At 38.4% G+C, this 55,000-nt stretch overlaps 3 protein-coding genes across 3 annotated transcripts; all 3 read left to right on the forward strand.

Moving 5' to 3' along the window:
- The first annotated feature begins 4,286 nt into the window (after positions 1-4,286).
- LOC133633497 (transcription factor Sp6-like) lies at positions 4,287-7,629 on the forward strand. Its single transcript, XM_062026032.1, has one exon. It carries the CDS (start codon positions 4,287-4,289, stop codon positions 5,193-5,195), a length of 909 nt encoding a protein of 302 aa, XP_061882016.1. The 3' UTR covers positions 5,196-7,629.
- Positions 7,630-24,760: 17,131 nt separating this feature from the next.
- Positions 24,761-41,807, forward strand: LOC133633498 (pre-mRNA-splicing factor CWC25 homolog). The gene is made up of 9 exons (XM_062026033.1): positions 24,761-24,922; positions 29,721-29,893; positions 29,967-30,203; positions 30,638-30,707; positions 34,634-34,764; positions 39,233-39,299; positions 39,380-39,579; positions 40,979-41,146; positions 41,241-41,807. Exons 1-9 carry the CDS (start codon positions 24,905-24,907, stop codon positions 41,350-41,352), a joined length of 1,176 nt encoding a protein of 391 aa, XP_061882017.1. The 5' UTR covers positions 24,761-24,904; the 3' UTR covers positions 41,353-41,807.
- Positions 41,808-44,280: 2,473 nt separating this feature from the next.
- LOC133633499 (proteasome subunit beta type-3) lies at positions 44,281-53,809 on the forward strand. The gene is made up of 6 exons (XM_062026034.1): positions 44,281-44,444; positions 48,067-48,251; positions 48,338-48,445; positions 48,522-48,699; positions 49,952-50,046; positions 53,679-53,809. Exons 1-6 carry the CDS (start codon positions 44,442-44,444, stop codon positions 53,725-53,727), a joined length of 618 nt encoding a protein of 205 aa, XP_061882018.1. The 5' UTR covers positions 44,281-44,441; the 3' UTR covers positions 53,728-53,809.
- The last annotated feature ends 1,191 nt before the right edge of the window (positions 53,810-55,000 follow it).

Raw genomic sequence — 55,000 nt, forward strand, 5'->3', positions numbered from 1 at the left:
AGGTTAAAAACAGTTCCACACAGTAGCTCAGTTACAAAGGATGGAAAGGGTATTTTTTATTTATTTAATTATTTTTATTATTATTATTATTAAATCAACATAAAAACACAAGATACACTTACAATTAGTTGGAAAGGGTAAGGATGGAAAGGATAATGCAGGTATAAAGTAGACTAAAAATTTACCATAGTAGCAAAGTAACATATATGTAATATGTACATTATATACAGTTTATAATATATACTGATATATTATATTATTTTATTATATTATATTTTTATAAAATATATAACAAATCCCAATTACCATGTACAATATTACAGTATATGTAACAGCTGCAGCAAAAATATTTGTTTTTTGGTTGTTTTTTAAAATATATTTTTATATATATATATATATATATATATATATATATATATATATATATATATATATATATATATATATATATATATATATATATATATACGTATATATACATATATATATTTGTTTTTTGGTTGTTTTTTAAATATATTTATATAGATATATATATATATATATATATATATATATATATATATATATATATATATATATATATATATATATATATATATATATATATATATATATATATATATATATACATATATATATTTGTTTTTTGGTTGTTTTTTAAAATATATTTATATAGATACAGTTATATATATATATATATATATATATATATATATATATATATATATATATATATATATATATATATATATATATATATATATATATACACTACCGTTCAAAAGTTTGGGGTCACATTGAAATGTCCTTATTTTTTAAGGAAAAGCACTGTACTTTTCAATGAAGATAACTTTAAACTAGTCTTAACTTTAAAGAAATACACTCTATGCGTTACTAATGTGGTAAATGACTATTCTAGCTGCAAATGTCTGGTTTTTGGTGCAATATCTACATAGGTATATAGAGGCCCATTTCCAGCAACTATCACTCTAGTGTTGTAATGGTACAATGTGTTTGCTCATTGGCTCAGAAGGCTAATTGATGATTAGAAAACCCTTGTGCAATCATGTTCACACATCTGAAAACAGTTTAGCTCGTTACAGAAGCTACAAAACTGACCTTCCTTTGAGCAGATTGAGTTTCTGGAGCATCACATTTGTGGGATCAATTAAACGCTCAAAATGGCCAGAAAAAAAGAACTTTCATCTGAAACTCGACAGTCTATTCTTGTTCTTAGAAATGAAGGCTATTCCACAAAATTGTTTGGGTGACCCCAAACTTTTGAACAGTAGTGTATATATACAGTACAGGCCAAAAGTTTGGACACACCTTTTTATTTCAATGCGTTTTCTTTATTTACATGACTATTTACATTGTAGATTGTCACTGAAGACATCAAAACTATGACACCTGTGAAGTGAAAACCATTTCAGGTGACTACCTCTTGAAGCTCATCGAGAGAATGCCGGGAGTGTGCGAAAAAGTAATCAGAGCAGAGGGTGGCTATTTTGAAAATACTAGAATATAAAACATGTTTTCAGTTATTTCACCTTTTTTTGTTAAGTACATAACTCCACATGTGTTCATTTATAGTGTTGATGCCTTCAGTGACAATCTCCACGAAAATAAAGAAAACCCATTGAATGAGAAGGTATGTCCAAACTTTTGGCCTGTACTGTATATATTTTTACAAATTTTTTTATTTATTATTAATCGGTATAAATAAGAATCACAATTCCCATTAGGATATTTATATTTGACTGATGGAACAGAATCATGTGAAGCAGAATAATGTGACTGTGCCAGCTGAAAGAAGTCTCTAACAAGCCAACACAATTATGCAAGCAGTAATTAATAGGTCATAAATAAATATAATGATGATATAAATAAATGAAGTGATCGGAATTAAACTCAAAAGTAACGGAGTAATAGAAGCCTTTCATCCTCACAAATATATTAGTTTAGTTTAGTTTATTATTTCTTCAGTCAATGGTCAACAATGTAAACAAACAGTTTTACATAAACAAACAGATGTACATTCATAAACAAACAGTTGTACTTTCATAAATTAAAACAAAAAAAAATATTGCAGTCCGAAAGGGTTTAGGCTGAAGTTGAACACTTATTGCGCCTAACCCTATAAACAAAGTCAAGTAAGAGATGAGCTTCCAAAAAATATGACATTTCCTTTTCACAACATATTATAAATACACATTGTACACAACATAAATACTGTTCAATTATATACACCAGGATGTCCAAAGTGCTGCCCGGGGGCCATTTGCGGCCCGCAGCTAATTGTTTACCGGCCCGCCACACATTCTGGAAATGCTATTGCAAAAAATAGAAATGAACATTAAAAAAAGTGGAATGAGGTGAAATCTAACGAGAAAAAGTTGCAATGTTGACACAAAGCTGCCATGCAGGCTGTTTATTTTTCTTTTGTCTTTCTTTCTTTTTCTTTTTTTGCCACTGCTCAAAAAAATATATAATGACAAAAAAATCCATGTTATAATTAATTATTTTCAAAGCTCCAATTAGTTCAAATTTTTCACTTTAAAATGTTTTATGTGGTAAATATTGCATATATTGTGTAGTTGCCATATAAAAACAAAGTTTTCTTTGACAAAAGAGCATAAAACAAACAAAATAATAGTTCAAACATAAAATCGTCAGATATCTCTGAAGTTGATCTCGTAACTTAAGTGATGAAAGTTTTTTTTTTTTAAACTAATAAAAATGTATCACTTTATGAGTGGGGCACCTTTTTGGATCCCAAATATATTTAGTGGTATTTTATTTATCTTTTCACTGTGATGACTCAAAAATATTAAATAATTAAAATCAATGGTGTCCTGCATTATTTATATTTTAGGGCTCTAATTACTAAATACTGCATATTTCAGTTTTACTATAAAAAAACAAAGTTGTTTTTGACAGAAAAGCCATAAAACCTTTTTTTTTTAAGTTGATATAGAGATTTACTGTAAGCGTTAAATAAAAAATAATACAAATTAGACTTATTTTTAACATTTTAATAACTGAGACCCTTTATGGTCCCCGGGACCCCTAAAGGTAAAATAAATACAAAAAATCCATATATTTTGTTATGGTTTGAAAATGAAAAATATCAAAATGGCCCCCACATTTATTAATTTTTCCGTTTGCGGCCCTCAGTGGAAAAACTTTGGACGCCCCTGATATACACAGTAAAGGCATGTGAAATATCCTTGTACACATGTTAAACATTTGCACCAATTATATACTATATACAAACAATTATACTTCCATTATATTTATATCCCACATTTAGTTTTTAATTAACATTGATCATAGTATTAACTACTGTGTTGATTCAAGAGTGATATATTTTTTCAAGACATTGGTCTTAAAGTTTTTTTTAAATGTGTGAATGGAACTTGAACATTTTAAGGAATCATCCAAGCTGTTCCACAGTTGAACTGTGGAACATTTACTATTCAAGTAAATGTGATAAGAATGTTGCATTAAACTACTTTGACAAGTACAGTTTATACAAAAAGTGACTTGATTCTTGTAAACGGGTAAATGTAGCGAGTTACTTCCCGCCCTTGCGAAGGCAATGTCGTCATGCAGTCGAGTGACTCTCATTCTCAGACTGCAACCGGTGCCTCCGGTGTGTTTAAGGCCAAGTGTTTTACGGGGCTTCTTTCGCCTGAAGCTTGCTGTCGTAAATCAACTGTGATTCACGAAAACAGGTTCTGCTGTCTGCCAGGTTTCATCTCATCTCGACAAGCCGCAGAGACGTACAAATAGACTTTGGCCCGCAGCCATACCTCCCTGCTATTTCTTCCTCTACCAACTGCAACCCTGTCAACAGCTACGCTCCCTCCCCAACATTTATCTCCACTGCCTCTGAGGATGTTGTTGTCTCTAAGCTGGTCTTTGACTGTCCTCCATGGGAAGTACCTGGCAGCGGATGCACCAACAGGCCTCTGTCTGGACACGTCTACCCCTTCTCTTCTGTCTGCACACTGGGAGAGTTGTCATATCCGTGGTAGGGAAGGGGGTAGGGGGCGTGGGGGGTTGTTATACAAATGTGTTTAAAGAGGATTTGGTGTGCATGGTTGGGAAATGATCTCATTGCACATGGTCTTGTGAAGTCACTGCATGTAACAAAGAAAGAATGATTTGTCTTGTTTGCTGTCTGCAGGATTTTATAGCTTCCTCCCTGCCGTGTGGTAATCATCGGGACATTGCAGAAGATACTCAACAACAACTTGAGAACGTTACACCTGCAAGCTCAGATGGCCCATCACTATGAGTCCTGGTTACGGACAGCACCATCTAGTGGCAACTCCGAAGACATCAACAACATCCCTTCCTGGTGGGATCTCCAGAGGGAGGTTCACTCAGGGAACTGGATTGATCTCCACACAGGGCAAGGTTTCGGTTTGCCTTCCGTGAGTCCAGGGAGCTCCATGGGTCTGCAGTCCTCTTTAGCATCCTACGGTTCCGACCCGCAGCTCTGCACCTTGCCTCTGACTCAGCATGTACCGCCATCGCACTCGCCTCACTTCTTCCCTCAGGACGGCTTCAAGATGGAGCCTCTGCCTGCTGAAATCCTGCAACAGGAGCCGCTCCCCCTGGAGGAGCCACAGGAGAATGTCGGGTTGGCCCGCCCAAAGTCCCAGCGACGCGCTTCCAGAGGCGGCGGCACGGCGGCCTGTCGCTGCCCTAACTGCGTTCACGCGGAGCAACTGGGTCAGAGCGCCGACGACAGCCGGAGGAAGCACATGCACAACTGCCACATCCCCGGCTGTGGCAAAGCCTACGCCAAGACCTCCCATCTGAAGGCTCACCTACGCTGGCACAGCGGGGACAGGCCGTTTGTCTGCAACTGGCTCTTTTGCGGCAAGCGGTTCACGCGTTCCGATGAACTGCAGCGCCACCTGCAGACGCACACCGGCGCCAAGAAGTTCAGCTGCACGCTGTGCCCTCGAGTGTTCATGCGCAACGATCACCTGGCCAAGCACATGCGCACGCACGATTCCACGGCCGGGCGCGGTGAGGAGAGGGTGAACGGAGAGGAAAAGGTCTTTGATTCCTCCAAACCTCCTCAGTCATCTTCAAACATGTCCATGCCTGACACCTCAGAGTCTTCCCTCAAGTTGAAGTGTAAGACAGAGTCCTCTGTCTCCAGTGGAACTGGATAGTGAACATCATTTCATAACCACCGTCAAGATTTTAAAAGGTTTCTGTCTGTTGCACTTTGTGTCATAAGACTTGTACAATGGAGTGTTTTAGGTTAAAAAAAAAGCTACTTGGAACAGAATGTGCTCTGCAAAATGATTGACATTGAGCGAACCACAAACTGATAAACCAGAAAGGCTCTCAGTAGAGCACAGACCTCTGCTGAGGTGAGTTTTTATGTTTGTCCACCTGTATGTTAGCAGGCCTGCTTTATAGAGGGTGATGTAAGTGTCAGAACCGTAGGGGAGTTTTTATCATGATGCTCTGAAAAATTCAGAATTTCTCTTGTCAATGAGGAATAACGTACAAGGATGGGATTTGCATGATAGTAGGTCTCCGCTATTTTTTATATGTGTTCCAAGAACTCCCGACAAAGGCAAAAAAAACTGCTAATAACTATGAAAAAGCTCTAGAGAGCCTCTTGTTTATACATGAAACCAGGGGTCTCCAACAGGCAGCAGATTTTGAGTACTTGCCAAAACTCTTTGCTATTTTTAAACGTGCTCTGTTCAGTCTATTTGATGACAAAACTAGTGTTGTCAGATGAATAATTTTTTTATGTATAATTAATTTGTTTTTAATCTCACCTAAAAATTGATGGCATGGTCGATCAAAAGATTGACGTGTATGACAAAAAAGGTGGCTTGTAAACTCATTTAAGTGTGACTTGAAAGTACCGTATTTTTCAGACTATAGGGCGCACTTAAAATCCTTTCATTTTCTCAAAACTCGACAGTGCGCCTTATAACCCGGTACGCCTAATGTACGGCATCATTCTGGTTGTGCTTACCGACCTCGAAGCAATTTTATTTGGTACATGGTAAAATGATAAGTGTGACCAGTAGATGGCAGTCATACATAGGAGATACGTGTAGACTGCAAGATGACGCCAGTAACCAACACCAAAACTTTAAATGTTCCATTGAGAATATAGAACATTACACACGGCGCTCAAAAATCTGTCAACATTTTTTTAGTACAACTTCAGTAAGCTGTGAAGCCACACCGCTTGATGGATTGTACAGTGCGTCAACATACGAGTATTATTATGGTGTGTGTATAAGGACCGCAAAATAGCACCTATTAGCAAACATATTACCTGGCGTTCTGTTTTGCAATATTACCTTCTGGTACCTGCTGATGTGTATTTGGGATCTGCATAATTCCTGAAAATGTGCACGCGTCCACCATTGTAGTCCGTGGCGACGCCGTAGTCATAAGTGTCTTCTTTTTCTCTCTCTTCTTATGTGGCATTCATCCTCCGCTGTTGCCATTTCTAATATAAAGTAGCGTAAAGTTCTTACTTATATCTGTCAGTAGACTAGCTATCAAAGCGCTAAAAACTGTAGTGGGTTTACATAATTCACCCACGGAACTTTAGTTATGAGAGGCTTCCGGTCGGACGGTTTTTCACGGGACATATTTCCGGGGTTGATGTTGCATTATTTAGCCACGGATGATATGATCCATTTATCCATTTTGCTGCTCCGTTATTGATTGAAGTAAAGTCTGAATGTCATTAAAACATTTAGCTCCACCTTTTGACACTTCTTCTACTCCCGTCCTTGCTACAACAAAGATGACGGAGAAAAGACGCTGTCGAAGGTGAGCCACGTAAATAAGACCGCCCACAAAACGGTGCATCCTGAAGAGACGCTCAGAAAGCTACTTGAAAATGGTCTGTAAAACATAATCTTTGCAACATTTTGACCAAAGAACCATCATCACATGTTATGTAGCCAAATTTAGAAAAAATAACAATATGACCCTTTTAATGCGCCTTATAATCCAGTGCGCCCTATGGTCCGAAAAATATGGTGCACAAGTCAGTAATACATCACACAAACGGAAGTACAATAGTGAACAATAATAATAACAAATCTATGGCTGTGCCACTTCAACATGTCCAGCTCATATTATGTATTTCAACTAGGGATGTAACAATATGAACATGTCATCTATTGCGGTTATTGTGAGCAAAATGATCGTGATATTGTTGTTGGTATACACCAGGGGTCGGCAACCTTTACCACTCAAAGAGCCATTTTGGCAAATTTCACAAATTAAAGAAAGTAATGGGAGCCACAAAAAAATTTCTAAAATTTAAAATGAAAAACACCGCATACAAAGCTTAAATGCTTTGTGCTATGTTAACCAGGGGTCTCCGACACACGCACCAGCACGCACTTTAATGTGGAAATTTGATGTTATACTTGCCAACCCTCTCATTTATCCCGGGAGACTCCCGAATATCAGAGCGTGATGACACTGCAATTGGCGCCCTCTACAGTCTGCCCTAACAGTGTACCTGCTTGACCACATGTAGAATGCAGCTTCAGTTTGCTCACGTAAGTGACAGCAAGGCTACTACCTCAGCAGCCACACATCTTACACTGACGGTACCAATACCCAGAATCCCATGCAGCCCTAACTCTTCCGCTCAACCAACGCACGGAAGGGGGGGGTGGGGGGGGTTGATGTGTGGGGGGATTTGGTGGTAGCGGGGGTGTATAATGTAGACCGGAAGAGTTAGGGCTGCATGGGATTCTGGGTAATGGTTGTGTTGTGTTTATGTTGTGTTACGGTGGGATGTTCTCCAGAAATGTATTTTTCATTCTTTTTTGGTGTGGGTTCACAGTGTGGCGCATATTTGTAACGTAACAATGTTAAAGTTGTTTGATATGGCTACCGTCAGTGTAAGCTGTGTGGCTGATGAGTAAGTATGCTTTGCTGTCCCTGTGTGTGCAAGGAATAACAACATGCGGCTGGACTGGCACGCTATATGTAAATGCTATAGAGGACAATTACTGCAGTGCAATTAGGGCACGCCCTTTATTTAGTAATTAGAGTGTAAATAGGATTATTTTTCCCTGGGAGTAATCTATGAGAGACACTGAGATCCATAAGTCTCCTGGGAAAATCGGGGGGGTCGGCATGTATGTAGCTGAGCCGCATCAGAGTGGTCAAGGAGCCGCATGCGGCTCCGGAGCCGCGGGTTGCCGACCCCTGGGCTAGTCGATGAGACCAAACCAATCAGAACCTGTTCAGTATCTTGGCCACTGATTGGATCAGCCTCAGGCAGCATTAGTATGCTGAATGTTACAAGTGTAAAGGGGACTATGTGGGTGTTTCTTCATGTCTAGAGGGTTTTCACGATTTAAATTTTAAAAAATGTTGGCGGGTTTTTTTAATGCTCTAGCCACGAAAATATTTGCTCTAAAATGAACGAAAGTTCATCGATCCCAGTCAATTAACAGCAATAAACGAGGGTTTACTGTAAATGCCAGTCATATAAACAAAATACAAATGACAAGATTCTTCTTGTTTTGTCCCCGTCGCTCTGATAGTGACGGAAGTTGGAGACCCCCTACTGCCCTGTTATATGACACTCAAAAGTTATTTTAGTAAAATATGTTTTACCATAGGTGACCTAGATGGATACCGTCCGTAGTTTACACAATGCGGCAGGTGTGTCACCACGCCCTGAACAATAGGATGCAGCTGCATATCAGCTATACTTTGTTTATTTTAGGCATGATTTTACATATCATTATACCTTTGTTTTTTTGGTTGTGTACGTTTGTGTAACCCAGCCAATGAAGAGAGGAGAAAAGTGAAACATTATATTGGCAAATGTTCAGTAACCAGTGTAAAGTGTCTCATTTGGTGTCAAGAGTGTTTTGCAGGACTTTAATGGAGCTGTTGGCAACTTTTACCTGTTAACTCAACTACTGTGTCTGTAACTACAATTGTAAATGTTTTCTTTTTTGAATCAAAACAAATCCTATTAGTGAGTATTGTGAATTACACAATACATGGGGCATTATTATTTATTATTACAGCTCTTCACAGCACTCAAGTGTACAAAATTAATCATCCCTTACCTTGCTTTGGACAATTAATTGTTTTCTGGGTCGAGTCAAATGACAAAGTATGATTTCTAGGAACATTACTGTCATATTGAGTAAAAAAACATTTTTAATGTTTGCAAACCTTACAAAAGCACATGTGTCTAGTAAAACTCACAAAGATACATTAATACAGGCATTATTAGACATATTGCATGTTTAGTTTGGGAGTTATGATTGAAACATTTTTTTGTTGCTTCAATCGCATTATCTCAGGATTCTAAGAACATTACTGTCATATTGGCTAAAAAACAAATGTTGGTGTTTGCAAACCGTACAAAAGCACATGTTTCTAGTAAAACTCACAGATATATTAATACAGGCATTATTAGACATATTGCATGTTTGGTTTCGGAGTTATGCTTGAAGACTTGTTTTAATGCTTCAATCTCATTATCTCAGGATTCTAAGAACATTACTCATGTCATATTGAGTAAAAAACTAATGTTTGTGTTTGCAAACCTTACAAAAGCCCATGTTTCTAGTAAAACTCACAAAGATACAATAATACAGACATTATTAGACATATTGCATGTTTGGTTTAGGAGTTATGCTTGAAGACATTTTTTATTGCTTCAATCGCATTTTTCCAGGATTCTAAGAACATTACTGTCATATTGAGTAAAAAACACATTTTTGTGTTTGCAAACCTTACAAAAGCACATGTCTCTAGTAAGACTCACAAAGATACAATAATACAGACATTATTAGACATATTGCATGTTTGGTTTAGGAGTTATGCTTCAAGACATTTTTTTGTTGCTTCAATCGCATTATCTCAGGATTCTAAGAACATTACTGTCATATTGGCTAAAAAACAAATGTTGGTGTTTGCAAACCGTACAAAAGCACATGTTTCTAGTAAAACTCACAGATATATTAATACAGGCATTATTAGACATATTGCATGTTTGGTTTCGGAGTTATGCTTGAAGACTTGTTTTAATGCTTCAATCTCATTATCTCAGGATTCTAAGAACATTACTCATGTCATATTGAGTAAAAAACTAATGTTTGTGTTTGCAAACCTTACAAAAGCCCATGTTTCTAGTAAAACTCACAAAGATACAATAATACAGACATTATTAGACATATTGCATGTTTGGTTTAGGAGTTATGCTTGAAGACATTTTTTATTGCTTCAATCGCATTTTTCCAGGATTCTAAGAACATTACTGTCATATTGAGTAAAAAACACATTTTTGTGTTTGCAAACCTTACAAAAGCCTATGTTTCTAGTAAGACTCACAAAGATACAATAATACAGACATTATTAGACATATTGCATGTTTGGTTTAGGAGTTATGCTTCAAGACATTTTTTTTTGCTTCAATTGCATTGTCTCGGGATTCTAAGAACATTACTGTCATATTGAGTAAAAAACTAATTTTTTTGTGTTTGCAAACCTTACAAAAGCCCATGTTTCCAGTAAAACTCAGAGATATATTATTACAGGCATTATTAGACATATCGCATGTTTGGTTTAGGAGTTATGATTGAAACAATTTTGTATTGCTTCAATCGCATTATCTCAGGATTCTAAGAACATTTTGAGTAAAACACAAGTTTTTGTGTTTGCAAACCTTACAAAAGCACATGTTTTTAGTAAAACTCGCATAGATGTATTAAGTAATGTGGGCATAATTAGTAAACATTATTTTACACTGTAATTAGGAAGCTTATTACAATCATACTTTATGGTGTTTATTTTATGTTGTAAAAGATGGCTCTTCTTTAAATTATTTACTCTATTAAGTTGTAAGTTGTAGAGAGCAATGATGATGACGGTGTATGATGTTTATTTCACGTTCTCTATTCAATAAAAACATGTCTAGTCTGTGGTGTCATTGCAGTCCTAACAAGACAGTTAAGAGCTTTTTTTCCCTTATAACTTTATTTAAACAACAATGTGATACAAAACGTTCACATACAAAGCAAAAGCTGTCTTTCAGAATGGCAACAATATGAATATTGTCATGACGGGGATTATTTTGCAGCTTACTGCGAGAATTGTTTTCCCGAGACGCAAACGGACTTGACCGGACATGGCGTGCAGGTAAAAACATGATCTTTTCTTGACTATAAAAGGGTACAATCAAAAGGCGCTCACAGCGGAGGCACAAACTTGACGCAGGGATACAAAAACTAACTCCTAAGCAGACTGTGGACATGAAACAACAAAAAACACTTACTGTGACGTGAAAAGAGCAGCATGAACTATGGCATGGACATAGCAATAAATCAGAGTAGCACATAGCAAGAACAGAGAATGAACATAATATCATCAGAGTAACACATAGCAAGAACAGAGTATCATACGGAGTAATGTTGCCAGGCCGACTACCTGGCAACTACAGGCTTAAATAGTCTCTTCTTGATTAGTGGCAGGTGCGTGAGTCCAAATGAGTCAATGAGTCGTCATGGTGACAAAACAAACAAAGAAGCGCAAACAGGAACTAAAGGTGTCCAAAAACCAACAGAACATAACCAAACAAAACATGACAAATATAATCCTAAAAAAAATAATCTCTAAGTGTATTTAAAATGTTTACATAAAAAATATCTTCACAAGTTGCCAGACTTTCAAACAATACTCCAATATATTAAAACTAAAACCCAAGACGAGTGAAGTTGGCACGTTGTGTAAATCGTAAATAAAAACAGAATACAATATTTTGCAAATCCTTTTCAACTTATATTCAATTGAATAGACTGCAAAGACAAGATACTCAACGTTCGAACTAGAAAATGTTGTTATTTTTTGCAAATATTAGCTCATCTGGAATTTGATGCCTGAAACATGTTTCAAAAAAGCTGGCACAAGTGGCAATACAGACTTAGAAAGTTAAGTAATGCTCATCAAACACTTATTTGGAACATCCCACAGGTGAACAGGCTCATTGGGAACAGGTGGGTGCCATGATTGCGGGTATAAAAGCAGCTTCCATGAAATGCTCAGTCATTCACAAACAAAGATAGGGCAAGGGTCACCACTTTGTCAATAAATGTGTGAGCAAATTGTTCAACAGTTTAAGAACAACATTTCTCAATGAGCAATTGCAAGGAATTTAGGGATTTCACCATATACGGTCCGTAATATCATCAAAAGGTTCAGATAATCTGGAGAAATCACTGCACGTAAGCGATGATATTACGGACCTTCGAACACTTCAGAAAACCACTGTTAGTAACTACAGTTGGTCGCTACATCTGTAAGTGCAAGTTAAAACTCTACTATACAAAGCCAAAGCCATTTATCAACAACACCCAGAAACGCCGCCGGCTTCGCTGGGCCCGAGCTCATCTAAGATGGACTGATGCAAAGTGGAAAAGTGTTCTGTGGTCTGACAAGTCCACATTTTAAATTGTTGTGTTGCTGCCATTAAATTCTAAATTAATGATTATTTGCAAAAACAAAATCAAGTTTCTCAGTTCGAACATTAAATATCTTGTCTTTGCAGTGTATTCATTTGAATATAAGTTGAAAAGGATTTGCAAATCATTGTATTCTGTTTTTATTTACATGTATATATATATATATATATATATATATATATATATATATATATATATATATATATATATATATATATATATATATATATATATATATATATATATATATATATATATATATATATATATATATATATATTATATTTTGGGTTTTGTACTATAAAATGAAAGGAAGGAGAAAACGCAGGCACAACATTTGAAAGAGAAATAAACAACTAAAATCAGCATGTTATATATTACTTTTACATTTGTTTTGAATTGAAATTGTTTTTTAACGTTTTTTAGAGTATGGGAAGTTTTAATGGCCTTTTTGTTTTCCTTTGTCTTAATGAGTGAGTTGTATGGTATTATTTTTTTTAAACATAAGAAAAAATGGTTGACATCACTCTGGATTTGGGAATATGGACTTTTCCTGCTAAACCTAAATGTTTAACAGTATTTTCCGTGTCTTTATGAAAATTACATTTTAGAAACAGAATAATTTCTTCTTTGAAATCAAAATGTGTATTATATCAGCTTGAAGTACATACTTTTTTTATTTTGTAGTGTGGAATGTTAGAAACCGTTTAGGTGAAATTAGTCAACAAGTTAATAATGGTAGGTATGAAAAACACTAACTTTACGGCATAAAAGATCACACATTTATCATTTTGTAGTTTGGAGTGTAGGAAAGGTTTGCTCAAGTGAAATGACTCAGAGAATAATGGTAGGTATGACAAACGCAAACATTTTGACAGATATATGCTTTTAGAAATGGAGTGTTAGTTTATGTTTTGGTGACACCTAGTGGTCATAATAGTTAATTAATTTAAGCTCCTGACAACTAGGTTGAATGATGCGGACACATTTGTTATTGAATACTTTCTAATATTAATTCTGCCTTAAATACTTTCTATGTGTTAGTAATATGCAACTAAAACTATTTGATACTTGTTTATATTGACAAATGTTCTGTTTTAGACTGCAATATTGTTCAATTAAGGACACTTATTACATGTTTCTACAAAACCCAAAACCAGTGAAGTTGGCACGTTGTGTAATTTGTAAACAAAAACAGAATACAATGATTTGCAAATCATTTTCAACTTATATTCAATTGAATAGACTGCAAAGACAAGATATTTAATGTTCGAACTGAGAAACTTAATTTTTTTTGCAAATAATCATTAACTTACAATTTAATGGCAGCAACACATTGCAAAAAAGTTGGCACAGGGGCATTTTTAAACTGGTTTACATGGCCTTTCCTTTTAACAACACTCAGTAAATGTTTGGGAACTGAGGAGACCAATTTTTGAAGCTTTTCAGGTGGAATTCTTTCTCATTCTTCTGGGTGTTGTTGATAAATGGCTTTCGCTTTGCATAGTAGAGTTTCAACTTACACTTACAGATGCAGCGACAAACTGTAGTTACTGACAGTGGTTTTCTGAAGTGTTCCTGAGCCCATGTGGTCATATCCTTTACACACTGATGTCGCTTTTTGAAACAACATCAAAAAGGGATCGAAGGTCACCGGCATTGAATGTTGGTTTTGGGACTTTCCGCTTACGTGCAGTAATTTCTCCAGATTCTCTGGACCTTTTTATGATATTACGGACCGTAGATGGTGAAATCCCTAAATTCCTTGCAATAGCTGGTTGAGAAATGTTGTTCTTAAACTGTTCGACAATTTGCTCATGCATTTGTTCACAAAGTGGTGACCCTGGCCCCATTCTTGTTTGGGAATGACTGAGCATTTCATGAAAGCTGCTTTTATACCCAATCATGGCACCCATCTGTTCCCAATTAGCCTGTTGGGACATCTGTGGGATGTTCCAAATAAGTGTTTGATGTGCATTCCTCAACTTTCTCAGTCTGTTTTGTCACTTGTGCCAGCTTTTTTGAAACATGTCCACCTGTCTTCCATTGAAAATGTGTGGTGCAATATGAAGCCTAAAATACCACAACGGAGACCCCAGACTGTTGAACAACTTAAGCTGTACATCAAGCAAGAATGGGAAATAATTCCACCTGAAAAGTTTCAAAAATTGGTCTCCTCAGTTCTCAAACGTTAACTCAGTGTTGTTAAAAGGAAAGGCCATGTAACACAGTGGTAATAATGCCTCTGTGCCAACACTTTTACACTTTGCATCAGTCCATCTTAGATGAGCTCAGGCCCAGCGAAGCTGGCGGCGTTTCTGGGTGTTGTTGATAAATGGCTTTCGCTTTGCATAGTAGAGTTTTAACTTGCACTTACAGATGTAGCGACGAACTGTAGTTACTGACAGTTGTTTTCTGAAGTGTTCCTGAGCCCATGTAGTGATATCTTTTACACACTGATGTGGCTTTTTTTTTTGTGCCAAGATTTGTGTGGACACTCGGAAAAAAACATGCTAAGGATGTCCTGCGACTGAAGCTGGAGCGACTGGAATCTCTACACATACAAGAACACAAATAGGTGGGAACCAGAAAAAAGGGTGACCTTTCCTGTCATCCCAGATTACATGTAACCTTATTGTTATCTCCACTCTTAGAATCTGGTCTCAATTTAGATGAACTTTTGGACTTCAGGGATTGTCTAATTACAGCCCCATTTATAATAACCAATAACTTACCGTATTTTTTCAGACTATAAGAAGTTACTTTTTCCCCAAGCTTTGCACCCTGCGGCTTACACAAGGGTGCAACTGATCTATGGCTTTTTCTTCGCTAATGGATAACTTATGTAATGGATTAAGCAAAGAAATCAAACAATGTACAAAAATTATTCACTTTAAGAAACTGTTCAAACTCAAAGTGTTTGCAAAGTACAATGAAAATGTTTTGTTTATTTAATTTTTTTTTATTAATCAGTCCAACAAAATAATACACAAAAATACCATAATAATACAATTCCAATTCCAAAACCAAACCCGGCCCAGCAACATTCAGAATAGCATTCAACAGAGCAATTGAGAGGACACACAAACATGACACAAAACAATCCAAAAGTAGTCAAACAAAAATGAATAATATCAACAACAGTATCAATATTAATAAGAATTCCAACATAGCAGTGATTAGAAATCACTCATTTACATTATCACCACAGCCATTTATAAGAAATAAAATCAAAACTTTCAAAAAATGAACAATAGTGTCACAGTGGCTTGACCTTGAATCGCAGCTCATAAGCTTGACAACACATTGTGTCCAATATTTTCCACAAAGATAAAATAAGTCATATTTTAGGTTCATATTTTAGGTTCAACCTCGGTCCCCTCCGAGGTTTCTCATTGTGTCAATTGGGTTGAGTTTTTTCTCGCCCCGATGTGGGATTTGTCTTGTGCAGCCCTTTGAGACACTTGTGATTATGGGCTATATAAATAAACGTTGATTGATTGATTGATTGATTTAATTCCCTTTATGCTCCGTTTTGATTAATTGACAGTGCTGCTTTTCTATATTCTATATGTAGTTATTTTTAGTCAGTTTGTTTATTATTCTGTTTGGTTGTCTGCCTGTGATGAAGAGGAAGGCTTGCTTTGACACCCACTTTGACTGATCTGTGGCAAGAAAATGTAGGACCGGGTGGCGGCAGAAACTTAAATTAAATCGTCTTTTTTCCATGTCTCCTTACAAATTAGGAAACGCTTGATCCTGACCACTTTCATGCCTTTGTAGGATTGTGGAGACTTGCTTTTTAGTAATGCACCTGACACTTATTTGGAAAAAAATGGATACTGTATATCAGTGGTCCCCAACCACCGGTACGGGGACCGGTACGGGGACCGGTACCGGTGCGTGACGCATTTGCTACCGGGCCGGAGAGAAACATTAAATCATTTATAAAGGCCTGCATTTTCTCTGACTTAACTCTTGCCTGTCCCACTAGACCAGGGGTGTCAAACTTGTTTTCATTGAGGGCCACACCGCAGTCATGGCTGCCAATAGAGGGCCGCTTGTAACAGTAAACAATTAATGAATTTGCCTATGAATTTAAAAAAAAAATTTTTTTAAATGTACGTAAAGAGTAAAAAAAAATCTGTGGATTTGACCACTGTTTTTTACAGAAAAAAACTGGCAGCTTAGTTGCCAGACTTTTACTGTAAAATATATGGTGTTTTTTAATTTTTATTTTTTTTTTACAACATATTACTGTAAATAGAAATACAGTGCCGCTGTTTAATTTTATTTTGGCAATGTCAGCTGCCAGTATTTTACCATAATAAAATGTGGTTCCTTAAAATCATCAACCGTGGATTAAAAAAATAAATTTAAAAAAACTCACAGCTCCGTTGACAGAATTTTACAGTATAAAAACAAACATTTGTCGTTTTTTTCAACTTACAATAATACGCTATGAAAAAAAAAAACTCCTTAAATTTTACAGTAAAATCTATTGGTCATTTTTATAGTGTACAATTTGATGGATGACTTGCTTCGAAACCATAAGTTAAGCAGATATTTCAGTTTTTTGAGGGGATTTTGACCAACAGAGTTAGATAATATAATATTTGTTGCAATATTGGACACTCTTTTTTTCACCTGTCAAACTAGAAAGAAAAAAAAACTTTAGTAAGAAAATAAGAAAATAAAGAAAGACAATATAAGGTATTTTATTTCCAGGCTTTTGCGGGCCATATAAAATGACGTGGAGGGGCAGATCCGGCCCCTCTGGCCTTGAGTTTGACACCTGTGCACTAGACACACCAATGAGCTTGTTTATAGATGTGCAATAAAACTCCTCATAGGAAGTTGCCATTTGTTCTAACTTTGTGACATGATACAATGCACATTAATGAACATATCAAATATAAATGTGACAGATGGTAGCCAAAGGCTGATTTCCATCAGCATTTCATTGCAAAGAAACAAGCCCGGGGCTCCCACTAATTCAGCGTTATATTGAGTTGTATTTTTCACAAGTGGGAAGCCGGTCCCTGAAAATAATGCCTACAAAACCGGTCCGTGGTGCAAAAAAGATTGGGGACCACTGCTGTATATCACTGTGCCTTAGGTTTTATTACTAGTTGTGGCAACCTTGTCCATCATTGCACTTTGAATGCAAGAAAAAACTGTCCATCTCAGACAGCTTGCAGATGTTCTTGATGATTGTTTTTTATATATAAATCACTTCTTTGTCTGGTTCCCACCTATTTGTGTTCTTGTATGTGTAGAGATTCCACTAGCTCCAGCTAACGGTCACAGGACATCCTTAGCATGTTTTGTTCCGAGAGCTCCCAGGTCTAGGAATGACTAGCAGAAGGATCTGAGGTTACCTGAGCAGATCATGTCCATTTTAAAGGATCGAGAAACCAGTTCTATTGGGCATTGTACTCCTATTTAAATTGTTTTTACTAAAACATTCTATATTTTTTAGACCTATCAAGTGTTTTTATCTTAGTTTTTGTAAATAATTTATACATTTAACTATAAGTATTTCTGTAACTTTGTTTTTCTGCCCTCTTGGCCAGGTCTCTCTTAGAAAATAGATCTTAATCTCAATGAGGTGTACCTCCGTAAATAAGGGACTATGATTGATTGGTTGATTGATTGGGAGTGTCACAGGGAGTTATTTTTTTCATTTATTTTTGTATTTATTTTTATTTTTGGGGGGTGGGGGTAGACAAAAGTGTCTGATTCTTATAGCCTGTGTTATTTTTTTCCCCCTATCAAATTAATAATCAAGATCAAATAAATAAAATACCGGAAATCTATCTAAATAGTGCAGACCAACCTGAAATACATACTAGGTGTCACAGTCTCTGCGTGTGTTTCTGTGTGTGTCTTTGTGAGAGGAGGCGTGTTTTGGGCATAGGCTTGGTTCCAGCGCTCAGCCTGGCACAGCTGATCCCAGCTCCCTAATCAACTCACCTGCCTGCCATCAACTCATCACCTGCAGTCTATATATGTTTGGACTTCACTCGGCACGATGGCCAGATCGTTCACAGTTCTACACGTGGTAATGCTTCTTGACAGTTTTCCTAGAATTCTAGCATTTTTGATGATCTTGCGGATCTGCTGTTTTTGTGTTTTTTGCTCCTCGACTTACCCCTGTTTTCCTCTGCCTTCAGTACTCTACCCACAGTGTGTGCCTGCCTCAGCCTGCTCTCCTGGACCACAAAAGCCAAGAACTACAAGCTCCCACCATTCCCTCTTGGTTTTTCAATAATAACCCTTGGACTTTGATTCTGCCTGTCATTTCTGCATTTGGGTCCGCCAGTTATACCAATGGTGACACGAGGAAAAAGGCTCTGTGGAAAAACTAAATGACTACACTTACCTGGTGAAGCTGAGAAAACAAGAGGAAATACTTCACTGAAATAGATGATAGAATAGCACTTTGAATAATATCAGTATATACACTTGTGTGGCTCAGTTGGTAGAGCGACCGCTTCAATTCCAGCTTCTTCTGACGCTACCGATGTTACCTTGGGCAAGACACTTTAACCTCCTTGCTCCGAGTGCCACCCACACTGGTTTAAATGCAGCTAAAGATGTGGATAATGGGTTTCCCAATGGAAAGTGCTTTGAGTCTTAGAGAAAAAGTGCTTTATAAATATAATTCACTTACTTAGCTTACCTGACATACTTGTTACAGTTGAAAAATTTCATATACACTACCGTTCAAAAGTTTGGGGTCACCCAAACAATTTTGTGGAATAGCCTTCATTTCTAAGAACAAGAATAGACTGTCGAGTTTCAGATGAAAGTTCTCTTTTTCTGGCCATTTTGAGCGTTTAATTGACCCCACACATGTGATGCTCCAGAAACTCAATCTGCTCAAAGGAAGGTCAGTTTTGTAGCTTCTGTAACGAGCTAAACTGTTTTCAGATGTGTGAACATGATTGCACAAGGGTTTTCTAATCATCAATTAGCCTTCTGAGCCAATGAGCAAACACATTGTACCATTAGAACACTGGAGTGATAGTTGCTGGAAATGGGCCTCTATACACCTATGTAGATATTGCACCAAAAACCAGACATTTGCAGCTAGAATAGTCATTTACCACATTAGCAATGTATAGAGTGTATTTCTTTAATGTTAAGACTAGTTTAAAGTTATTTTCATTGAAAAGTACAGTGCTTTTCCTTCAAAAATAAGGACATTTCAATGTGACCCCAAGCTTTTGAACGGTAGTGTATGTATTTCAAAAACCAACAAACCCACGACTAAGTTTTCTTTTCTATAAATTTCAGGTGGATTGAACAAAAAAACACATGTGGTTCACTTTTACAGTGTTTTCCACTGGCTCATGATCGATCAGCTGTGGCATTTCTTCAGGAAAAACAGGCAATGTTCCAGCACAGGATGACACCTTGTCTTTTTCAGTTGTTGACATGGTAAATAATAAATGGGTTGTACAAACCCTGTTTCCATATGAGTTGGGAAATTGTGTTAGATGTAAATATAAATGGAATACAATGGTTTGCAAATCATTTTCAACTCATATTCAGTTGAATATGCTACAAGGACAACATATTTGATGTTCAAACTGATACACTTTTTTTTTTTTGCAAATCATTAACTTTAGAATTTGATGCCAGCAACACGTGACAAAGAAGTTGGGAAAGGTGGCAATAAATACTGATAAAGTTGAGGAATGCTCATCAAACACTTATTTGGAACATCCCGCAGGTGAACAGGCAAATTGGGAACAGGTGGGTGCCATGATTGGGTATAAAAATAGATTCCATGAAATGCTCAGTCATTCACAAACAAGGATGGGGCGAGGGTCACCACTTTGTCAACAAATGTGTGAGCAAATTGTTGAACAGTTTAAGAAAAACCTTACTCAACCAGCTATTGCAAGGAATTTAGAGATTTCACACTCTACAGTCCGTAATATCATCAAAGGGTTCAGAGAATCTGGAGAAATCACTCCACGTAAGCAGCTAAGCCCGTGACCTTCGATCCCTCAGGCTGTACTGCATCACCAAGCGACATCAATGTGTAAAGGATATCACCACATGGGCTCAGGAACACTTCAGAAACCCACTGTCAGTAACTACAGTTGGTCGCTACATCTGCAAGTGCAAGTTAAAACTCTCCTATGCAAGGCGAAAACCGTTTATCAACAACACCCAGAAACGCCGTCGGCTTCGCTGGGCCTCAGCTCATCTAAGATGGACTGATACAAAGTGGAAAAGTGTTCTGTGGTCTGACGAGTCCACATTTCAAATTGTTTTTGGAAACTGTGGACGTCGTGTCCTCCGGACCAAAGAGGAAAAGAACCATCCGGATTGTTATAGGCGCAAAGTGGAAAAGCCAGCATCTGTGATGGCATGGGGGTGTATTAGTGCCCAAGACATGGGTAACTTACACATCTGTGAAGGCGCCATTAATGCTGAAAGGTACATACAGGTTTTGGAGCAACATATGTTGCCATCCAAGCAACGTTGCCATGGACGCCCCTGCTTATTTCTGCAAGACAATGCCAAGCCACGTGTTACATCAACGTGGCTTCATAGTAAAAGAGTGCAGGTACTAGACTGGCCTGCCTGTAGTCCAGACCTGTCTCCCATTGAAAATATGTGGCGCATTATGAAGCCTAAAATACCACAACGGAGACCCCGGACTGTTGAACAACTTAAGCTGTACATCAAGCAAGAATGGGAAAGAATTCCACCTGAGAAGCTTAAAAAATGTGTCTCCTCAGTTCCCAAATATTTACTGAGTGTTGTTAAAAGGAAAGGCCATGTAACACAGTGGTGAACATGCCCTTTCCCAACTACTTTGGCACGTGTTGCAGCCATGAAATTCTAAGTTAATTATCATTTGCAAAAAAAAAATTAAGTTTATGAGTTTGAACATCAAATATCTTGTCTTTGTAGTGCATTCAATTGAATATGAGTTGAAAAGGATTTGCAAATCATTGTATTCCGTTTATATTTACATCTAACAATTTCCCAACTCATATGGAAACGGGGTTTGTACTTGTATAGCTATTTTCTACCTTTTTTAAGGAACTCAAAGCACTTTGACACTATTTCCACATTCACCCATTCACGCACACACATTCACACATTGCAAAAAAAAAAAAAGTGTTTCTCAGTGTCGTCTGTGGTACCAGCTGAGGACTCTGACATTGCATCCTCTATTTTGAGAATGTCTCTAGCGTGGTGTTGGACCACAGCTACCTGCCAACGAGCTTTTGGCAACTCACCGAGAATGTTGGTATACATTGCAGGTTTTGTTGTCATAAGGTCACGAGGTAGCTTTCATGTGATGTACAAAACCCAAAACCAGTGAAGTTGGCATGTTGTGTAAATCGTAAATAAAAACAGAATACAATGATTTGCAAATCCTTTTCAACATATATTCAATTGAATGGACTGCAAAGACAAGATACTTAAAGTTTGAACTGGAAAACTTTATTTTTTGCAAATAGTCCCTCATTTGGAATTTGATGCCTGCAACATGTTTCAAAAAACCTTGCACAAGTGGCAAAAAAGACTGAGAAAGTTGAGGAATGCTCATCAAAGGTCACCACTTTGTGAACAAATGTGTGAGCAATTTGTCAAACAGTTTAAGAACATTTCTCAACAAGCTATTGCAAGGAATTTAGGGGTTTCACCATTTACGGTCCATAATAATGATAAATGGGTTAAATGATAAATGGGTTGTACTTGTATAGCGCTTTTCTACCTTCAAGGTACTCAAAGCGCTTTGACACTGTTTCCACATTTACCCATTCACACACACATTCACACACTGATGGCGGGAGCTGCCATGCAAGGCGCTAACCAGCAGCCATCAGAGGCAAAGGGTGAAGTGTCTTGCCCAAGGACACAACGGACGTGACTAGGAAGGTAGAAGGTGGGAATTGAACCCCAGTAACCAGCAACACTCCGATTGCTGGCACAGCCACTCTACCAACTTCGCCACGCCGTCCCTATAATATCAGAAGGTTCAGAGACTCTGGAGAAATCACATCACTATCAATCATACCATCACATAAGCGATGATATTACAGACCTTTGATCCCTCGGACGGTAGTGCATCAAAAAGCAACAACAGTGTGTAAAGGATATCACCACATGGGCTCAGGAACACTTTAGAAAACCACTGTCAGTAACTACATTTCGTCGCTACATCTCCAAGTACAAGTTAAAACTCTACTATGCAAAGCCAAAGCCATTCATCAACAACACCCAGAAACGCCACCGGCTTGGCTGGGCCCAAGCTCATCTAAGATGGACTTACAGTATGCAAAGTGGAAAAGTGTTCTGTGGTCTGACAAGTCCACATTTCCAAATTGTTTTTGGAAACTGGTGACGTCGTGTCCTCCGGACCAAAGAGGAAAAGAACCATCCGGATTGTTATAGTCGCAAAGTTCAAAAGCCAGCATCTGTGGTGGTATGGGGTGTATTAGTGCCCAAGACATGGGTAACTTACACATCTGTGAAGGCACCATTAATGCTGAAAGGTGCATACAGGTTTTGGATCAACATATGTTGCCATCCAAGCAACGTCTTTATCATGGACGCCCCTGCTTATTACAGCAAGACAATGCCAAGCCACGTGTTACAACAGCGTGGCTTCATAGTAAAAGAGTGCGGGTACTAGCCTGGCCTGCCTGTAGTCCAGACTTGTGTCCCATTGAAAATATGTGGCGCATTATGAAGCCTAAAATACGACAATGGAGAACCCGGACTGTTGAACAACTTAAGCTGTACATCAAGCAAGAATGGGAAAGAATTCCACCTGAAAAGCTTCAAAAATTGGTTTCCTCTGTTCCCAAACGTTTACTGAGTGTTGTTAAAAGGAAAGGCCATGTAAAAAAAATGCCCCTGTGCCTACTTTTTTGCAATGTGTCGCTGCCATTAAATTCTAAGTTAATTTGCAAAAAAATAAAAAATACCAGTCCATATTATTATGTTGAGCACTTTTTAGGGGTATGAATAGAATCTATCATTATGTGGTTTATTTCACACATGTGCTTCTCAACTATCTTGTTTTATTTATTGATTCATTTTTATTCCTATATAATATGTATTATTATTATTAAAATATTTACTATTACATATATTAGTTATCATTATATATCATTTTGTTTTGATATGCAAACAAATGAGCAAGTTTTCAATGATATTACACACTCTTAAAATGTCTCTTTGTTTTGATATGAAAACCTGCCTTTTAGTTTTATCCAAATATGTCGTATGATAAGTGTACTGTATGTCTGACATTTACAATAAACCAAAATAATGCAATGAGTTATGGTTATTTTTTATCATTGATAGATCTCTATCTCAATTTACCTATGCAGTATATAAAAACTGTTTAAGATGGCGGCCGCATTGACACATCGTTCCAATGGACGGCTGAATTGTTTTCTTTAATTGAGCAATTTAACACTTCCATCCATCCATCCATCCATCCATCTTCTTACGCTTATTCGAGGTCGGGTCGCGGGGGCAGCAGCCTAAGCAGGGAAACCCAGACTTCCCTCTCCCCAGCCAATTTAACACTTTCAATATGATTAAATTATTTTTTCCAATATTCTACACTAGGTTGAGCAATTTACATAGAAATATAAAATACATCAAATTAAATACAATCCTCATACAAACAAAACCTGTTAAAGTAAAAGTAAGAGACAATACAAATAAGATTAAAATAAAAATACATATAAATAAATAAAATGAATAAAACAAATGGGCTAATAATTCAAGGGCTTTTCTGCTTTTTGCCATCTTCCAAGATTTAGTTAATAACTTGAAATCATTAAAACCAATGATTTCCAACTGACAGCAGAGTCAGAGGCGGCCTCTATGTTTTCATATCTTTGCCTTGAACACACCACGATCTGTACCGGAAAAGAATAATAATATAATATTTTATTTTTATTTTTATTCAAATAAAAATCAAATACAAACAAATATATATAACGACATAACTTCCATCCATCCACCCTTTTCTACCGCTCATATTTCGAAATAATAACATAATCTTGTATTCGTAACTGTGCTGAAGTTGAAATTGTATTTTAGTAACAACGAAATACAAAACATTACATACATTATATTTCAAAAGTAAAATCTTACAGAACAATTGTAATGTAGTCATGATTCATGAATAACACATTCAAATAACTCATTTTATTTTGCAATTCAACCGGAAGTTAAATATACGAACCAGGAAGTGCAATACTGCCTACGCATAAACATAAAGGCCGCTGTGCCTCGGCTGCCGTTTCGTGGCGTTCGTTTTGGCAACGGGCGAAATTGTTTACTTTCTTAATTCATTTCTTTTTTGTCTAAACACAACATTTTCTCTCAAAATGGGGGGTGGCGACCTGGTAAGTATAATCTGTTTACATCTGTAAGACGAGACAGCTTGTGTTGTGTAATGCTAGTTCACTCTTTGCTAACACTATCACTGTCCCCTTATGTCCATATATACAGTATATATATATACATATATATATATATATATATATATATATATATATATATATATATATATATATATAGAGAGAGAGAGAGAGAGAGAGAGAGAGAGAGAGAGAGAGAGTTTGTAAACATGCTAGTTCAATGTACCGTAATGTATTTGCTAAAAATGAGTAAACAGCCTGCATGATGGGCAAACATTTTTCTCATGCATTACGTTGTATTGCTTTCGTTATTTGTTTAGATCAGGGGTGTCAAACTCATTTTAGCTCAGGGGGCCACATGGAAGAACATCTATTCTCAAAATCATGGCATGATAACTTAAAAATAAAGATAACTTCAGATTAGGGCTGGGCGATATGGCCTTTTATTAATATCTCAATATTTTTAGGCCATGTCAGGATACACGATATATATCTCAATATTTTGCCTTAGCCTTGAATGAACACTTGATGCATATAATCACACCAGTATGATGATTCTATGTGTCTACATTAAAACATTCTTCTTCATACTGCATTAATATATGCTCATTTTAAATGTTCATGCAGAGAGGGAAATTTACCAAAACTGTATTTATTAAAGTTATCAGGCAGTGGCACAAACATTCATGTCATTTCCAAAACAGAACGTGCAAGATTGTCAGAGACATTTTAAAAACAAGCTATAAGTGCACTTTTGTGAATGAATTCACTAAGATAACATATCAAAACTACACTAAATTAAAGTGCACGTTTTGTACAGAACGCAACTACAATCGTTTAAAACAAATAAAGTGCACTTTTGTGCATGATGTCACACAAGATATTTCAATAACTGTCAAATAGAAATTAGCTTCATAATAGGAAATCAAATAGTGTATGTCCTTCACTATGTGGTAGGTTCCTGCGGACGTTATCTTCTGTTGTTGACCATTTTTTTCATACGGTGTTGATGTGGAAATGGTTGCTTGGGCATTTTGTGGGTGTGGCACCGAACGGAGATGTTGACATGCGGAGTTTCAAGCACTCTTCATTCTCTAGCGGGTGACTTTTCAAATGATGCTAAAAATTAGCAGTAATGCTACTTTTTGTAGCAACGCTTTTGTCGCATACTTGACATATTACGGTTGTCCTTTCAACATATTGCCGCTTGAAGCCAAACCACCGCCAGACGATGCACCCCGTGCTGTTTTTCTTGGGAATTAATTCTTCCTTCATTTGTTACCAGATTCGCACCTTCTTTCTCTCGTATTACCACTCGCACCGCAATGCTAGGATCACAGCTAACGTTACCCATGCTGCTACCTCTCTGCTCCGCTAGAGCGTATGACGTTGCACGCGCGACAGTAGGTGACAAGGTGCGCTTGTTTTATTTCTCTGTGAGAAGGAGAGACAAGAAAGAGTGATAAAAGCCTGTAGTGTAATGCCCGCAGCTAAAAGCAACTGTGTGAGAACGTATACTCGAATGTCACGATATAGTCATTTTCTATATCGCGCAGAGACAAACCTGCGATATATCGAGTATATTCGATATATCGCCCAGCCCTACTTCAGATTGTTGTTTTGTTTAATATTAGACCAATCACATTCTAAAAATTTACAAATCATAATGGTTTTTTTACACTTACATGTTTCAGTATCTTCATTAGTTATTTATGCTTAATGAATAAATTATGTGATAATGTTCATTAGTCAAATAGGTGGAATTGAGTCTGGCAGAGTTTTATGGTGCTGAGGGTTCCTGGTTAAATCCCCAGCTTCTACCAACCTAGTCACGTCCGTTGTGTCCTTGAGCAGGGCACTTCACCCTTGCTCCTGATGGGTCGTGGTTAGCGCCTTGCATGGCAGCTCCCGCCATCAGTGTGTGAAGGTGTGTGTGAATGGGTGACTGTGGAAATAGTGTCAAAGCACTTTGAGTACCTTGAAGGTAGAAAAGCGCTATACAAGTATAACCCATTTACCATTTACCATACAGTGTGTAGCATCGTCGACAACAAAACTTGTGAATTTGGACTTTAATTTATCACACGTGAAGTAAGAAGGGGATACATATTATTTCAGAATAATTATGTGCGCCCAAAAATGTGTCCCCTGTCATAAGTACAACACAAAATGCAGAGATTATCGATTTGTATACTATCACTAATAAGCAGTAGAAGTAGGTAGTGTCCAAACACAGAAGTGTTGCCTCTATCTTAACATAGCTCTGCCCCCTCTGAAGTCATGCGTGTGATAGGGGACACAAAGAATTGCTCTGGTGACATCCAGTGGACACATTTAGAAACAGAAGTTTATTTCATTCAAACATTTCAGCTCATTTTTATACTTCGCAAACTCATCTCGTGGGCCGGAGGAAACCTGTTTGCGGGCCGTAACTTTGACACCCCTGGTTTAGATGATACAGGGTTTCCCCAAGCTTGAAATCTACATGTGGCGCTAGGGGAGCGGTCAAATAGACGTAATCTAATTTGCATAATTGTTGACATTGCATGTATCAAAATGCTAAATTAATTTACATACATTTAAAAACAAGTCTTTGTTATTAGTAAGTAGTATTAACATATTTTTGTTATATCGTTGTGCTCTATTCTTATGTTTGTTTTTATTGTTCAAAGTAGCAGTGGCAGCTGCTGGTCTTTCAAGTTAGGGCAGGGGTCGGCTACCCAAAATGTTGAAAGAGACATATTGGACCAAAAATACAAAAATAAAAATCTGTCTGGAGCCGCAAAAAATTTAAAGCCTTATATCAGTGTTAAAATGAAGGCAACACATGATGTAAGTGTCTATATTAGCTATATTAGACTGCCATCAAAATGACTGTGTCGCAGGCTGATGCAAATCTTTGTTGACAGAAATGTTGAAGTGTAATATTTATTCTACACATTTTTATAACATTGGAAAACATTACTAAAACGGAGGCTTTTCGGAGGGTGTAAAACCTCCTGGAAATTACTGGCTTAGAATGGCCAAAGGTAAAGATGTGTATGTTCTTGTTGAAGGAAATGGAAACTACAAATAAAATGACCTCAAATATACCTAAAATACGAGGCATAATGATCATGATGCAATATGTACACACAGCTAACATAAACAGCATGTTAGCATCGATTAGCTTGCAGTCATGCAGTGACCAAATATGTCTGATTAGCACTCTACACAAGTCAATAACATCAACAAAACTAATCTTTGTGGATAATCGCACAGCATAAAACGTTGGATGGACAAATGGAGACAAAGAAGGAGTGGCATAAAACACGTCTTTCTGTGGCAGCATCAAAGAAAGTTGTATATGTAAACAAACTACGGTGCGTTCAAGGACTTCCGAAATTAGGACAAAATGGCGCGCTTCATCAGTGAAGCATGTTTAATATAAATAGTGGGATATCTAACAATTAGGAAGGTTTGTGTCATGTTTGTCCTCCTTAAGGAACCCAATTTAAAAAAAATATGTGAGTGTGAATTAGGGCTGCAACAACTAATCGATTAAAATCGATTATAAAAATAGTTGGCGATTGATTTAGTCATCGATTTGTTGGATCTATGCTATGCGCAGAGGCAATTTTTATTTTTTATTTAATTTTTTTTTTTTATATATAAACCTTTATTTATGAACTGCAACATGTACAAACAGCTGAGAAGTAAGTATGGTGCCAGTATGCTGGTTTTTTTTAAATAAAATACTGGAAAGGATAGAAATGTAGTTTGTCTCTTTTATCCGATGATTAATCGAAGTAATAATCAACAGATTAATCGATTATCAAATTAATCGTTAGTTGCAGCCCTAGTGTGAATGTTGTCTGTCTATCTGTGTTGGCCCTGCGATGAGGTGGCGACTTGAATATTTTTATCCTCATCTTTTTCAATTTTCATAAATTTTTGAAAAAGATCCAGGGAGCCACTGTGGTGGCGCTAAAGAGCCGCTTGTGGCACCAAAGCCGCGCGTTGCCAACCCCCGAAGTAGGGGAAGCTATTTTTCAGCTACTCTTTAAACATCACTACATTCTCCAATAACATATTAAAGATATAAACATGCTAGATTTTACGAAAAAAACTTCACTCCAAAAATATAAATATCTCCATATCAACAGGAGCAACAGAATAAAAAAATTTGAAGAAGGCTTTGGCATTGTTTTATATTTCAAGAATGCTGATTCGCTCATTTTGCTGTCAATCAAAAAGGGATTCAGCCCAGTCATGTCATCCAATCATCATGCAGAAGCACGGCGACCCTTTTTAATTACTCTTATTCATTCCCTCACCTCAGTGGGTGGGACTAGTTTGGGTGCAGCACTGTGACACTACCACATCAATGACAAAAAGTTGCGCCACCTGTCCCAAAAGTAGTTGATTCTAAACAAAATGTAAACGCATTCTCACGCATTTAGTCAATGAAATGCAAACACAAAAGAACATATTTCGCCACTTTTTTTTTATATTTTAGGGGAAGCTAAACTTCCCTTGCAGTCTTTAGCAATCGCCACTGCTGTATATCTGGCATCACATGTTAAAACAATGTGGGTAAGAGAAGTCAGCAAGGCAGATTTATTCAGGACAATGCCTAATTTTGAAGGTGTGGCGGCTTCAATTTAGCCGTGGCACCGTGCCACAATCAGATACATATAGGGGAAACCCTGTAATAACCAGCTGCAGGCTGTAAAATGGCCCCCGGGCCGCATTTTGAACACCTCCTAGTGTGTTATATGTGTCCCCTTTGTCTTTGTCATAGAACTTGAAGAAGAGCTGGCATCCCCAGACTATGAAAAACATCGAGCGCGTTTGGAAAGCTGAGCAAAAACATGAATCCGAATGCAAGAAGATCGAAGAGCTTCAAAAGGAGTTAAAGAATGAAAGAGCACGGGAAGAAATAACCCGATACGCAGTGGAAACCGGTGCCATAAAGTGAGTTGTTATGATATTTTGTCACGTAAAGACACATTGCACAATGTCACTGTGTCGTTTGTATACTTTACAGAAAGAAGGATGATCGTCTGGACTGGATGTACCAGGGTGCTTGTAATCAGGTGTCCAGAGACGAGTATCTCATGGGACGTCCCATTGACAAGCAGATCACTGAGCAATATGAGGAGCCTGAAAGTGGTCCCTCAGCAGAGACTGGCCTTCTGCCTGGCTCAATCTTCAGCCCTGTCACCACTGCCTCAAATCTCGACATGGCCGCCAAGATCCGGGAAGACCCTCTTTTTGAAATTAGGTGAGTGATCCCCGTTTTTTCAGTACTGATGTTATTTCAAATGGCAACATGGGCCGTGTCTTATTTCACGCACTTCCATACCTAAACTTAGCCTTTGCAGTAAGTACATAAGTGTGTTGAAAAGTACGACGAAGTGCATTGTGCCATCTGTACCTGAATGTTGCCCTTAACACGCAACAAATGGTAAGTGTGTAAATGGTGGACCACTCTCTATCATTTTCATCTAGCAAAAGGGGAGGAACTAACTCAAAGGGTTTCAATTTCAATTGAATAATTGATTATCATTTCATGTAAGCAATAGAGTAATGGATTTGAGACAACACCTCACTGTCAAAATTTGTGCCCTCAAGTACGCAGGAGGTACATAGCAAGTATTCCATTTGAGACCCAGTTTTTAACAAATTAAATCACTTTGTGTTTGATTTGCACCACAGGAAACGTGAGGAAGAAAAGAAGAGAGAAGTCTTGACGAACCCTGTGAAGATGAGAAAAATCAAAGAAATGGTAAAACGTGTTATTTCGGTTTGTTGCATTCTGAGGGTGAACGCAAATCTGTTCTGTGATGGCGGTCGACTTGTTTGCATTTTGAGTCAGATTTTCCCATGGGAAGTAATGGCGTAAGATACAGTGGAACCCGCTTAAAGAGGACCTGTTAGGCAAAACCACCTTTTTGTACCTATTGGTATCTGTTTTTGTGTATTGTGGATCTCCATAAGTCCTGAAAATGTGAAATCAAACCATGGAGGCATGGCAGAGATAATTATAAAACAGTCGTGCCTTCCTTCATACTTCCTCCAAACAAACCGTTTAGAATTAGCCCAATTTGTGACGTTTTTGTAACATGTGACGTCAGCGGATATCTCCATATATGGTAAAGTTTTCCGCTAAGAGCTTTGCACAAGTCCACCATTGTAGTCCAACGTTGTTGTCAATAAGTTCCTTTTGTTTCTGTTATCCTCTTATTGTGGGGCATACTATCTTATACATGCACATGCATGCTAAAATCCTGCCTGTTGCAATTTTTAATACAAAGTAGCATACAGTTCTAACTTATGTCTGTCAGTAGACTTGATATGGAAGCGCTAAAAACTACAGCATGGCTGACAAAATAAGACGTTGTCGAAGTGGAAGCATGTAAAAAAGACAATACGGTGCATCAGAAAGCGGCTTAAAGATGGTCTGTAAAACATAAGCTATGCAACATTTTGACCAAAGAACCACCTTTACATGTTATGTAGACCACAAGGAAGTGAATGTAGAAAAAAATCATAATATGACCCTTTTGAGTCAATCCCGTTTACGTCAACCACCTTTCTGTCGACCAGCTCCTCAAGTCCTGATTAATCAAGAAATCAAATTGTATTTATTTAACAATTTTAATGCAAAGGCAAATTACAACACAGTGCTTTACATCTGTAAAAAAAGAAGAAATCACACATGCACACAAAGCACTATTGACAATAATAATACATGGTATGGTACTGAGGATTGAGTAAAAACACCACTTTTGAGGCATCTGTATTCTTCTTACTAAAAAGTTTGTGCTTTACATTACATTTCATTATTAATGTTGACGTATTTGCCATACAATATTGGACTGAGCAGTCAGGACAGAGACCTGCCATGGCGTTGCTTGATAACATGAGTTTTGTGCGATTGTAGATATGTATTTCTCGTAATTCCAAATACCGTATTTTCCGGGCCATGGGGCGCACCGTATTATAAGGCGCACTGCCGATGAGCTTGTCGAGTCAGGTCTATTTTCATACAAAAGACGTACAAGATTATAATGCGCATTAAAGAGGTCCTTTATTTATTTTTTTTCTAAATTGAAAACACTTCCTTGTGGTCTACATAACATGTAATGGTGGTTCTATGGTCATAGTGTATGTTTTACAGATCATCTTCAAGTCGCTTTCTGGCAGTCTCTTCAGGATTTGCCGTTTTGTGGGCGGCCTTCTTTACGTGGTTCACCTTCGGCAGCGTCTTTTCTCCGTCATCTTTGTTGTAGCGGTGTAGCCTGCAAGAACGGGAGTGAAAGAAGTGTCAAAAGATGGAGCTAACTGTTTTAATGACATTCAGACTTTACTTAAATCAATAACGGAGCAGCATCTCCTCATCTGTGGCTCACTAGTACAATAACAACGCTGGAAATGTGTCCCATTTAAAAAGAAAAACAAAAAAAAACATCTAATAACTAAAGTTCCTTCGGTGAATAATGTAAACTCACTATTAGGGTTGGGTATCGTTTGAATTCGAACAATTCCGATTCAGATTCTTTGTTTCGATTCCGATTCCTGACGATTCTCGATTCCGATTCTTTTAAGAGGCAGGGTCAAAAAAAAGTTTATGATATTTTAAATGAGCTAGCTAACCTACAGTCTTTCTGAATGAAATAGTCTGACATTCTCCATCAATTTTAATTCTATTAAATTTTTATGAACTTTACTATAAATTCCTCACAGGGCTGTTTTCAACTAGAATATAAATATCAAATCTATGAACTTGAATATAAATATTATAAATTATGAATACATTTTCCCAGGGCTACACTTTCCTCAAGAGAGCTTTATTTTTGAAAACCTCAAGAAAACACATTTACACATAAGTGTATGATGCTGCAGGAAACCTCATGAAAACACATTTACACATAAGTGTTTGATGCTGCAGGAAACCTCATGAAAACACCTATACACATAAGTGTATGATGCTGCAGGAAACCTCATGAAAACACCTTTACACATAAGTGTATGATGCTGCAGGAAACCTCATGAAAACACCTTTACACACACAAGTGTATGATGCTGCAGGTACTTAAAAATGCTACCGTGCTCCCACTGATGGGCTAACCTGGTGCAGAAAAGCAAATAAACAATAAGAAACAACTTGCAAAACCCAGTCCAGATTAGCAGCAGGTACAGTATAAAATCAGAGACAGTTCTTGTTTAGGAAAATGACCATATCCGCCTTCTCAGGCAGGATGCGTGAGCGTTCTGGACAGATAGTGTCTCCTGCTGTGGAAAATACACGTTTGCTGGGAGTGGAAGAAGCTTGAACGCATAAATAGGAGAAAGCTAGATCTGACAGCAAAGGATAAGTCTTTTGTTGGTTCCACCGGACCACCACCATGCAGCAGGGTCGTCAGACATAAGTATCGGTGGAACGTCCTGGTACATCTGCAGCTCTCTCTCCACTCGTTTCTTGATGGACATGGAGCTCTGTTATTTCGCGGTTATTTCATTTTTTTTTGTAAAGTAAAGCCAGGCTTTCGACCGCCGACGCCCGCTATCCATGCTTGAGCTTGACTGACTCGCTCGGCTATGCTAACACTTCCGGCGGTGGGCGCTTCTTCGTTGGTGTTCAGCGGCTTCTTCTTCCGGTTCGGCGGACATATTTTTTTCCGCTCGGCGGACTGGGTATCGAAAATAGGAATCGAAATTTAAACTTTTGAACGATTCCGGGAGAATCGGAAAGTTAGTCTCGGTTCCAATCGATACTCGATACCCAACCCTACTCACTATGCCGGTATATTTTAGCGATTTCATGCCGAGTTTACTGACAGATATAAGTAAGAACTTTACACTACTTTATATTAGAAATGGCAACAGTGGAGGATGAATGTCCCATAACAAGAAGATCAAGAAAAAGAAGAAGCTTATCGACTACATTGTCGGATTTGCGCAAATTTTCAGGACTTATGCTGATCCCAAATACAGATCAGCAGGTACCGGAAGGTAAGAAAAGTTGCTTTTGAATAATATTGCGAAACAAAATGCCAAATAATGTCTTACCTTATACACGCACTATAATAATACTCGTGAGCTGGAGCACAGTACAATCCGTCAAGCGGTGCGGCTTCAGTGCTTACCAAAGTCGTACTAAAACAGTTTGATAGATTTTTGAGCGCCGTGTGTAATGTTCTATATTTTCAATGGAACATATACAATTTTGGTGTTGTTTCCTTGAGTCATATTGCAATATCTTATGTTTGACTGCCATCTATTGGTCACTTATCGTTTCACCATGGACCAAATAAAATTGCTTTGAAGTCGGTAAGCACAACCTAAATTATTTCGTACGTTAGGCGCACCGGGTTATAAGGCGCACTGTCGAGTTTTGAGAAAATGAAAGGATTTTAAGTGCGCCTTATAGTCTGAGAAATACGGTACCTTGTGGATGCGTCCCTCCCATCTGAAACTCAATCTGTTAAATATAGGGATGTGCTGTTCAATCGGCCACCGATCAATATCTGCCAATTTCCGTGAAAAAGTATATGATCGGCCAGTGTGGATGAATGCCTTTCAATGCCGATCACAAAAATCAATCTCCTCTGGCTGATGAGAGTGAGCAACCCCACTTTCTTTTCAGGTCATTTGACGACCACGGCGCATTACTAATGAATAACCTTTTACATTGTCCATCTCTCACAGCTGCGGCAAAATCTTGAAAAGAAAGACAAGAAAAAGAAGAAGAAGAAGGACAAAGAGCGAAGAAAGGAGAGGAAGCACAAGAGAAGACACTCAAGTTCTAGCTCAGACGAGGACGATAAGAAAAAACACAGGTACACAAAGTTTTTTAATTTTTAAAACTATATCAGTTATTTTACCAGCCAAATTTGTCTTTGTTTCTCGTACTTTCATCTATTTGTGTTGTGGTGCCCGCTCGCACGCCATAAACACAATATAATGGGACTTTTTGAATATAGCTTGTTAGCAAATTTGCATAATTTACCATTAGGATCAAGTGATGCTTCTAGCTATGCGTCCTTCTTCTCTGATGCATTCAAATCCACGATCCGTGCGTCCTGGGTCCTCAGTTCTTACTAGGGTTGTCCTGATACCAATATTTTGGTACCGGTACCAAAATGTATTTCGATTATTTTCTAAATAAAGGGGACCACAAAAAAATTTCATTATTAGTTTTTTGTTTTTTTTTATCTTACGGTACATTGAACATATGTTTGTTATTGCAATTGAAGAACAATTTTGTCCTTAAATGAAATAGTGAACATACTAGACAAATTGTCTTTTAGTAGTAAGTAAGCAAACGAAGGCTCCTAATTAGTCTGCTGACGTATGCAGTAACATATTCATAACATATAACGTATGTGGGCTCTGTACCGAGGATGTCGTTGTGGCTTGTACAGCCCTTTGAGACACTTGTGATTTAGGGCTATATAAATAAACATTGATTGATGATTTATTGATTGATATTCAGGCGTGCTATCTTTTGTTAGCGGTGACGCCGGTGAGCTATTGTATCCTCCTACGGTGTGTAGTGAAGCATGTTTAGCTATTCCTCGTCCTGCAGGGATAATACTTGTAAGAAACTTACTTTATTTGTTGCCATGAAGGCGAGGATTAGTGATTTAGAAGTAGCTAAAACACTGCCGACTGGGGCTGGATGTTCACTGCTAGCTAGCTAGCCATGTCTTAAAGCACTTCTTCCTGAGGGTGATTCAGTGTTACAGCTTCACGTTTATCGTCAGTTTTTAGGCCAAAATGCGTCCATTCTCCCTTTTCTGTCTACACACTGAGGTCTGCTTGTAAGTACTCCGTGATTGACACTCCAAACATGCTCCTCTGCTGGTAAAACCAGCAATGTCACGACGTGGTGGCGCACGTTGGGAACCGGTACTTTTCAAACCGAGTATAGTACCGTCCACAGCAGCACCAGGTGCACGTTGAGAAAATCCAAAACCCAAAAACAGTGAAGTTGGCACGTTGTGTAATGCGTATACAAAAACAGAATACAATGATTTGCAAATCCTTTTCAACTTATGTTCAATTGAATAGACTGCAAAGACAATATATTTAATGTTCGAACTGAGAAACAACATTTTTTTTTGCAAATAATCATTAACTTAGTATTTAATGGCAGCAACACATTGCAAAAAAGTTGGCACATGGGCATTTTTACCACTGTGTTACATGACTTTTTCTTTTAACGACACTCAGTAAACGTTTGGGAACTGAGGAGACCAATTTTGAAACTTTTCAGGTGGAATCCTTTCCCATTTTTGCTTGATGTACAGCTTAAGTTGTTCAACAGTCCAGGGTCTCTGTTGTGGTATTTTAGGCTTCATAATGCGCCACATATTTTCAGTGGGAGACAGGCCTGGACTACAGGCAGGCCAGTCTAGTACCCGCACTCTTTTACTATGAAGCCACGCTGTTGTAACACGTGGCTTGGCATTGTCTTGCTGAAATAAGCAGGGGCGTCCATGATAACGTTGCTTGCATGGCAACATATGTTGCTACAAAACCTGTATGTACCTTTCAGCATTAAAGGCCTACTGAAATGAAATGTTTTTATTTAAACGGGGATAGCAGATCCATTCTATGTGTCATACTTGATCAATTCGCGATATTGCCATATTTTTGCTGAAAGGATTTAGTTGAGAACATCGACGATAAAGTTCGCAACTTTTGGTCGCTGATAAAAAAAAGCCTTGCTTGTACCGTAAGTAGCGTGACGTCGCAGGTTGAAGGGCTCCTCACATTTCCCCATTGTTTACACCAGCAGCGAGAGCGATTCGGACCGAGAAAGCGACGATTTCCCCATTAATTTGAGCCAGGATGAAAGATTCCTGGATGAGAAACGTGAGAGTGAAGGATTAGAGTGCAGTGCAGGACGCATCTTTTTTCGCTCTGACCGTAACTTAGGTACAAGGGCTCATTGGATTCCACACTTTCTCCTTTTTCTATTGTGGATCACGGATTTGTATTTTAAACCACCTCGTATACTATATCCTCTTGAAAATGAGAGTCGAGAACGCGAAATGGACATTCACAGTGACTTTTATCTCCACGACAATACATCGGCAAAGCACTTTAGCTATGGAGCTAACGTGATAGCATCATGCTTAAATGCAAAATAGAAACAAAAGAAATAAGCCCCTTACTGGAAGGATAGACAGAAGATCAACAATACTACCAAACTCTGGACCTGTAACCACACGTTTAATGCTGTACCGCCTGGCGAAGCCTAGCAATGCTGTTGCTAACGACGCCATTGAAGCTAACTTAGTTACGGGACCCCGACAGAGCTATGCTAAAAACATTAGCTATCCATCTACGCCAGCTCTCATTTGCTCATCAACACCCGTGCTCACCTGCGTTTCAGCGATCGACGGCGCGACAAAGGACTTCACCCGATCATCGATGCGGTCGGCGGCCCGTAGATGGAGGAAGTCAAGGTGAGGACAGCTGTGCGGCGACGGGCGTTGTAGCTTTCGACGACACCTCGGCCGCCATCAGAGTCAGCAAGAAACATATATTTCCCCAAAGTTACGTACGTGACATGCACATAGCGACACGCACGTACGGGCAAGCAATCAAATGTTTGGAAGCCAAAGCTGTAGTCACGGTAGCGCGTCTGCTATCCAACTCAAAGTCCTCCTGGTTGTGTTGCTGCAGCCGCCGCTAATACACCGATCCCACCTACAGCTTTCTTCTTTGCAGTCTCCATTGTTAATGAACAAATTACAAAAGATTCACCAACACAGATGTCCAGAATACTGTGGAATTTTGCGATGAAAACAGAGCTGTTTGTGTTGGGATACAATGGTGTCCGAATACTTCCGCTTCGACCATTGACGTCACGCGCAAACGTCATCATACATAGACGTTTTCAACCGGAAGATTCCCGGGAAATTTAAAATTGCACTTTATAAGTTAATCGGGCCGTATTGGCATGTGTTGCAATGTTAAGATTTCATCATTGATATATAAACTATCAGACTGTGTGGTCGGTAGTAGTGGGTTTCAGTAGGCCTTTAATGGTGCCTTCACTGATGTGTAAGTTACCCATGCCTTGGGCACTAATACACCCCAATACCATCACAGATGCTGGCTTTTGAACTTTGCGCCTATAGCGATCCGGATGGATCTTCTCCTCTTTGGTCCGGAGGACGCAACGTCCAAAGTTTTCAAAAACACTTTGAAATGTGGTCTCGTCAGACCACAGAAGAGTTTTGCCCTTTGCATTAGTCCATCTTAGATGAGCTCGGGCCCAGCAAAGCCGGCGGCGCTTCTGGGTGTTGTTGATAAATGGCTTTCGCTTTGCATAGTACAGTTTTAACTTGCACTTACAGATGTAGCGACGAACTGTAGTTACTGACAGTGGTTTTCTGAAGTGTTCCTGAGCCCATGTGGTGATATCCTTTACACACTGATGTCAGTTTTTGATGGAGTACCGCCTGAGGGATCGAAGGTCACGGGCATTCAATGTTTGTTTTCAGCCTTGCTGCTTACGTGCTGAACCTTTTGATGATATTATGACTGTAGATGGTGAAATCCCTAGATTCTTTGCAATAGCTTGTTGAGAAATGTTGTTCTTAAACTGATCGCCTATTTGCTCACGCATTTGTTAACAAAGTGGTGAACCTCGCCCCATCCTTTTTTGTGAATGAATGAGCATTTTATGGAAGCTGCTTTTATACCCAATCATGGCACCCACCTGTTCCCAATTAGCCTGTTCACCTGTGGGATGTTCCAAATAAGTGTTTGATGAGCATTCCTCAACTTTCTCAGTCTTTTTTGCCACTTGTGCCAGCTTTTTTGAAACATGTTGCAGGCATCAAATTTCAAATGAGCTAATATTTGCCAAAAATAACAAAAGTTTTCCAGTTTGAACGTTAAGTATCTTGTCTTTGCAGTCTATTCAATGGAATCTAGGTTGAAAAGGATTAGCTAATCATTGTATTCTGTTTTTATTAACGATTTACACAACGTGCCAACTTCACCGGTTTTGGATTTTGTAAATATGTGCTTTCATTTAAGAGTCTCCAAAAGTCTCCACTAAATGTTTTTTGTTTTTTTAAATGAATGAATGGCTTACTAAATATAGCCACTGAGTCGCTTTATTGGCGGCTCTAATAATCCCTTGTGCGTTATATTGTGTTAATAGCAACTAATCCAGCAGTACCGTCCAAATGTAGCCATGGCAAGCCGCCATGAATAAATGCATGTATCGGAATCAGTAAATACAGATAAGACACAATGACCACATCTAAGTATTTCTTTCAGGTCACGAGAAGAAACGTCCACTCACTCCAAATCTCATAATCATCACGTTCCAGGCTATGGCCTCCAGGTGAGTCATCAGCATTAAGATGATGTGACACATGCAGTGGACCATAACTCTTACAGTACATTATTTTCTTTGTACTGTAGCTCCCTGCTGGCAGACATCACCAGTCATCTGCTTTAAATCACACAAGACGCAATGAGAGAAGTAGAAGCCAATCTCCTCAGAGGCAAAATGGGGAAAGCCGCTCCTCCTCTTCCTCACTCCGACAGGACAAGAAAGTGGAGGTCGGCGCTCGTAGCCCTCAGAGAGAGCGCTACCAAAGGCAGCGGAACCATGTGTCAAAGTAAGAGATGAAGATATCTGACACTTAGTTTGTACTTGCATAAGTCGAAATCTCAGAAGTTTGTTCAGTGATGCCAGTCAATCTTTACTTTGTTTCAGTTTTTGAATCATCCTACAATCGATCATTTAAATCAGCTACAATAGTACCTCGCTTTTCAGTGTCAAAAAATGGAGCTAACTGTTTTAATGACATTCAGACTTTACTTAAATCAATAACGGAGCAACATCTCCTCATACGGAAACAACAACCAGGCCGGAAATGTCCCGTGAAAAATCGTCCGACCGGAACTCTCTAATAACTAAAGTTCCTTGGGTGATTAATGTAAACTCACTACACCGGTATGTTTTAGCGCTTTCATGGCAAATTTACTGACAGATAATAGTAGCACTTTACACTACTTTATATTAGAAATGGCAACAGCGGAGGATCAATATCCAATAACAAGAAGATAGAGAAAAAGAAGAAGCTTATCAACTACGGTGTGGGCACGGACTACAAAGGCGGACTCGCCCAATTTTTCAGGATTTATGCAGATCCCAAATACGGATCAGCAGGTACCAGAAGGTAAGAAAAGTTGCTTTTGAATAATATTGCGAAACAAAACGCCAGAAAATGCCTTATCTTATACACACACCATAGTAATACTCGTATGTTTAATGCGCCGACAATCCATCAAGCGGTGCGGCTTCATAGCTTACCAAAGTCGTACTAAAACATTTTCATGGATTTTTGAGCGCTGTTTGTAATGTTCTATAATTTCAATGGGACATATTACATGTTGGTGTTGTTTACTTTAATCATATTGCAGTCTACACGTATCCCTTATGTCTGACTGCCATCTACTGGTCACACTTATTACACCATGTACCAAATAAAATTGCTTCGAGGTCGGTAAGCACAACCAGGATTATTCCGTACATTAGGTGCACCGGGTTATTAGGCGCACTGTCGAGTTTTGATGGGAAAAAAGGATTTTAAGTGCGCCTTATATACCTACTCAGTGGCCTAGTGGTTAGAGTGTCCGCCCTGATATCGGTAGGTTGTGAGTTCAAACCCCGGCCGAGTCATACCAAAGACTATAAAAATGGGACCCATTACCTCCCTGCTTGGCACTCAGCATCAAGGGTTGGAATTGGGGATGAAATCACCAAAAATGATTCTCGGGTGCGGCCACTGCTGCTGCTCACTGCTCCCCTCACCTCCCAGGGGGTGATCAAGGGTGATGGGTCAAATGCAGAGAATAATTTTGCCACATCTAGTGTGTGTGTGACAATCATTGGTACTTTAACTTTAACTTATAGTCTGGAAAATACGGTATCAGACCAATATCGGATCAGGACACCCCGGGTTGTGCGAATTGGCAACACCGTTTAATCAGCCACTCATGTTTTTTTTGCAGGAAGCTCTCTAGAGAGGAGCTGGAGCAGAAGAGAAAAGAGATGATGGACCAGGCCAAGCAGAGGGACGAGGACAGGGAGAACAATGTCAGAAGATACAGGAAGCAAGATGAGCAGGAAAAACAACAGGAACAAAATTCCAAACGGGACCGCCATGTTGGTTTTATCCAGTATGTTTTTTTAAATGTTGACACATTTTGAATTTGTGTGTGATGTCACAATGTACAGTTGATGTCCAATAACGCTACTGTTCCTCTCTTACAGTGACATGAAGCTGGAGAGTGCTGCTACATCTTCCTTAGAAGACAGAGTGAAGAGGAATATCCACTGCATTCAAAGAACACCAGCTTCCTTGGACAACTTCATGAAGAGATGAACACACACAGACTTTGTGCACACAGATTGAATACATGTGCAGCAATAATATGTCATTCACCTAAACTGGGACCGATATTCAATGGTGATGTGATGAACAGGAAATCATAACGGCTCCATGCCTGTCTGTCATTGTTACATCACTTTGATTTATTTTGTGTAAACTTTGTATTATAAATATTTTCCCTTTTTTCAGTTCTTACAGTCAAATGGGACTGACTTTTGATGCTTTTATGACAAATGTTATGTACTCCTGCAAAGAAACTGCTGGAAATATATCAATAGAATGTGACTCAACTTAAGTAGGAACATATTTTAATAGAATTTATAGTTTACAACTACAATTGAAGCCAGGACTTACTTGGTAACATAAACATACTGTAAATAATATACCGTATTTTTCGGAGTATAAGGCGCACCGGAGTATAAGGCGCACCGGCCGAAAATGCATAATAAAGAAGGAAAAAAACATATATAAGTCGCACTGGAGTATAAGTCGCATTTTTTGTGGACATTTATTTGATAAAACCCAACACCAACAATAGACATTTGAAAGGCAATTTAAAATAATGATTCAGCCTGAACAACAGGCTGAATAAGTGTATGTTATATGACGCATAAATAACCAACTGAGAACATGCCTGGTATGTTAACGTAACATATTATGGTAAGAGTCATTCAAATAACTATAACATATAGAACATGCTATACGTTTACCAAACAATCTGTCACTCCTAATCGCTAAATCCCATGAAATCTTATACGTCTAATCTCTTAAGTGAATGAGCTAAATAATATTATTTGATATTTTACGGTAATGTGATACTTTCACACATAAGTCGCTCCTGAGTATAAGTCGCACCCCCCGCCAAACTATGAAAAAAACTGCGACTTATAGTCAGAAAAATATGGTACATTGGTTTTGAAATACATTCTTCCCCATAAGGAATCGACATTCAATGAATTTGTTTTAAACACCCAGAAATATTACAAAAACTTTTTTTAGAGAATCATTTTAGATATATACAAAAAACATTGTCAAATACATATAAATGATAAATGAACATTTAACATCACTTATGAAAGGCTCTTGTTTGCAAAGACTGTGGCGAGATGCCACCTTCGTGCTTTGCCATGAATTATTTCTTGAATTCAATAGTGCTTTTCACTGTGCTGACACCCGCCACTTTCTTTGGCCCCATTTTAGATTAATTTGGATTTGTGTGGAATTCTACGTTTGGGCACTGGATGCCATACAATAGTATACGGGCAACTGGATTAGTTTGTTTAGTGCAACATTTATATTTAGTCGGAAGATAACCAAGATGGTGTACAAAAACAGTGTGTCCATCCATCCATCCATCTTCTTCCGCTTATTCGAGGTCGGGTCGCGGGGGCAGCAGCCTAAGCAGGGAAGCCCAGACTTCCCTCTCCCCAGCCACTTCGTCCAGCTCTTCCCGGGGGATCCCGAGGCAATCCCAGGCCAGCCGGGAGACATACTCTTCCCAACGTGTCCTGGGTCTTCCCCGTGGCCTCCTACCGGTCGGACGTGCCTTAAACACCTCCCTAGGGAGGCGTTCGGGTGGCATCCTGACCAGATGCCCGAACCACCTCATCTGGCTCCTCTCGATGTGGAGGAGCAGCGGCTTTACTTTGAGCTTCTCCCGGATGACAGAGCTTCTCACCCTATCTCTAAGGGAGAGCCCCGCCACCCGGCGGAGGAAGCTCATTTGGGCCGCTTGTACCCGTGATCCTGTCCTTTCGGTCATAACCCAAAGCTCATGACCATAGGTGAGGATGGGAACGTAGATCGACCGGCAAATTGAGAGCTTTGCCTTCCGGCTCAGCTCCTTCTTAACCACAACGGATCAATACAGTGTCCACATTACTGAAGACGCCGCACCGATCCGCCTGTTGATCTCACGATCCACTCTTCCCCCACTCGTGAACAAGACTCCGAGGTACTTGAACTCCTCCACCTGGGGAAAGATTTCCTCCCCAACCAAGAGATGGCACTCCACCCTTTTCCGGGCGAGAAAAATGGACTCGGACTTGGAGGTGCCGATTCCCATCCAGTGAGAGCTGAAGATCCTGGCCAGAAGATGCCATCAGGACCACATCATCTGCAAAAAGCAGAGACTTAATCCTGCAGCCACCAAACCAGATACCCTCAACGCCCTGACTGCGCCTAGAAATTCTGTCCATAAAAGTTTTGAACAGAATCGGTGACAAAGGGCATCCTTGGCGGAGTCCAACCCTCACTGGAAACGGGTCCGACTTACTGCCGGCAATGCGGACCAAGCTCTGACACTGATCATACAGGGAGCGGACCGCCACAATCAGACAGTCCGATACCCCATACTCTCTGAGCACTCCCCACAGGACTTCCTGGGGTACACGGTCGAATGCCTTCTTCAAGTCCACATAGCACATGTAGACTGGTTGTGCAATATATATATATATATATATATATATATATATATATATATATATATATATATATATATATATATATATATATATATATATATATATATATATATATATATATATATATATATATATATATGAAAATAATATAATACATTCAAATATATGTATATATATATAATATAAAATATTTAGCGATAACCAAGATGGCGTACAAAAACTATATATACATAGATAGTACATACATGTGTGTATGTGTATGTATTTACAAAATGTTAAAGACTATGTGTGTATATATATATATATATATATATATATATATATATATATATATATATATATATATATATATATACATACATACATTATGTACATATAAATATCATAAAAAGTAGACTGCATTGGGACAGAATTAAACTATTTTGCGCAGTTTCACTTTAACACAAGTCAAGCAAACTATGTTGGCTATCGGAGACAACCAATGGGATCGTTGTACGTCAGCCAATCACATTTGAGCATGCATGACGCACCCAGCACGGTTGTGTGATTTCGGTGGTTCTTCTAAAATTGTGTAGTCACCCCACGGAAAGCTCTGCTTTCATTCGTTAAGGCGTACTTTAAAGTTGTATTTTGTGCTAAATCTACACTAACGGCTTGACAATGGTAAGAACCCGACACAATGTATTGTATGTCCCTATTGGTTGAAACGTGAACGCACTTCTACGGTCGCTAGTATCTGGCTTATGCTAATGCTAGCATCTTTAGCATGTTTTAACATGAAGCGTTGCCGATAATTAATGCAAACGAGTGTAGTTGTAGAAATGCATGATAATGTGTATACACATCTCATGAAGAATTATAAAATTGCTTTAAATGAATAAAAGCTGCACTATTAGCATGTAGTTCACGAGCCGCTATGTCATTGTTAGCTTAGCAGTGCATTGCGTGAGTGTTGTAAAAGCCTGCGTGGATATTATTGCCTAAATAATATCTATTTAATCTCGTTACTTAATTTATATTTGTAACATATTGGGCCATGAGAAATTATGAAATGTTTACGTTTATTACTGCGAAATGGGTCCCTACTTGTCACTTCCTGATTTACTGAGGTGTATGATCGGGTTGCGCATGCGCCACATTTGCAAAACACACATAATGCGTGTATTTGACGTTATCAGTAGGTACTTTCGCTAAATATTTTATTAAAATAAGATTAAAATTAGAGATGTCCGATAATATTGGCCGATAAATGCTTTAAAATGTAATATCGGAAATTATTTATATTGTTTTTTTTAAATTATCGTATCGGTTATTTATTTATTTATTTATTTTTTTAATTTATTAAATCAACATAAAAAACACAAGATACACTTACAATTAGTGCACCAACCCAAAAAACCTCCCTCCCCATTTACACTCATTCACACAAAAGGGTTGTTTCTTTGTTATTAATATTCTGGTTCCTACATTATATTATATATCAATACAGTCTGCAAGGGATACAGTCCGTAAGCACACATGATTGTGTGTGCTGCTGGTCCACTAATAGTACTAACCTTTAACAGTTAATTTTATTAATTTTCATTAATTACTAGTTTCTATGTAACTGTTTTTATATTGTTTTACTTTCTTTTTTATTCAAGAAAATGTTTTTAATGTATTTATTTTATAATTTTTTTTAAAAAAGGACCTTATCTTCACCATACCTGGTTGTCCAAATTAGGCATAATAATGTTTTAATTCCACGACTGTATACATCGGCATCGGTTGATATCGGTATCGGTAATTAAGATTTGGACAATATCGGATATCGGCAAAAAGCCATTATCGGACATCCCTAATTAAAATGCATACATTTTGGGGAAAAAATGGCTTCAAGAAGCAGAAGTCGCCGACTTTTCGCACAAACAGACCCGCCAGTGACTGCTAAAAAAAATTCAAAATCTTTGTTTTTGGTGCTGACGTAAAGTACAATAAATGTGTCAATTATTTGGATGAACACAATATTCCCAAATCAAAATTTTCAATATTTTTTATTTTCTGTCTATTTATTTCCTAAGACAGTAGAGGGTGTGTTTTTTTTCTACGTGAAATAACATTTATTGTATATCTTTCGTCCAAATGTCGCAAAGATTATGAGTTACAGACCATCTTCAAACCACTTTCTGATTCGATTGTTTTGTGGGTAGTCCTATTTACGTGCCTCCACTTCAACAGCGTCCTCTCCCTGTCAGCCAGGTTGTAGTCGTTAGTGCTTGCCTAGTGGTTAACGTGTCCTCCCTGAGATCGGTAGGTTGTGAGTTCAAACCCCCGGCCGAGTCATACCAAAGACTATAAAAATGGGACCTATTACCTCCCTGCTTAGCACTCAGCATCAAGGGTTGGAATTGGGGGTTAAATCACCAAAAATGCTGCTGCTGCTGCTCACTGCTCCCCTCACCTCCCAGGGGGTGATCAAGGGTGATTGGTCAAATGCAGAGAATAATTGCGCCACACCTAGTGTGTGTGTGACAATCACTGGTACTTTAACTTAACTTTCTATATCAAGTTTAGTGACAGATACAATTTAGAACTATACGCTACTTTTTATTAGAAATGGCAACAGTGAAGGATGCATGTGCATGTGTGAGACAGTCTTTCCCACAGTAAGAGGATAGAGAAAAAGAAGGAACGTATTGACTACAGCGTCAGACTACAATGGTGGACTTGCGCAAAGCACTCAGGGTAAATCTCTACTAGGGTTGTACGGTATACCGGTACTAGTATAGTATCGCGGTACTAATGATTGAAAAGTACCGGTTCCCGGGCATGATGGCGCGTCGTCACGTCGTGACATTGCTGGTTTTACGAGCAGAGGAGCATGTTCGGCAGCGCACAATCACGGAGTACTTACAAGCAGACAGTGTATAGACAGAAAAGGGAGAACGGATGCATTTCGGCCTAAAAGCTGACGATGAAGGTGAAGCTATAACACTGAAACAGCCTCAGGAATAGGTGCCTTAAGACATGACTAGTTAGCTAGCATCAAACATCTATCCGCCGTTTTAGCTACTCCGCAGTGTTGAATCACTAATCCTCGCCTCCATGGCGACAAATAAAGTGAGTTTCATACAAGTATCATCCCTGCCGGACGAGGAATAGCTAAACATGCTTCACTACACACCGTAGGAGGATACAATAGCTCACCGGCGTCACCGCTAACAAAAGCTAGCGCGCCTGAATGTAAACAAATCCCATTGGTGGATCTACAACTGACATCCACTGTAATGATACCAAGTACGATAGCGTATCTAGTCAATACTACTATGATTACATCAATATATTTTATCTTTTTTCCTTTTTAAAAAATTCATATTATGTTTATTAACTCAGTAAATACGTCCCTGGACACACGAGGACTTTGAATATGACCAATGTATGATCCTGTAAGTACTTGGTATCGGATTGATACCTAAATTTGTGGTATCATCCAAAACTAATGTCAAGTAGCAAACAGAAGAATAGTAATTATTACATTTTAACATACCGTATTTTCCGGAGTATAAGTCGCACCGGAGTATAAGTTGCACCTGCCGAAAATGCATAATAAAGAAGGAAAAAAACATATAAGTCGCACTGGAAACTATGAAAAAAAACTGCGACCTATAGTCCGAAAAATACGGTAAGTGTAGATAGACCATGTTAAAACAGGAAGTAAGCAGTAATTAACAGTAAATGAACAAGTACATTAATAATCATTTTTTACAGCTAGTCCTTTTATAATTTAGACAAAATAATAGAACGAGAAATGACACAATATGTTACTGCATACGTCAGCAGATAAATTAGGAGCCTTTGTTTGTTTACTTACTATTTAAGGAAAAGTTATCTAGTATGTTCACTATTTTATTTAAGGACAACATTGTTTTTCGATTGTAATAAGATACATATGTTTAATATACTGTAGGATTTGTTGTTAAAATAAAGCCAATAATTAAATTTTTTGAGGTTCCTTTTAATTAGAAAAGTATCGAAATACATATGATAGTTTGGTACCGGTACCAAAATATTGGTATGGGGACAACCCGAATCTCTACCAGATATGGAGATATCTGCTGACGTCACCAATGGGAAAATTACAAATAACTTGATTGGAGAAAGTATGAAGGAGGGCAAGATCGTTTTATAAATGTATAATGTAACATTTTCGGGACTTGTGCAGTTCCCAAATACACAGGAACTAATGGGTAAGAAAAGTTGGTTTTGCATATAGATCCCTTTTAAAATAATGAACCTCTCCATGCAGTCTATTATGTCGTATAACGGAGGGGCTGTCATGGCCATGCGGGGGAAGAACTGTGTGGCCATTGCATCGGATCGGAGGTTTGGCATTCAGGCTCAGACGGTCACAACAGATTTCCAGAAGATCTTCCCCATGGGGGAGCGACTCTACATTGGTCTAGCTGGGCTGGCCACAGATGTCCAGACAGTGTAAGTGTGTGTAACTTGATTTTCTACCGCTTACGTCATCCTCACAATAACACGGATTGGGACTGCTGTCGTTGATCCACACAAAGATCCCAGAGGCTTAAATTCCGATTGAATCTGTATGAGTTGAAGGAGGGGCGCCAGATCAAACCCAAGACCTTCATGAGCATGGTGTCCAACCTACTGTATGAAAAAAGGTGAATGCTGTTCACTGATCAACTTCAGGATTCCTGTTGGATTCAGGGGCCTGACACGATTGTTCACTTATTGTAGGTTTGGGCCGTACTACATTGAGCCTGTCATTGCTGGACTCGATCCAAAAACCTCGGAGCCGTTCATCTGCTCCCTGGATTTGATTGGCTGTCCAATGGTGACGGAGGACTTTGTTGTGAGCGGGACCTGCTCGGAGCAGATGTACGGCATGTGCGAATCTTTGTGGGAGGCAAACATGGTAAGTAGTGTGTCCTCTGCCAGTAATCAATAGGGGTGTCTCCATCCAATATTCATATTGGATATTGGTCCAGCAACCGCAAAAAAACCCTGTATGGAATTATATGGGCTCGCATGTAAAATGTCCGCTCTAATATATCTTGCAAAGATATCTGACCAAATTTAGCTATTTAAATAATGAATATATTTTCTTTTGATAATATAGTTCGAGGGCCAACAAAATAAATGACTAGTGTATATACACATAGTACATACAATAGTGTCTTTATTGTCTTTATTCCAGCACATCCACTGAAATTACTACTGTTACTACTACTTCTATCGTTACTATACTACTATACACACATCCATTGAAACTACCAGTGTTACTCCCACTACTGCTGTTAGTACTACTACCAGTGTTATTACTACTACTACTGCTATTATTGTTACTATACTACTATCCACACATCCACTGAAACTACTACTGTTACTACTTCTACCAGTGTTACTCCCACTAATACTCTTATTATTACTACTATTGTTACTATACTACTATCCACACATCCACTGAAACTACTACTGTTACTACTTCTACCAGTGTTACTCCCACTAATACTCTTATTACTACTACTATTGTTACTATACTGCTATCCACACATCCACTGAAACTACTACTGTTACTACTTCTACCAGTGTTACGCCCACTAATACTCTTATTACTACTACTATTGTTACTATACTGCTATCCACACACATCCACTGAAACTACTAGTGTTACTACTTCTACCAGTGTTACTTCGACCTCTGTTACAGGTACTACTGTTACTACAAGTCGTATTGTTATTACTACTATTGTTACTACTAGTGCAGTGCACTCTGTGCAGTACAAAGATTAACGTGATACTCATCTGGGAAAATATTACGTGTTCAAAAGGTAATACTGTACATTTATAATTGTTTTAAATAAATGAATACAAGTAAAATGCAAAGTCTAAAAATATTATTTAATCCTGATTGTTTCATGCATGAGGTGGCGACTTGTCCAGGGTGTACCCCGCCTTCCGCCCGATTGTAGCTGAGATAGGCTCCAGCACCCCCCGCGACCCCAGAAGGGATAAGCGGTAGAAAATGGATGGATGGATGGATGTTTCATGCATTGTATTATGGAATTGTTTAAGTAGTGTGATATCGTGCATATTTGATAGTGAAGGCTGTATGGTTGAGTTAGAAGCTTTGATATACAAACGTTTGTTGTATTTGTTTGTACACAGGAGCCAGAAGATTTGTTTGAGACCATCTCACAGGCTATGCTCAATGCAGTCGACCGTGACGCGGTGTCTGGCATGGGTGTTGTTGTACACGTTATGTAAGTACTTTGTTTTACTAACTTATTACTTTGCATACTAATGTAAGTATGCAGTATGTTCACTAACTTACTATCATATTTTTTGGACCATAGAGCGCACCGGATTAAAAGGTGCACTGGCGATAGGTCTATTTTCATACAAAAGGCGCACTGGATTATAAAGCGCATTCAAGGGTTCATATTAGAATTTTTTTCCAAATTGAAAACACTTCCTTGTGGTCTACATAACATATAATTTTTTTTATTATTATAGAGGTTTATTTGAAATAGGGACAGATACAAAAACATAGACATCTGAAACAGTTATCCGATGCATGCATCACAGTGTTTGTAGCCAAAGCTAATTTACAACACTTGTCCCCAACAACAACAACAACAACAACAACATAGATCCAACATCATTAAAATAGGAAAATAAAAAATAGAGTGAGTTGATAATAATGATAATAGTAATAACACAGACAAAGTGCAAACTAGATAAAAGCCAATAATAATAATAATAACACAGACAAAGTGCAGACTAGATAAAAACCAATTAGTAAAAATGAGTAAAAACTAAACATGGGAACACGATTGTTGCTCAACTAGCCATAATTTTGTTTGTTTTTTGAAAGTGACAAGTGCAGGTATACTTTTCAAAGTGTCCGGTAAAGAGTTCCATAGTTGTGGTCCTTTTATTGAAAAGGCAGTCTGGGCAAAAGATGTTCTACGGAATGGAACACAACAGTTGCCTTTTGACACTGCTCGGGTGGTAGATCTGGTACCACTTTGCAGTCTTGTAATTGCCTTGCAGAGCAATTGGGGAGCAGAGTTATGCAAGCATTTAAAAACCAGTTTGACTGTGTGTAACAAAATAAAATTGGTAAAACTTAAAATATTGTATTTGGTTAAAATTTGGCAATGATGATATCGTATACTCTTCTTGTCTAGAACTTTCAAGGTGCGGTTATAAAGACACTCAATGGTCTTGATTGATGACTGGTGTGCCTGGGACCATGTGGTTAAGCCATAAGATATGTGTGACAGAATCATTGCATTCATAAAAGTAAAAGCACAGCTAAGAGTTAAGCAGTGTCTTATAATCTTAAAACAGCCTAGGTTTGCCTTCAGGGTTTTACACATCTTCTTAATGTGACTTTTAAAATTCAGCTGATAGTCTATGATTATGCCCAAATATTTGACTTCAGGTACTTGTTCAATGACCTCCTCATTAATTTTTATATTCAGGTTTGTTTGAGGTAGCTTTTTTATGGAGAAGCAGACAGAGTTAGTCTTTTTAGTGTTTAGGGTTAAACAGGATGACTCCAGCCAAGATGCTATTTTGTCTAATTGAGCATTTAACTTAATGGTGGTTCTTTGGTGTAAGTGTTGCATAGATTATGTTTTACAGATCATCTTCTAGTAGCTTTCTGAGTGTCTCTTCAGGATGCGCTGTTTTGTGGGCGGTCTTATTTACTTGGCTCACCTTCGACAGCGTCTTCTCCCCGTCATCTTTGTTATAGCGTGCAAGGACGGGAGTGGAAGAAGTGTCAAAAGATGGAGCTAACTGTTTTAATGACATTCAGACTTTACTTCAATCAATAACGGAGCAGCATCTCCTCATCTGTGGCTCACTAGTGCAACAACAATGCTGGAAATATGTCCCGTGAAAAACCGTCCGACCGGAACCCTCTAATAACTAAAGTTCCGTGGGTGAATTATGTAAACCCACTACAGTTTTTAGTGCTTTAATAGCTAGTCTACTGACAGATATAAGTAAGAACTTTACACTACTTTATATTAGAAATGGCAACAGCGGAAGATGAATGCCACATAAGAAGAGAGAGAAGAAGAAGCTTATCACTACGGTGTCGCCACAGACTACAATGGCGGACGCGCACACATTTTCAGGACTTATGAAGATCCCAAATACACATCAGCAGGTACCAGAAGGTAAAAAAAAGTTGGTTTTGCATAATATTGCGAAACAAAATGCCAGATAGTGTCTGCTAATAGGTGCCATTTTGCGGTCCTTATACACACACCATAATAATACTCGTATGTTTAAAGCGCCGACAATCCATCAAGTGGTGGGGCTTCACAGCTTACCGAAGTCGTACTAAAAACATTTTGACAGATTTTTGAGCGCTGTGTGTAATGTTCTATATTCTCAATGGAACATTTAAAGTGTTGGTGTTGTTTACTGGTGTCATTTTGCAGTTTACACGTACCTCTTATGTGTGACTGCCATCTACTGATCACGCTTATCATCACACTATGTACCAAATAAAATTGCTTCGAGGTCGGTAAACACAACCAGAATTATTCCGTACATTAGGTGCATTGGGTTATAAGGCGCACTGTCGATTTTTGAGAAAATGAAAGGATTTTAAGTGCGCCTAATAGTCCGAAAAATATCGTACTAAGTCTTTTGGCTTTACTACTTGGTATCTCGTGACATTTTATTTTTGTGCTGCTTGTTTGAGCAATTTGACATGACTGTAAGGAGGTACATTTGTATTTTCAAACATTATGTAAAACATTTTTTTTAAATTGGGTCTGTGAATATCGTCGATCTACCATACATCAAGTAATGAGTCACGACAAGCACAAGTTTCCATCAAACGAGAACTAGTGAGGGAAAAAAGCACATCTGGGGCCGTACTTATCAAGCTTCTTAGAGTGCCATTTTACACTTAAGTCCTGAGAATTTGCGAAATTTAGTCCTACTCTCAAACTTAAGGATAAAAGCTTTTTATCAACGTTCTTAAGTCTAAGAATCACTCCTACTCTCCACGATATTTAAGAGACCTTCAGAGGTGTCTTAAGTGGTTAGGAGTTGCCAGCAGGGGATGGCACTGAGGCGAGAGAGACGTGCGCGAACGTTCAGGGAACGGAACAATGTTTTGTTTTTTTTGATGACGAGCAGCTGATCAAACGGTATCGTTTAGACAGAGCGGATATTATTTTTGTCACAGATTTAATACTTTTCGATTCCTTGTTGATTTCTGCATGTGTCTGCAGTGGGCTAGTATATATAGAGCCACCCACACCAGTTTCAAATTAGTTGCCTAATTAATGAATTGGAAAGAAAATGTTATGACAGTAGCGTATGTGTGTGGCCGTGAGGTGAGTGACGTCAGTGAGTGTGTGGGCGATAGAAGAGAGGGAGCGGTAGCGTGAGTGCCGACGGGGACTAGTTTGTTTTGTATTATTTTGTAGTTTATTGTCAAAATATACACTCCCATTGTCCACTTAAATATTTCCAAGATATTTCTTTATTCTTAGACAACGGATTCCCTTCCGTGATTGGTCATTTCTATGGACACAGAAATGACGTCACCTAAAATTCCGTTTACGGCACATAGTAATGTCGTAATTCAGCTCTGAGTGTGACACTTAAGATTCAGTCCTACACTTCGCTGAAAGTGTGAGTAAGACGCTTGATAACTAACTTTTAAGTGCAGCTTTCAGCGAAGAATTTATTTACTCTTAAGTCAACTCTTAGCAGACTTCTTAGGAGTAATTCTAAGAAGCTTGATAAGTACGGCCCCTGATGTGCAGGACATTAGCTTAATGTTAACCATGTAAGAATAGTATGTTGCTTGTGCGATTAGTTGCATGAATGACCGTTGACCTCTTCTCTCTGCTAGTGAGAAAGACAAGATCACCACCAGAACTTTGAAGGCCAGGATGGATTAACTCAACACCAAATGTTTTTGTATGAAAACAACACTTGTACTGATTTCTCTTGCTATTGTTCAATAAATACTCACCTTGAAACACTTTGTGTCTGATTGGGACGTATTCACAATGTGTGTCAGACTTCCAGGACTGTCGATGCGAGGTCTCGCTACAGGAACAGACAATTTTCCAGCACAACCTCAAGGAGATCCTGCAGCGTTTACTTTTAAAGAGGCGAGAGTTGTGGCAGGACAAATCAATGTCCCTGGTTGAAAAGAACATCGCTGAGCTTGAGCAACCTCCATACTCACCCGACAGGACTGTGTGATGATTTTTTCCTCTTTGACTCAAGGAGGTCATCAAGGGCATTGTTTCTTAACCATAGTGCCCCCTAAAGGGTTGCTGTGGTCTGTATGGGCAGCTGCAGTACTCATTTGCCTGGGCTTTTGTAAAGTTAACATTTTAAAAAGTGTTTTTTTTTTTCAATAATGAGATGGCTTGAATCAAGTTCAGAATGTCTAAAAGTAACTACACCTCCAATGGTTTGTTTCACGTGGATATCAGCTAACCTAACTTGGAACATTTCACTCGACACAGACTCATGACGTTTGATTTATTGATTGAAACTTTTGTTTGTAGATTGCACAGTATAGTACATATTCCGTACAATTGACCACTAAATGGTTTGATTGATTGAGACTTTTATTAGTAGGTTGCACAGTGAAGTACATATTCCGTACAATTGACCACTAAATGGTAACACCCAAATACGTTTTTCAACTTGTTTAAGTCGGGGTCCACTTAAATTGATTCATGATACAGATATATACTATCAGATATATACTATCATCATAACAGTCATCACACAAGATAATTACATTGAATTATTTACATTATTTACAATCCGTGTGTGTGTGTGTGGGGGGGGGGGGGGTAGGTTTGGTTGTTATCATCAGTCATCAACAATTGAGAACAGAGAAATGGATATTGGAACAGTGTAGGTCTGACTTGGTAAGATATGGACAGCAAGTAGTGGACATACAGAGAGATCAGAAGGCATAAGAAAAAGTATCTGCATTTGATTGTTTACATTTTATTATTAACAATCTGTGGAGGGTGTTAGTTTAGGGTTGTAGCTGCCTGGAGGTGAACTTTTATTGCGGTTTTGAAGGAGGATAGAGATGCCCTTTCTTTTATACCTGTTGGGAGCGCATTCCACATTGATGTGGCCAGGGGCGCCGCTAGGGATTTTGGGCCCCATGAAAAGAATCTTTACAGGGCCCCCAACACA

The sequence above is a fragment of the Entelurus aequoreus genome, linkage group LG18 (genome assembly GCF_033978785.1).
Source record: "Entelurus aequoreus isolate RoL-2023_Sb linkage group LG18, RoL_Eaeq_v1.1, whole genome shotgun sequence".
Taxonomy (NCBI): Eukaryota; Metazoa; Chordata; class Actinopteri; order Syngnathiformes; family Syngnathidae; genus Entelurus; species Entelurus aequoreus.

Excerpts from the sequence above, each read along its gene's own strand:
- LOC133633498 (XM_062026033.1), top strand. Across the intron at positions 30,204-30,637 it reads GACCCTCTTTTTGAAATTAG|GAAACGTGAGGAAGAAAAGA; the intron begins GTGAGTGATCCC and ends TTTGCACCACAG. Across the intron at positions 39,580-40,978 it reads CAGCGGAACCATGTGTCAAA|GAAGCTCTCTAGAGAGGAGC; the intron begins GTAAGAGATGAA and ends TTTTTTTTGCAG.
- LOC133633497 (XM_062026032.1), top strand. The coding sequence starts at position 4,287 with ATGGCCCATCACTATGAGTCCTGGTTACGGACAGCACCATCTAGTGGC.
- LOC133633499 (XM_062026034.1), top strand. Across the intron at positions 48,446-48,521 it reads AACCTACTGTATGAAAAAAG|GTTTGGGCCGTACTACATTG; the intron begins GTGAATGCTGTT and ends CACTTATTGTAG. Across the intron at positions 48,700-49,951 it reads CTTTGTGGGAGGCAAACATG|GAGCCAGAAGATTTGTTTGA; the intron begins GTAAGTAGTGTG and ends GTTTGTACACAG.